The sequence below is a fragment of the Theropithecus gelada genome, chromosome 14 (genome assembly GCF_003255815.1).
Source record: "Theropithecus gelada isolate Dixy chromosome 14, Tgel_1.0, whole genome shotgun sequence".
In the NCBI taxonomy this organism is placed as follows: domain Eukaryota; kingdom Metazoa; phylum Chordata; class Mammalia; order Primates; family Cercopithecidae; genus Theropithecus; species Theropithecus gelada.
The window spans coordinates 105,536,347-105,608,435 of NC_037682.1; the positions used below are offsets into that span (position 1 = coordinate 105,536,347).

General features: G+C 44.0%; 1 protein-coding gene across 1 annotated transcript; it reads left to right on the forward strand.

Moving 5' to 3' along the window:
* Window positions 1-14,966: 14,966 nt before the first annotated feature.
* Window positions 14,967-55,448, forward strand: HTR3B (5-hydroxytryptamine receptor 3B). The gene is made up of 9 exons (XM_025357657.1): window positions 14,967-15,275; window positions 19,585-19,745; window positions 40,183-40,227; window positions 40,558-40,667; window positions 41,094-41,263; window positions 41,747-41,904; window positions 52,120-52,330; window positions 53,771-53,953; window positions 55,102-55,448. Exons 1-9 carry the CDS (start codon window positions 15,224-15,226, stop codon window positions 55,335-55,337), a joined length of 1,326 nt encoding a protein of 441 aa, XP_025213442.1. The 5' UTR covers window positions 14,967-15,223; the 3' UTR covers window positions 55,338-55,448.
* Window positions 55,449-72,089: the final 16,641 nt, after the last annotated feature.

Below are 72,089 nucleotides of genomic sequence, written 5' to 3' on the forward strand. Positions count from 1 at the left end.
TTTTTTTTTTTTTTTTTTTTTTTTTTGAGACGGAGTCTCGCTCTGTCGCCCAGGCTGGAGTGCAGTGGCCGGATCTCAGCTCACTGCAAGCTCCGCCTCCCGGGTTCACGCCATTCTCCTGCCTCAGCCTCCCAAGTAGCTGGGACTACAGGCGCCCGCCACCTCGCCCGGCTAGTTTTTTGTACTTTTTAGTAGAGACGGGGTTTCACCGTATTAACCAGGATGGTATTACCGTGGTTTTAACAAAATCTTTTTTTTTTCTTTTTGAGACAGTGTCGCTCTGTCACCCAGGCTGGAGTGCAGTGGTGCGATCTCAGCTCACCACAACTTCTACCTCCTGGGTTCAAGTGATTCTCCTGCTTCAGTCTCCGAAGTAGCTGGGATTACATGCATGTGCCACCACACCTGGCAATTTTTTTTTTTTTTTTTTTTTTTTTTGAGACAGAGTCTCACTCTATCACCAGGCTGGAGTGCAGTGGCACAATCTCAGCTCACTGCAACCTCCACCTTCCAGGTTCAAGTGATTCTCCTGCCTCAGCCTCCTGAGTAGCTGGGATTATAGGTGCGTACCACCACACCTGACTAATTTTTGTATTTTTAGTAGAGACAGGGTTTCACCACGTTGGCCAGGATGGTCTCAATCTCTTGACCTCGTAATCCATCCGCCTCGGCCTCCCAAAGTGCTGGGATTACAGGCGTAAGCCACCATGCCCAGCCTTAATTTTTGTGTTTTTAGTAGAGACAGGGTTTCGCCATGTTGGACATGCTCTTCTCAAACTCCTGACCTCAGGTGATCTACCTGCCTTGGCCTTCCAAAGTGCTGGGATTATAGGCAGGAACCACCGCGCCCGGCATAACAAAATCTTTTTAATTGTGAGTAACAGAAACCAGCACAAGTAGCTGTAAGTAAAAATGGAAGGGAAGGTGATTTTTTTTTTTTTTTTTGGAGGCCACAGAGCAGCCTCATAGTGTAGCTGGGCCACACAAGCCGTGAAGCCAGTTCCGAGAGACTCATCAGAAATCAAAATTGCTCCTCTCTTTGAGGCCACATGTGACTTTTCATCCTTGGTCTCTCCATAGACCTGTTTTCTTTTTTTCTTTCTTTCTTATTTTTTTTTTAGATGGAGTCTTGCTCTGTCACCCAGGCTGGAGTACAGTGGTGTAATCTCGGCTAACTGCAACCTCCACCTCCCTGGTTCAAGCAATTCTCCTGCCTCAACCTCCTGAGTAGCTGGGATTATAGGTGCATACCACCACACCTGACTAATTTTTGTATTTTTAGTAGAGACAGGGTTTCACCATGTTGGTCAGGTTGGTCTCGAACTCCTGACCTTGTGATCCGCCTGCCTCGGCCTCTCAAAGTGCAGGAATTACAGGAGTGAGCCCATAGGCCTGTTTTCTTTGCATTTTCTGTAGCCAATGTTATTTGTTTCTCTGTCGAAATGGTGGAAATTGGCATCATCCCAGCCCTGGGTCTACAACACTTCTTATTTCACAGCTACAGCACTGTTAATCAACTGGCTAGTGACTTACTGTCCTGGTTCCAAGTTTTGAGAAAGAGTCTAGTGGTCCGTTTGGACCAGGTGTTCACCCCTTATCCTATTTTCTTTCATCAGAGGAGGCCGAATAACAGTACATACATGGCCAATGAAGCTGGAGAAAAAGAAAATTCTCAAAGAAGGGAATTATTAATAGGGCAGGCGTCCCAAAAAGTTACTTTTACAAGCATCAAAATTGAATTGAATAGTAATGGAATGAAAGGAAATTCATTCCATCCATCAGCAAGTGAATCTATTTATTTGCATTGATTTCGACTTGTGGCTTTCAAACCTAGTTGCACATTAGATTTACCTAAGGAGTTTCAAACACATGTCAGAGCCTGGGTCCCATCTTATACCATAACGTCAGAATCTATAGAGGTGGGACCCAGGTCACTTAAAAATACCCGATGAACCTCATGTGCTGCCATGCTTGCAGATTACTTGCTTAGACATCACACCAGTATAACTTAGACTTCAGATTTTTAAATTTCATATTTTATTCTTAAAATATTTGGTCAAGATAGTAACCATGTGGCTCTGCTAAAATTATGGCAAAGTCATCAACAAATATTTGGGGAAAGAGCTTTTTCCAGGAGGCATAATATTTTTTTTTCTTCCTTTGAGATGCAGTTTGCACTGTTGCCCAGGCTGGAGTATAGTGGTGTGATCTTGGCTCACCACATCCTCCACCTGCTAGGCTTAAGCAATTCTCCTGCCTCAGCCTCCCAAGTAGCTGGGACTACAGGCAGGCACCACCATGCCTGGTTAATTTTTGCATTTTTAGTAGAGATGGGGTTTCACCATGATGGCCAGGCTGGTATCGAATTCACGACCTCAAGTGATCCGCCTGCCTTGGTCTCCCAAAGTGCTGGGATTACAGGTGTGAGCCACCGTGCCTGGCCAGGAGGAATAATACTAATTTGAAAAAATCAATGCCGGGTGCGGTAGCTGACTCCTGTAATCCCAGCACTTTGGGAGGCCGAGATGGACAGATCACAAGGTCAGGAGTTTGAGACCAACCTGACCAACTTGGTGAAATCTCGTCTCTACTAAAAATACAAAATTTAGCTGGGCATGGTGGCTCGCACCTGTAATCCCAGCTACTCGGGAGCCTGGGGCAGGAGAATCACTTGAACCTGGGAGTGGGAGGTTGCAGTGAGCCGAGATCGTGCCATTGCACTCCAGCCTGGGTGACAGAGTAAGACTTCATCTTGAAAAAAGAAAAAAAGCAATAAACCAGCTTGGCCAACATGACGAAACCCCACCTCTACTAAAAAATACAAATATTAGCCAGGTGTGATGGTTACGATCCCAAGGATGCCTGTGATCCCAGCTACTCGGGAGGCTGAAGCAGGAGAATCGCTTGAATCTGGGAGGCGGAAGTTGCAGTGGGCCCAGATCGCACCACTGCCCTCCAGCCTGGGTAAGAGACTGAGACTCCGTCTAAAAAGAAAAAAAAAAGAAAAAAGAAAAAAGCAACGTAACACAGAAATTAGTCAGGTGGGGTGGCATGCGTCTGTAATTCCAGCACTTTGGGAGGCTGAGGTGGGAGGATCACTTGAGGCTAGGAGTTGGAAACCCGCCTGACCTACATGGTGAAACCCCGTCTCTACTAAAAATACAAAAATTAGCCAGGTATGGTGGTGGGTGCTTGTAATCTCAGCTACTCAGGAGGCTGAGGCCTGAGAATCGCTAGAACTGGGAGGCAGAGGCTGCAGTGAGTGGAGATCGCGCCACTGTACTCCAACCTGGGTGACAGAGTGAGACTCTTTTTTGTTGTTGTTGTTGAGACGGAGTCTCGCTCTGTCGCCCAGGCTGGAGTGCAGTGGAGTGATCTCGGCTCACTGCAACCTCTGCCTCCCGGGTTCATGCCCTGGAGGGCGTGCTCAGCCTCCCGAGTAACTGGGACTACTCCCGTTCAGCCTATTCTCCTGCTCAGCCTCCCGAGTAGCTGGGACTACAGGCACCGGCCACCACGCCCAGCCAATATTTTGCATTTTTAGTAGAGATAGGATTTCACCATCTCAGCCAGGATTGTCTCTATCTAGGATTACAAGCGTGAGCCACCGTGCCCGACCCAGAGTGAGACTCTTATCTCAAAAAAGAAAAATAAAAGAAAAATTTTAATTATTTTTCTGTATGTTTGGGCTCTGCAAAGTTAATCATCAGGTTCCTGGAAATGTAATTGTCTTCTTTTCTATTTATTTTAATTTTACTTATTTATTATTATTATTGTTTGAGATGGAGTCTTGCTCTGTCACCCAGGCTGGAGTGCAGTGGCACAATTGCGGTTCACTGCAACCTCCGCCTCCTGGGTTCAAGCGATTCTCCTGCCTCAGCCTCCCAAGTAGCTGGGACTACAAGCGCAGTCACCATGCCTGGCTAATTCTTATATTTTTACTAGAGACGGAGTTTCACCGTGTTGGCCAGGCTGGTCTCTTGACCTCGTGATCTGCCCGCCTTGGCCTCTCAAAGTGCTAGGATGACAGGCGTGAGCCACCCCGCCCGGCGTATTATTTTTTTTGAGACCAAGTCTTGCTCTGCTGCCCAGGTTGGGGTGGAATGGCACAATCTCAGCTCACTGCAGCTTCCACCTCCTGGGTTCAAATGATCCTTGTGCCTCAGCCTCCCCAGTAGCTGGGATTACAAACGCATGCCACCATGCCCAGCTAATTTTTGTGTTTTTTTTGGTAGAGACAGAGTTTCGAGACCGGGTATGGTGGCTCACATCTGTAATTCCAGCACTTTTGGGGGCCGAGGCAAGTGGATCACTTGAGGTCAGGAGTTTGAGACAAGCCTGGCCAAATGGCAAAACCCCATCTCTACTAAAAATAAAAAACTTAGCCGGGCATGGTGGCAGAAGCCTGTAATCCCAGCTACTTGGAAGGCTGACACGTGAGAATCGCTTGAACCCAGGAGGTGGAGGCTGCAGTGAGCTGAGATTGTTCCACTGCACTCTAGCCTGGGTGACAGAGCGAGACTCTGTCTCAGAAAAAAAAAAAAAAAAAAGAAAGAAAGAAAAAAAAAAGAGACAGGGTTTCACCATGTTAAACAGGTTGGTCTCGAACTTCTGACCTCAAGTGATCCGCCTGCCTCTGTCTCTCAAACTGCTGGGATTATAGGTGTGATACCATGATGCCTGGCCTTCATTGTCTTCTGAAGGAATAAGAAACTTAGTGCCTCCCATGTGTCTGTGCTCTTTCTGAAACAGAAACTGTTAGTCTGCCCAGGAAAAGACCAGGAAATATCTGGGAGTTCACTCCCTGTTCTCCTCAGCCAACAGCTGACAGAGGGGAGTGAGAGTGTGCAGGTTAGCTTCCCTTGTGTGGCTTTCACCGTCAAGTTTCCCTGAGGGTTCAAGTTGAAACCACCCTCCCCTTTCCCAATTTCTGTTGGAAATATTTCTTTCTTTCTTCTTTTTTTTTTTTTTTTTTTTGAGAAGGAGTCTCGCTCTATGGCCCAGGCTGGAGTGCAGTGGCGCAATCTCAGCTCACTGCAAACTCGGCCTCCCGGGTTCGCCCCATTCTCCTGCCTCAGCCTCCTGAGAAGCTGGGACTACAGACGCTCGCCGCCGTGCCTGGCTAATTTTCTTTTTTGTTTTTAGTAGAGATGAGGTTTCACCACGTTAGCCAGGATGGTCTCAATCTCCTGACCTCGTGATCTGCCCGCCTCCACCTCCCAAAGTGCTGGGATTACAGGTATGAGCCACCGCGCCCAGCCTATTGGGAGTATTTCGAAAATAGATTGCTTGTACACAAAGCCTTATTACAGGTATGTTTCAGGAAAACCCAATCTAAGACAGTCAGCGTTACAGAGTTTTATCCCCCCTGTCAATATTAAAATTTGATATGGCTTTTATTTTTTTTTAAGTTTTAATTAAATTTTTATTTGACCAAGAAAACATTGTCTAGAATTGTCTAACATTTAAAATCCACTTAAACAAAGCAGATTACAAGCTTCAAGCATCACAATTATTCAGCCAGAATAAGACCAGCCTTACTCTACTCAAAGAAGACGCAGACAGTCCCTCTGGGGTCCTATCTTCATAGTAAATCCCTCATATGGCTTTTAATAATATTGTTTATAACTTTTCAGATATGGAGAAGACTTATTCCCATTCTTAGGAAGACAGTAGGAAAGTTACACTGTAACTTTCACCCGTTTACCCTCTTCCCACCCAGCTGAATATCAGTACTCAGCACAAATGCCATTTGTGAAAAGTCACTGAGGCTGGGCATGGTGGCTCACACCTGTGATTCCAACAATTTGAGAGGTTAAGGCATCTCAGTTGAGCCCAGGAGTTCAAGACTAGCCTAGGCAACATAGGTAAACAAAAATAAATAAATAATAATAATAAAAAAATTAGCCAAGCATGGTGATACTTACTTGTAGTCATAGCTACTCTGGAGGCTGAAGTGGGAGGATCACTTGAGCCCAGGAGGTCAAGGCTGAAGTGAGCTATGATCACACCACTGCACTCTAGCCTGGGTGACAGAGTGAGACACTGTCTCAGAAAAAAGAAAAAGAAAAAAAGAAGTTACTGAGTCAGTTTCCCAGGAAACTTGGGAACTCCTAGGGACCAAGAGTTTGGAAGAATTACAGTAAGGAGGTAGGAGGAAGGAACTGGCCGGTCACAAGCTGTGTGAAAACAGATCGGATGGGTTGGTGTGGATTGCTGCTGGTGAACGCAAAGAGGGGAATTTACGGCAAAGACAAATAGTGGTGACATGAATAGAGGCATGATATGACTTTGAAATCATCTGAAAGTGCACTGTATGATAAAACTTAAAATGAGTTATGTATGGTCTTCTGCAGCTGTGCAGAATTGGTTGAGGCAGGCACGCCAGCCACCACAAGGTGGTGCTCTGACTATATTCACAGCCACCAACTCGACTTTCCTCAGCGCTTTACAGTTCCCCACTCTGCTCTCAGTCTTTTTGGGCTGTAACTAGGGGTCTGTCACACTCCAGCCATACTCAGCCAGCCTATTATTAGTGCCAAGCCTTCCTCCTGGCGCAATGACAGTGTAAATTTCAGCAATGGCAGAAGGGAGACAAATACAGCTGTTGTGCATTTTAGAATAATTGCTATAGGACATTTGGAGACAGATTTATAATAACAGCACTTATACAGACTTATACAATATTTCACTTTCCTATTTTATCCCCGCTGAACACTCTGCATCATAAACTTTTGAATTCTTTCAACTCATGTGAGTCTAGTATTATCTTCCCCTAATTTTACAAAGTGAGGCTTGCACCCTCCCCCACGACCCCATTCCCAGAAGGCACCATGCACTCTCATCTCAACCTCCAGCCCTTTCATGTGCAATTGCTTCTGCTGGGAGCTCCGTTCACCCTCTCCCCACCCAGCTGAATATCAGTACTCAGCACAAATGCCATTTGTGAAAGCCTCCACCTACTCCCACTCCAAGTCTGGGCTTCTTTCTTCGCCTGGGTCTTCTCCAGTTCATCCATCTAGAGGCATTTCTCTCAATGATTTCTTATCTCCTCACCTCCAACCCACCTCTCCCGAGCTTTCTTATCCGTAGACTGTCAATGTCTATCACAATTTCCTACATACTGAGTGGATGAATGAATGAATAAATAAATAAAGTTCTAAAAGATCAAAGATCTTTCTTCATCTTGAGTCATAGCAGAGATGGAAATATCCAGAGATTTACACCTGAACCAGAACATCTCACTGGCTGCAGTAATTGACTGCCTCTCCACAGAAAATGCCTAAATGGAAACGTTGGGAGCCCTGCAGTGAGCCACAGTTCAGGGGAGATCCCCCCCAGTGCTGGCACAGCAAGACATCAAGGCCCATAATCTGTGCAGAAGGTCTGAACAACATAGTGTACAGGGTAAGATTGTCTGCCATATATTGTAGTCTCACTAAGCGGTTTCTTGGAACTGATGTCATTGGGAGCATAAACAGAAGCAGCAAGCTTCTGTGTTCGTCCAAGTTCCTTCCACCTTCTATTTTCCTCTAGCTTTTGGGGGACATCTTACCCCCAAGGACTGTAAAATCTCTGAACTTGGGGTACCTTCCGAGTGAGTCAAAGGGACTCATGATCTACCTGCACTGGTGTCTCATGTTTGTCTTTTGCAGTGATTACTCCCTGGTTCTGGAGCAAACCAAATAAAGGCAATCTTGCTGCAAAACTAAGTTGTCATTCTCACCCATCTTTTGTGAAACGGGTGGTGAGTGTATCTCGTCTTGGATGTGGTTGTGAAAAGGCTGGATTCTTCTTGGCATCATCTTTCTGGCATAAGCCAGAATTCTTTTCTGTTCATTTGTTAATTTTTTCTTCCCTGTTTTCCTTCCATCTTTCTGGAACACTCAGTGAACACTCACTAGGTGCCAAGCTCTACGATGGAGATATAAAGCTGAACAACACAACATTGCTCCGCCTTCAAGGTATTCACCAAATTCTAGAGAGACAGAAAAGTGAACAAATACTCATAACACACCTGAATAAGTACTGTAATGTAGGAATATATGAGGCCTTGTAAGATCAAGGCAGTGGCCACAGCATGTAGTTAGCTGTTTTGAAACCAGCTGATGGGGGTGGTCCTGGTGGGAGTGTTTGCTGATTTCCATGTGACAAATTTACTCATTATGACTTCTTTCTTTCCTTCCTTCCTTCCTTCCTTCTCTCGCTCTTCCTTCCTTCCTTCCTTCCTTCCTTCTCTCTCTCTTTCTTCCTTCCTTCCTTCCTTTTCTTTTCTTTTCTTTCTTTCTTCCTTCCTTCCTCTCTCCCTCCCTCCCTCCCTCTCTCTCTCTCTCTTTCTTTCTTTCTTTTTTCCTTCCTTCCTTCCTTCCTCTTTTGAGGCAGAGTCTCACTCTGTTGCCAAGGCTAGAGTACAGTGGCACAATCACAGCTCACGGCAGCCTTGACCTCCCTGAGCTCAGGTGATCCTCCTACCTCAGCCTCCCCACTAGCTGGGGCTACAGGCATGCACCACGATGCCCAGCAAATTTTTTGTAGTTTTTGTAGACACAGGGTTTCACTATGTTACCCAGGCTGGTCTTGAACTCCTGGGCTCAAGTGATCTGCCTGAGTTAGACTTCCACAGTTCTGGGATTACAGGCGTGAACCACTGCTCCTGGCTGACTGATTTCAAGTTACCAACCGCTATCACCGGAAACAAATAAAATAAACAATGGCTTTTTTGATCAGTGAGAGCTGATACCAGCACGTGACTGTGATTTCAGCCTTGTGAGACCCTGAGCAGATCCATTCATTCTGTTCCTGGCCTTTTGACCTACAGGACTGTGAGCTACTAGATGAGTGCTATTTTAAGCCCATAAATTTGTGGTAATTTTTTATGCAGCCATAGGAAACTAACTCAATGCTGGTTAAACCCTTCTTACAGATGTGAAAACTAAGGCTTAGAAGCAGTAAGGAGTTTGACCAAGGCCATGAGCTTCTAGCAAGTGATGAAGCTAGGATGCACAATGAGATAAGTCTGACGCCAAGGCCTGGGACCTTATATCTTATGTTCTATGAACGCCCATAGAGAACCATGACACATAAACCACAAAAGGCCAGAACCATGAGGGACTCTGTTCCCTTGTTTATTTGTTGACTTTTTAGGGGCCATAAAATGTGCATTATTATTAAAATGAAATTCTAAGCTAGAGGAAAATCGAATGCTGAGTGTGTCTTTGGACTTGAAGTGCCACCTCTGTGGTTAGCTTGATATTGATTTCAGAGGAAAACACTGCGAAGTAACAGAAATTTCTCATTCAATGTTTGAGTTTGGCTGGAATGTCCATTTCTGCTTTTTTCCTCCAGCCTGACCAGATGTGCTCAGAAAATTTGGTTCCCCGAATATGTACATCTGTCAAAATTCCTGTCAATTTTAGCATGACTGCCAAGGGAGTGAACAAAGAGAGTTAGCGATTAACTTCAAAGAACTTTGTTGGAGAGGAATAAAGATATTTAAGGCCTATTTTGTGAACTAATTGCATTTGCATATTTATGGGATTTACTGATATAGCAGTAATTAAAAACTATTTAGTAGTCTTAAAGGACGCATAACTCAGTTGCTGTTTGCATAATAAACACTTCCTTATTATGTTTGCATAATAAACCCTCTCCCCTTGCTTCTTCCAAAAGACATCGGTCGATCTAATAGGTGCCATATCTTACTTGAAAATAATGGAGAAACACAGTGCAAAGGCTCATGGGGATGTGAAGTGGGGACTTCTAAAAGAAATATATTTTCAGGTACTTTCTTAATGATGGGCTTGGCCTGAACTTCTGTAAGAGAATCACAGATTCAAATCCCAGAGTAAGTCTTTGTTTCCTTTACCCAAGTAATGCTACTTAAGAAGTTCAAATACGGTTGGGTGAGGTGGCTTACACCTATAATCTCAAAACTTCGGGAGGCTGAGGTGGGTGGATCACCTGATGTCAGGAGTTCGAGACTAGCCTGGTGAAACCCTGTCTCTACTAAAAACACAAAAATTAGCTGGGTGTGGTGGCACGCATCTGTAGTCCCAGCTACTTGGGATTCTGAGGCAGGAGAATCACTTGAACTTGGGAGGTGGAGGTTGCAGTGAGCTAAGATCACATCACTGCACTCCAGCCTGGACAACAGTGCAAGATTCCATCTCAAAAAAAAAAAAAAAAAAAAAAGGAAGAAGTCCAAATGCCTAGCCCTTCATGATTCCAAATTTTGACTTAAATATACTAATCTGCTAGAAAAGCTGGAATGAAACTCACCCCCACACTCATCCTTCTGAGGATGATGTCTGGGGAGTTAGCAGAAACAATGCAGATAAAAAGCTTTCTCTGGGTGGATGTATTAGTCTGTTCTCACACTGCTATACAGGCATACCTGAAACTGGGTATGTTATTTTATTTTATTTTTTGAGACAGAGTTTTGCTCTTGTTGCCCAGGCTGGAGTACAATGGCACGATCTCGGCTCACTGAAACCTCTGCCTTCCGGGTTCAAGCAATTCTCCTGCCTCAGCCTCCTGAGTAGCTGGGATTACAGGCATGGGCCACCATGCCCAGCTAATTTTGTATTTTTAGTAGAGATGGGGTTTCACCATGTTGGTTAGGCTGGTCTCGACCTCCTGACCTCAGGTGATTCACGAGACTGGGTAATTTATAAAGAAAGTAGTTTAACTGACCCATAGTTCTGCATGGCTGGGGAGGCCTCAGGAAACTTACAATCATAGTGGAAGGGGAAGGGGAAGCAAGGCAATATCTTTCACGGTGGAGAGAGGGAGGGAGAGAGAAAGAGAGAGAGTGAGAGAGAAAGAGAGAGAGAGAGAGAAGGGGGAAGCACCACACTTTTAAACCATCAGATCTCATGAGAACTCATTATCATGAGAACAGCAAGGGGAAAATCTGCCCCCATGATCCAATAACCTCTCACCAGGCCTCTCCTCTGACACATGGGGATTGAAATTTGAGATGAGATTTGGGTGGGGACATAGAGCCAAACCATATTAGTGGATGAAAATTGCTGTATGTAAGAATAGTGAGGAGGGACCATTTTCATGAAACATTAAAGGGCAGGGAGAGGAGCAATACCAAACCTAAAAGTACCGAGTATTAGCCGGGTATGGTGGTGTATGCCTATATTCCTAGCTACTGGGGAGGCCAAGGCGGGAGGATCACTTGAGCTCAGGGGATCAAGACCAGCCTGGGCAACACACTGAGACCTCATCTCTACTAAAAAGAGAAGAAATTAGCCAGGTTGTGGTGGCACACACATATACCCCCAGCTATGGGAGGCTGGGGTGGGAGGATTGCTTGAGGCTGGGAGATGGAGGCTACAGTGAGCCATGATCACATCACTGCATTCCAGCCTGGGTGACAGAGTGAGACCCTGCCTCTTAAAAGAAAAAAAAAAAAAAAAGAGCTAAAAGTACTGAGTAAACAAAGTCCAGACAGGGCACTAAGGTTAGAAAAAGAAAGATCTAAGCCAGCTGACAGTACAGAGCAAGGCTGTCAAGGAAGGATCAGGAAGCATTGTATATAAACTACTTTGAAGACAAGTCACTCACACAAAATCATTCCCATCTTGACAGAATTCATCAGCCAGTAAAGAGCCATAATGGGCAGGATTACTAGACTGTTGTTAAGTTGGCTAATCAAAGTCATAATGTACCTGTATTACACATCATTAGCAATGGCCTTCCAGTAACAGATGGGCATATGAGAAAGTGCAAAGAAAAGGGAGGGAAGCATGTCCCCAGAAGGTTTGACTTAGAGTCATAGCTTACTAAAATACGTGGCAAGAATGCAATGTCGATCATCGCCTTAATTCAACCTTTGCATAAAGGGATGCTTCTGCATTGCTTTCCTGTAAAAAGTGCTACCTACATAGCTATGTTGCCTGTAGCTTGCCTTTCTCTTGTCCTAATTCATTCCATAAGTAGAAGCTAACAATTCAAAGAACTGATAGGAAGAGCTGAGACTTTGAGGGCCAGATCAGTCCTCTATAATCTTGTCTCTTGATGAAGCTCCATTTATCTGCTCACCCTCTCTAAAGGGTATTTCTCAGATAAACTTTCCATAACTGTGTACCAAAGTTCCTCCACCAAGTTGCATTTAAATTTCTCATTCTTCTGAAATATTTTCAAATGTATAGCAGAAATGGAGGGATAGTAGAAAGAATTCCCCCAGACCCCCAAATCGTTTGAGAATAAGTTAGCAACATGATGTGCCCTATTTTTTTTTTTTTTTTTTTGAGACAGAGTCTCATTCTGTTGCCCAGGCTGAAGAGCAGTGGCGTGATCGTGGCTCATGGCAACCTCTGCCTTCTGGGTTCACACGATTCTCATGCCTCAGCCTCCCGAGTAGCTGGAATTACAGGCATGTGCCACTGTGCCCAGCTAATTTTTGTATTTTTAGTAGAGACAGGGTTTCACCATGTTGGCCAGGCTGGCCTTGAACTCCTGGCTTCAGATGATCCACCCACCTAAGTCTCCTAAAGTGTTGGGATTACAGGCATGAGCCACTGTGTATGATCTTCCCTGATTCTTGAATACTTAGTGTGCTGGTCTTACAAACAAGGACATTCTTTTGCATAATCTCGATACAATTAAAATCAGGAGACCAACATTGCTACATTGCCACATTACTACCATCTAATCCACATACCTCATTCGAGTTTCAATTCTTCCGAAAAGTTCTTTATAACAAAAGGATCCAATTCAGAATCAGATATCGCGCTTGTGTCTCTTTAGTCTCCTTTTGTTTGATAGATTCCTCAGTCTTTCCTTAACTTTTATAACCTTGGCACTTGTGTGTGTGTGTGTGTTTGTTTTTGAGACAGAGTCTACCTCTATTGCCCAGGCTGGAGTGCAGTGGCACAATAACAGCTCACGTGATCCTCCTGCCTCAGCCTCCCAAGTAGCTGGGACTACAGGAGTACGCCACCACATTAAACTAATTTTTTATTTTTGTGTGTGTGGAGACAGGGTATCCTTATGTAGCCTAGGCTGGTCTCAAACTCCTGGGCTCAAGCAGTCCTCTCACTTCAACCTCCCAAAGTACTGGGATTACAGGTGTGAGCCATTGTGCCTGGCTCACCTCAGTACTTTTGAAAATGCCTGCTGTTTTGTTTGTCCCACAGTATGGCATTGTCTGATCTGGTGTTTCCTCCTGAATAGATTCAAGTTATGAATTTTTGGCAAGACTATACCGGAAGAGCTATGGATGCTAGGTGAGCTTGTTACTATCGGGGTGTCATTCTCCTAGGCTGCTGAGTGGACAGAGCTAGGGAATATATGTATATATGAACATGTATATATTCCCTATATGTATATATGAACGTTACATTTGTATTTATTTCTTTTCTTTTCCTTTTTTTTTTTTCTTTTTTTTTTTTGAGACAGAGTCTCCCTCTGTCTCCCAGGCTGGAGTGCAGTGGCGCCATCTTGGTTCATGGCAACCTCCGCCTCCCAGTTCAAACAATTCTCCTGCCTAGCCTCCCGAGTAGCTGAGATTACAGGCATGTGCCACCATGCCCGGCTAATTTTTGTAGTTTTAGTAGCGATGGGGTTTCAGCATGTTGGTCAGACTGGTCTCAAACTCCTGACCTCAAGTGATCCACTGGCCTCGGCCTTCTAAAGTGCTGGGATTGCAGGTGTGAGCCACCGTGCCCAGCTTATTTGCATTTATTTATGTATTTAGCGAATGTACTGAAAACCGTGGGTTCATACTGATACCTCCAAAACCAAGTCAACACCACAGGGTTTTTTTTGTTTTTTTTTGTTTTTTTTTTTTTTGAGACGGAGTCTCGCGCTGTGTCACCCAGGCTGGAGTGCAGTGGCGCGATCTCGGCTCACTGCAAGCTCCGCCTCCCAGGTTCAGGCCATTCTCCTGCCTCAGCCTCCGAGTAGCTGGGACTACAGGCGCCCGCCACCACGCCCGGCTAGTTTTTTGTATTTTTAGTAGAGACGGGGTTTCACCATGTTAGCCAGGATGGTCTCGATCTCCTGACCTCGTGATCCGCCCGCCTCGGCCTCCCAAAGTGCTGGGATTACAGGCTTGAGCCACCGCGCCCGGCCTAACACCACAGGGTTATCCTAGTTTTCTCTCTTTCTGTATATACTGCTCCCTTCACCAATGATAGGAAAGCAATTAGGCTACATTTTATTGGTAGATGAAAATTAGGTGGAGCACTTCATGGACTCTAAACAAAGGGACTGAGTGATGAGGAGATTTGGAATCAAATATATACTTTCTCCCCTTCATTTGGCTCAGTGAAAATTTACATCAAAATTTGCCTCTATAATCTCATTTTTAATAAAAAAGCAGGCAGATGTTGGAAATGATATCTGTTTTTTCTTTCTAGAGCATTTTTGGGGGGGTCTAGAAATGGAAAATAGTGTTATTGTATAAAATTATGCACCTTTTTCCTTAGTAATGAAGAATGAATGGGTATTCAATCAGAAAGTGAAAAAAAAACTTTTATTAAATGATGTTGAACTTTAATAGTTTTCATCTTCAATAAGCCTAGAAGCATCCTTTCTAGAAGGTTACTTTCTGAACTGTGAACAGTGAAAATTTGAGAAGCCCTCCTGTTTATCAAAAATCAATGTTTCTTTTAATTAAAGGGACTTAGGAAAAACAAAAAGCACTTTTCCATTGCATTGTTTGCAGTTGTTCTTCATTAGACAATACCAGGTTTCCATTAGCCTTGTGTAATTCAAGAGCCCAAGAACCATTGTCAAATGCTGAAGATGTTACCGCATAAGTCTGATTTAGAACAGCTATTTGGATTTCAATTATTAATGAAATTAGTGTCCTGAATGTCAGCAAGAGCACTGCCTTAGGTAAAGGCTGTAAAGGAAATCATATTAGTGTGGAATTTCCTCTCCTTAGGGGCTCCTCTTAGATTACATTATTCACTTAGCTATCTCCTGTCAGGAAAATGGAAATGTTAGCCACAGTTTGATCCCGGGGCAGAACCAAAGGGAGAAGTTAAGGGATTTCATCATGGCATCAATTCCAAAACATTTGCATGGTGCTGGTATTGCCTTTTGTCCCACTGAGTGTTTACAAAATAGCACCAGTAAGGATAGCATCAACTGGCAAACGGAGAAGGAGGAGAACAGAGTGGAGAGGAACCCTGTTAGGAAAAATTGAGCGGCATTCCATCTGGTAGGCAAGTTTGCGTTGCTCCTTTTTGGGATCTGCCTAGGAATGTTGGCAAGCGTGATGGCTCCCCTGTGGGCCTGCATCCTGGTGGCTGCAGGTGAGTCCTTTTAATGATTTTACTAGGCACTAAGGATTAACTCTTAGAAGATAGAGACAACATTTTTGTACACTGTGCTATAGAACTTCTCAGGCGTGTTTGCTTTTACTCATCATCTGTAAAATGCCAGTCCTGTGAAGCTACATTGAAAACAATGATTTGTTTCTGACTTTGTTCCTATGATTGCAAATACACATACATATAGCATTAGACTGTGGGGCTTTTTACACATAGCTGAAAATATGCTCTGAAATGTTATAATTGCTTGATAAATCTCTGCTTCTCTAGAAATCAAGCTCTCTACAGCTTGATTGAGAGTTTGGGGCATTCTTTTTCAAATTTGCTCTTATGTGTGGACAATATGTTTTTATTATCCAAAATAGTCTTGGCTTCATTATCAGCTGTTAGCAGCCCAGAGAAAAAGTCCATTAGATTTGTCATGGCTACAGACATATGTATATCATTTTGGTATTAGAGGCCTTAACATCTCGCCTTACAAAATCTATGTAGGTGATGAGTATATCTCTAAAGACAAGCACTGTAAACTTGCAAATTTTGAATTTACAATTCCTCTTAAAAGTAATTTAGAAGTTAATATTTTTTTTCTAAATTTCTAGAACTATACTTCCATGGCACCAGTATTAACTCTATTGAATTGAATCATTTTAGTTAGGATACAATTGATTCTTAGTACACATGCACAAATCAAGAATTTATGATTATGGTGGTGTTTCTCAATGTCCCGTTTTCTTGAGGTTTCTCCTAGAGCTCATATCTGAATTCTAAAATTTTAGAATGTAACTGGAAGTGGAATGAGTCAATTACAGAGATGAGTTAGAAATTCGGTACCCAGGAAGCTGGAAATGATTTTTTTATTGGGTAGAGAAGAAAAATAGCCACTTATCAGTAAAGTATAAAAATCTTGGAGGTTGAACATAAAGGATAAAAGCATATCTTAATGGTAAAAAATAAAAACAGAGGAAATGTCATTAAATGCCAAATGGGTTTCTTAGCAGAAAATAATTGTGAGCATTAAACTAAGATAAAATAGAAAAATGAAGGTAAGAAAACAGACTAAGTTCTTAACAATATATCTCTAATGTTTTGTATTATGCATGATTTTTGTTCTAAATGTAGCAGAAATAAGTGTTTTAATAGTGTCTGACAACCAGTGCTTTACCATAAATCATTCCGAGGATACTTGTTGCAGAAAGATCTGCCCTGTGGAATTTTACTGGGTTTTACTATATTTACTTTACATATTTTACTATATTTACAAATCAAGATGATTTGCAAATGTAAGAGCACTGAACCAATCCCAGGGGGCAGTGTGTTGGCATAGAAGGAGGCCTGAACAAGGAGAGCCAGCTAATTCCTGCTTCACTGCTCACCAGCCACGTAACCCTGGGAAGTCAATTAATCTCTTAGAGACTCAGTTTTCCTGTAAGTTAACTTTATTTTGGGTATTCATGCCAATCAAATAAGACAGCATTGTTAAATTGTAAGGTGCAATGCAAATGTAAGATATTATTAACCTGAAAACACATACGGAAAATACCACTGGCTATTTCTGTCCAATAATATACTCCACACAACATGTCAGTCTTCTTTTTGAAAGGTTTCTTGCTGTTGTTCCTAATATTCTGAGGGAGTCAGGTTACACTTAATCATGTAGTGTCATAATTAAAAGCTTGGGCTTCAAAACCAGTCCAGCCGTGTGTAAATATCACTCCCTTTGCTTGCAAGCTTCATGACCTTGGGCAGTGCTAACCTCACTATGCCAATAGTCCCTTACCTGCAGTAATAGTGCACTTCTCATAGATCTGTAGAGTACCTGTCTCATAAGTTTGTTGGGAACGTTGAAGGAGATCATTCATGTGAGGGCTTAGCCTGGTGCCTGGCATACAGTCAGCATTCAATCAGTGTTAGGAATTCAATACATAAATCTCATTTCCTTTTAACCTCTCAGATGTATGTGTAACTCTCTTAAAATCCTAGAGATACATAGCAGCTAAAGCAAGAATAGCACTTTCCATCAAAGTACCCTGAACACTTTAAGATAGGTGCATGGGAGAGTAAGTCATTAAAACAAGGAAAACAAAGGAATAATTTTATTGTGTTCTTATCTTCTTCTTTTTCAATCTCTCTTCACCTACAAGTGCTTCATAGCTCAGTCCCTAACACATTCTACTTTCCAGAAATCTTACAAGTGAATTATTTGAAGCTGATTATTAGCATTCAAGAAGGCAGTTTTGGCGAGGAATCTTTTCTGGGTCTGTTGATAGCTTCCATCAGTGTCTGTTGAAACATCACTGAACTGTGAGTCATTTAGTGCTTGTGTGAATGTCACATTAGCTTTCAAGGGGCATAATTTACTGTTAATTAATGGTCACTTAAATCCTTAATCTCTCTCCTGTAATTGATCTTTCTCCTCAGGCAAATTTGCATTCATAGTAGAAATGTAATTTATTATTTCTTCCCATCTTAAACAAAGAACTCTTTCCCCTTTTGGTTTATTTAAGCACGTTTCCATTTGCTTATTGTTTTTCTCCTTTCAGTGCTTGATTCTCTTTTGTTCCTAGTCCTAGCATCCAGAACTTTCTCTTTTTAACCAAGACTTTGACCCATTCTAGAAAACATGAGTTTATCCATAGGGAACCTATGGATTGGTTCCTAGACAAGATCGCAGAGGGGAATTTGAGTCTTTGTGAGCAGACGGTGCGGGGAACACATATTCATTTCTCAGAATTATGTTTTAATGCTGTCTCAGGTAGTTTCCTGTATTGAAACATGCTCATTTCGGTGTTTCCCCAACTGAGACTTGAATTGGGAGCTTCCAAGCGAGGTAAACGTGAAGCTGCCCACAGCAAAGTTGGCAGGAAAAGCACTGGGCCAGCTTTGCTTTATACTCCTGACTTCCCTCCCCTGGGGTACACCAGCAAGAAATGTTCTCAGGTAGAGAGATTCACAGCACACTTTTTGACAATAACAGCTCACAAAAACCCTACAAATGATGTTTGATGCAAGCCACCCACCTTAGTCCTGTACGCCTGAATAGCTAACGCCATTTTAGGCATCTTCTTGGGTGAATAGTTAGGGAGTTAAAATACTCATTAGATTCCCAGTTCCGACGGTAATGAAAGTGTATATAGAACTGCCCACAAGGAGTCTGGCATTGCACCTCCAGCATGGTTGTTAGCATTTTGGTCACACTGACATTGTTAAATCATAGAAATTGCTGCCTGTGGCGGCAAGTGACATGACATCATTCATAAAGAAATGGGTATAAACAGGATTGTCACACAGGGAGAAGCGATCTCATTTACAGTTTCCTGCTGGATCCCTCATACCTTCGGCAGCTCATCAAAATAACCATCAAAACCACTGAGAGCCCAGGCAAATTCACACGCAGGACACTACAGAGAGATTTCACTCACGCACTTTGTCAGGAGGTGTGCAATTTGCTTCGGTCCAATGACTGACTGAAGCATTGAATCCCCTAAGGGCTGGCAAAGCTTGTGAACAAAATATCTTTTTGCAATTCAGAGAAAGCCCTCACAAATTTGTCACTTCCAATTGCTGGTGCTCATTTCTCTTGCTTCCCTTCCTCTGGCCTCCCTGGCCTCAACACCAATCACAGCTCCTCTACAAATCAAGATTTTTGGGTCAGAAGAAATGGTTGTTCCCTGGAACCAGAGAGAATTTTCTCAAAACAAAGATCTCATTTTCTGACAAGTGCATTTTATTTAGGGACAGAGGAAATGAGAAAAGAGATTTTTGAGGAGAAAAGTACAAATTTGGGCTCCCGTTAATCTCATTATCTAGAAATCTATACAAGTCTTTGGGGTTAATGGGTTTGTTCATGTGTTTTTTGCTAGATTTTTCTATCGAATTTTTGAATTACAAATGAAAAATCAAAAGAAAAACCAAGGCGGGAGTTAAGTTTTGGCTAAGTGTGTAGGTGGTTTTTTTCTAGATGCTAGGAGAGGATGATACAGGAATAAAGAAATTATTCTGTCTCCAAAATGCAGGCTTGTTGTAAAATGAAATTGTAGGTACAGTTTTGCAGACTTGGAGATGGCGTTGATTTACTTGTTTTTACGATGAGATTTCTCCATTGGGCACTTAGGCCATCCGCTTACTTTAAGCGTTTGCCAAAGGCTACACCAACTGGCTGGGAATTGATGCAGATTTTGGTGAGCTGAAAGCTATATTCTAGTAAGAGCCACCGAGTCCTGAACAGTCTGAAACCTCCTAAAGAAACCAAGCCCCTCTTACTTTATCTTCACAATGATAGTTTCTTTTCCAGGAATCCTAGCCACAGATACACATCATCCCCGGGATTCTGCTCTGTATCATCTCAGCAAGCAACTATTACAGAACTATCATAAAGAAGTGAGGCCAGTTTACAACTGGACCAAGGCCACCACAGTCTACCTGGACCTGTTTGTCCATGCTATATTGGATGTGGTAAGGACCATCTTGCCCCTTCCTATTCTTGTTAACGTCTTTTAAAACAGTCTGCAGTTCATGCAGGAGCCTAGGAGAGGTTATATTCTCGAGACTGTAGTTGAACTGGCAGGGAAGTTGTGCTAGATTCATTTTAGCAGTTAGGTAAAATATTCATTAGGCAGATCATGCTTTCTAGCCCCCAGTAGACACTGTGAAGGGCAAATCGTCTAGATCATGGAATTAAGATGTTTTAAGAATTGTGAAACTGGGTGTGGTGGCTCATGCCTGTAATCCTAGCACATTGAGAGGCTAAGGTAGGCAGATCACTTGAGCACACGAGTTGGAGACCAGGCTAGGCAGCATGGTGAAACCCTGTCTGTACATAAAATACGCAAACTGGCCAGGCGTGGTGGTGCATATCTGTAGTCCCAGCTACTCAAGAGGCTGAAGAGGGAGGATAGCTTGAGCTTGGGAGGTTGAGGCAGCAGTGAGCCATGATCATGCCACTGCACTGCAGCCTAGGTGGCAGAGCCAGACCTTGTCTCCAAAAAAAAAAAATTATATATATATATATTTTTATATATATATATAGGTCATAGATCACAGTACATATTGTATGAATATTGCTGAAACCAAAAATAGTAATAGGTATTTTATCCTGTGGTTCACATTTGTTAATGATAATAACAGATTTAAGAGGAGATTCACTACTTATTGCTTGAAATTTAAAAGAGAGAAAAAATGCCTTGTTATCTTGAGTTTATAAGGGGGCTTTTGCATCTAAAGCGTTTGCTAAGGTTGTTGGGGAGAATTTGTTTATTAAAGCATCCTTTTTCTCCTATATCTGAAAGATAGGCTGTGGGAATGAAATGAACCCTGTAAAGTAGTTGGCAGAGTTCTTAGGAAGCCATCAGCAAGTGATGGTCCTGATGGTTAGCACCTCTTCCTCTTCCTCCTTTTTTCTAATTACAAAGTCTTTGATTTCAATTGGTTCCAGAGTCATTTTGATTTCTCTCTACCTTTTTTTTTTTTTTTTTTTTTTTTTGAGACGGATTCTCTCTTTGTTGCCCAGGCTGGAGTCCAATGGCACAATCTCAGCTCACTGCAACCTTCGCCTCCCAGGTTCAAGCAATTCTCCTGCCTTAGCCTCCCTAGTAGCTGGGATTACAGGCATGTGCCACCACACCTGGCTAATTTTTGTATTTTTAGTAGAGACGGGGTTTCACCTGTTGGTCAGGCTGGTTTCGAACTCCTGACCTCAAGTGATCCTCCTACCTTGGCCTCCCAAAGTGCTGGAATTACAGGCATGAGCCACCGCGCCCAATGATTTCTCTTAAAAACAGACTTTACTGAGCTTGTTTTGTTAAAGTAATTTAATCATTGTTTTTCCATTTACTTCTCAAAAATTGTTTTCTAATTGAGGTAAAATATACATACATGGAAATACACAGATCTTAAGTGTACAAGCTGACGAGTGTTACTAATTACATATACCCATATAACATACATTTATTTATTTATTTATTTATTTTATTTTATTTTTTTTTTGAGACGGAGTCTCGCTCTGTCACCCAGGCTGGAGTGCAGTGGCCGGATCTCAGCTCACTGCAAGCTCCGCCTCCCGGGTTCATGCCATTCTCCTGCCTCAGCCTCCCGAGTAGCTGGGACTATAGGCGCCCGCCACCACGCCCGGCTAGTTTTTTGTATTTTTTAGTAGAGACAGGGTTTCACCGTGTTAGCCAGGATGGTCTCGATCTCCTGACCTCGTGATCCGCCCGTCTCAGCCTCCCAAAGTGCTGGGATTACAGGCGTGAGCCACCGCGCCCGGCACATTTATTTATTTATTTATTTATTTATTTATTTATTTATTTTGAGACAGAGTCTGGCTCTGTCACCCAGGTTGGAGTGCAGTGGCACGATCTCAGCTCACTGCAACCTCTGCCTCCCGGGTTCCAGGGATTCTCCTGCCTCAGCCTCCTGAGTAGCTGGGATTACAAGCATGCACCACCACGCCCAACTAATTTTGTATTTTTAGTAGAGATGGGGTTTCACCATGTTGGTCAGACTAGTCTCGAACTCCTGACCTCAAATGATCTGCCCGCCTCGGCCTCCCAAAGTGCTGGGATTACAGGTGTGAACCACCATGCCCAGCTATTTATTTTTTGAGATGGAGTCTCACTCTGTTGCCCAGGCTGGAGTGCAGTGGCGCCATCTTGGCTCACTGCAACCTCTACCTCCCGGGGTCAAGCCATTCTCCTGCCTCATCCTCCCGAGTAGCTGGGATTACAGGTACCTGCCACCATACCCAGCTCATTTTTATATTTTTTAGTAGAGACAGGGTTCCACCATGTTGGCCAGTCTGGTGTTGAACTCCCGAACTCAAGTGATCCAGCCACCTCAGCCTCCCAAAAGTGCTGAGATTACAGGCATGAGCCACTGTGCCTGGCCATATAACCCATATCTCTATCAAGATATCCAAGATACCCAAAAAGGTCCCTTATTCCCTTTCTAGTCTATCCCCATCCTCTTCATCAACAGAGACAAATACTCTTCTGATTATTTCTTTCAGCAGTAATTAGTTTTGCCGGTTGTAGAAGTCCATGTGAATGAAATTTTATTGTGGGTATTTGATTGTGTCTGGCTTTTACACTCGGCGTACTTTTTCACTCGGCATTTTGAGGTTCACTTGTGCTGTTGTGTGTATCAGTAGTTTATTCCTTTTTCTTAATAAGTAGTATTCAGTTATGGCTATATCATGATTTGTTTATCCATTCTCCTGTTGACAGGCATTTGGGTTGTTTCTAATTTTAGGATAGTATGAATAAAGCTGCTAAGAATTTTCTTGTACGAGTCTTTTTGTGTATATGTTTCTATTTCTTTTAAGTAAAACCTAGAAGTTCTATGACTGGGTCACAGGATGGTGTACACTTAGTGAGAAACTGCCATACTGATTTGCAAAGTGGTTGTGCATTTTACACTTCCACCAGTAAGCTATGAGAGTTCCTATTGCTACACATACCCACCAACATTTAGTGTTACCCGTCTTTTAAATTTTAGTCATTCTGGTAAATGACTAGAATTTCATTGAGGTTTTATTAAAATTTCCCTAATGACTAATGATTTTGAGCTCTTTTTCATGTGTTTATTGACTACTTATAGATCTTTCTTTGTGAAGTGTCCATTTAAGCCTTCTCTTATTTTTAAAATTGGGTCACTGGTTTTTTGTTTTTCTAATATTATTATAGATTTATAGGAGCTATTTATACATTCTGGGCACAAGTCTTTTGTTAGATATGTATTGTATTGTACATATTACCTCCTATATGATTATATAATATGTAGTTATATCATTATTATAATAACATATAATAATTACATAATACATACATATATTATATAATAAATGTTTATTCCCAGTCTGTATCTTGGCTATTCACTTTCTTAATGGGTCTTACAATGAATAGAAATTTTCAAATTTGCTGATGTTTGTTATGGTTCGAATGTGTCCCCAAAATTTCTTTCTTTTTTTTTTTTTTTTGAGACAAAGTCTCACTCTTGTCCCCCAGGCTGGAGGGCAATGGCACAATCTCGGCTCACTGCAACCTCCACCTCCCGGGTTCAAGCGATTGTGCTGCCTCAGCCTCCCAAGTAGCTGGGATTACAGGTGCCTGCCACCATGCCCAGCTAATTTTTTTTTTTTATTGTATTTTTAGTAGAGACGGAGTTTCACCATGTTGACCAGGCTGGTCTCCAACTCCTGACCTCAGGTGATCCGCCCACCTCGGCCTTCCAAAGTGCTGGGATTACAGGTGTGAGCCATCATGCTTGGCCTTTTTTTTTTTTTTAATTTTTAATTTTTAGACAACATCTGTCTCTGTCACCCAGGCTAGAGTGCAATGACGCAATCTCGGCTCACCATATATTACATGTTTGTTGATGAGGGGCATTAGACTCTAGTCTTCTCATCTGGTTTTGGTATCAGGATTGTGTTGGCCTTCTAAAACAGAATTGTTGAGAATTGTTTCCTTCTCAGTTTTCTGAAGGCGTTGTGTAATGTGAATATTTTTTCTTCCTTAATGTCTGATAGAATTTATGAGTAAAATTATAGGGGTCTGGAGCTTTCTTTGTGGGAAGGTAGTCAAATGCAAATTCAACTTTATTTACACATATTCAATTTTTTCTTGTGTCAGTTTTGTTAATTTGTATTTTTAAGGAATTTGTCTCTTTCATCCAGTTCGTCAAATTTATTGACTTAGTTGTTCATTTTTTTCTATTATTTTCATGCCCATAGGATCTCTAGTGATATGGCTTTTGTGTCTCATATTGGTAATTTGTGTTTTCTCATATTTTCCCTTGACTCATCTTGTCATAGTTTTACCAATTTCATTTTTTTCAAAGAGCCAACTTTGGGCTTTGTCATTTTTTGTGTGTGTTTGTTTTGTTTTATTTTGCTTTGAGACAGGGTCTCACTCTGTTACTTAGGCTGGAGTGCAGTGGCATGATCACGGCTCACTGCAGCCTCAACCTCCCATGCTCTTTAGATATCTTTACATATTTCTTTTCTTCTACTTACTTTCTTTGTGTTTTTGAGACAGAGGCAAGAGACAGACAGAGTCTCTGGGACCCAGTAATCTGATTTTTTTTTCCCCTCTAGTTTTGGCTTATACAGAATATTATATAAATGGAATTATATGTTATTTTACCTTTTGTGCATAACTTCTTTCACTTAGCGTAATGCCTTTGAGATTTATCCATATCATTGCATAACTCAGTAGTAGTATTTTATTGTACAGATGCACTACAATTTATCTGTTTACCAGTTGTTGGACACATGAATTGTTTCCATTTGGGGGCAATTATGAATAAGGCCACTATAAACATTTGCATATGTTTTTCTTTCTCTTGGATACATGCTTAGGTATAGTATTGGTTACTTGTATGATGGGTCTGTCTAATTTTGTAAGAAACTGTCCAGCTGTTTTCCAAAGTGGCTGTTATCATTTTGCATGTCACTCACAATGTGTGAGAGCTTCAGTTTCTTCACATAATCATTACTCCTTGACGTTGTCAATCTGTAACTTTTTTTTTTCTTTAGACAGAGTCCTGCTCTTGTCGCCCAGGCTGGAGTGCAGTGGTGTGATCTTGGCTCACTGTAACCTCTGCCTCCTGGGTTCAAGTGGTTCCCCTGCCTCAGCCTCCTGAGTAGCTGGGATTACAGGCGCTCACCACCATGCCCAGCTAATTTTGGTACTTTTAGTAGAGACGGTTTCGCCAGGTTGGTCAGGCTGGTCTTGAACTCCTGACCCCAGGTGATCTACCTGCCTTGGGCTTCTGAAGTGGTGGGATTACAGGCATGAGCAACGGCGCAGGGCCCAATCTTTAAAATTTTAACCGTTTTAGTAGGTTTGCAGTAGTATCTCAATGTAGTTTTTAATTTTTATTTCCCTAACATTTGAACATGTTGAACATTTTTTCACGTGCTTATTTGCCAATTGCCAACTGTATATCTTCGGTAATATGTCTGCTCAAATCTTTTATTTATTTGTAAAGTTGGGTTATTATTTTATTATCAGGTTACAAGAGTTATTTATATACTCTGAGCTTATTTCTAGACTCTTCTATTCAACTAATGTGGATGTTTGTCTTTCTACCATACCACACTGTTTTGATTACTGTAGCATTGTGGAAGTCTTGAAATAAGATAATGTGAACTTCTAATCTTGTTCTTCTTTTTAAAAATTGTTTTAACTTTTCTAGGTTGTTTGCATTTCTACATAAACTTTAGAATTGACTCATCAATGTCTATTTTTAAAAACTTCTGGAATTTTGATTGGTACTGCATTGAATCTATAGATAAATTTGAGGAGAACTGACATCTTAACAATATTGAGTTATCCAGTCCATACATGCAGTGTATCTCTCTGTTTAGTTCTTTAACTTCTTTTATTAATGTTTCATCATTTTTAGTGTTTTGCATACATTTGGTTAAATTTATTCCTAAGTATTTCACATTTTTGTTATTATAAATGGTATTTTAAATTCGAATCTAGTTGTTTGTTGCTAGCATACAAAAACACACTTGATTTCTATATATTGGTTTGGGATTCTGTGACCCTGACATCTCTTTTTCGTTTAAGAGCCTTTTTTTTTTTGGAAGATTCTTTCAGATTTTCTGTGTAGAAAATCATGTTGTCTGTGAGGAAAAGCAGTTTTACTTCTTTCTTTCCAATCTTTATACCTTTGTTTTCTTCTAGTGTCTTGTTACCCTGACGAGGACCTCCAGTACAATGTTGAACAGAATGTTATACTGCTCTATAAATATTAATTCAATAAATGTGGTTGATAGTGGTGTTGAAATACTTTTTTGTTTTTTGAGATGAAGTCTCATTCTTGTCCCCCAGGCTGGAGTGCAGAGGCAGGATCTCAGCTCGCTGCAAACTCTGCCTCCCGGGTTCAAGTTATTCTCCTGCCTCAGCCTCCCTAGTAGCTGGGATTATAGGTGCCTGCCACCACACCCAGCTGATTTTTGTACTTTTAGTAGAGACGGGGTTTCACCATGTTGGCCAGGCTGGTCTTGAACTCCTGACCTCAGGTGATCTGCCCACCTTGGCCTCCCAAAGTGGTGGGATTACAGGTGTGAGCCACTGCACCTGGCCGAAATCTATTTTTTTTCCTCTAGTTTTTTTATTAATTTCATGGAGTGGGATGTTAAAATCTCCAGTTACGATTGTAGTTTGTCTATTTCTCTCTTTGGTTCTGTCAACTTTTGCTTCATGTATTTTGAAGCTATGTTATTAGGTGCATACACATTTAGACATATATATATATATGTATGTATATGTTTTTTTTTTTGAGACAATATTTTACTCTGTCATCCAGGCTGGAGTGCAGTGGCATGACTGTGTCTCACTGCAGCCTCAACCTTCCGGGTTCAGACAATTCTCCTGCCTCAGGCTCCCGAGTAGCTGGGACTACAAGCACATGCCACCACACCCAGCTGGTTTTTGTATTTTTGGTAGAGATGGGGTTTTGCCATGTTGCCCACCTTGGTCTCTAACTCCTGAGCTTAAGCAGTCTGCCAGCCTTGGCCTCCCCAAGTGCTGGTATTACAGGCGTGAGCCACTGTGCCCAGCCTATATGTCTTCTTAATGAACAGATTCTTTTACTGTTATGAAACACTCCACTTCATCTCTAATAATATTCCCTTTTATGAAGTTTTTCTTATGCTGACTTCCCACATGGCATATTCTTGGCCATCCTTTTATTTTCAATCTATTTGTGTCATTTGATGTCCTTTGTATTTGAAGTCATTTCTTGTAGACAATATATAGTTAGGTACATGCTGAAAAGAAATATATAGGCAGGCCCTGTGTACACTTCACCCAATCTCTCCTACTGTTAACATCTTACATATATAGTACAGTGTCAGTACTAGAAAATTAACATGGGTACACTCTATAGAGCTTATCCTGATTTCTCCAGTTTACCTGTACGTGTGTGTGTGTGTGTGTGTGTGTGTGTGTGCGTGTAGTTCTATGTAATTTTATTACATGTGTAGCTTTTTGTAATCAGCACCACAATCAAAGTACATAATTGGATCATCACCACAGGGCCCCCAGGTGCTATTCCTTTATAGCCACAGTCCTTTCTCTCTGCTGACTCCTAACCCCTGGCAACCACTAATCTTCTCTCCATCTTTACGCTACTTCAAGAATATTAGATAAATGGAATCATACAATATACTACCTTTGAGACTGGCTTTTTTCCTTTAGCATAATTCCCTTATGGTCCATCTGTGTTGTTGTGAACACCAATAGTTCATTTCTTTTTGTTGCTGAATATTATTCCAGGTTAGGGCTTTTTTTTTTTTTTTTTTTTTTTTTTTACCAGTCTGACAATCTATGCATTTGTTTTTTTTTTTTTTTCTTCCAATATGGAGTCTCACTCTGTCCCCCAGGCTGGAGTGCAGTGGCATGATCTCAGCTCACTACAACCTCTGCCTCCAGGGTTCAAGTGATTCTCCTGCCTCAGCCTCCCAAGCAGCTAGAATTACAGGTGCTCACCACCACATCTGGCTAATTTTTGTATTTTTAGTAGAGATGGGGTTTCACCATGTTGACCAGGCTGGTCTTGAACTGTTGACCTCAAGTGATCTGCCTGTCTTGGCCTCCGAAAGTGTTGGGATTACAGGCATGAACCACTGTGACCAGCCAATCTATGCATTTTAGTGGAAATGTTTAGCTCATTTGCCAATACCATCTTGCTATTTGTTTTCTAGTTGTCTCATCTGTTTTTTGTTCTATTCCTTATATCCTACTTTATTTTCCATAATTTTTAAATTTTTAATAAATATTAAAAATAATAAAATATTTAAAATATTGGATTATAGTTCCTCTATTAGCTTTTTAGCGATCCATCTTTGTATTTTTTTTAGACTTTGCCTTAGGAATTTCCATATTCATCATTAACTTATTGCAGTGTACTTAGAATTAATATTTTGACACTTCACATAAAATGTATGAAACTTACAACAGTAAAATTCCATTTATCTGCTCCCACTTCTTTTGTGCTACTTTTATCTTCAATTTTTCATTTACATACAAAATATACGCACAAAATGTTATTTTAAGGTAATCTGTTGCAATAATTCAATGATTCATTTTCAATTTATGTTAATAGAGATGTTTTTCTATGTTACTATCTTAGTGCTAGCAGTGAATCAGAATCTTTGATTTTTTTTTTGGACTGAGAATTAGGCATTTAAATCAATGAAAAAATAAATGTGAAACTTAAGAGTACAAGGTCTAGGCCTGGTGTGGTAGCGCACGTCTGTAATCCCACCACTTTGGGAGGCCGAGGCAGGTGGATCACCTGAGGTCAGGAGTTCGAGACCAGCCTCAACATGGAGAAACCCCTTCTCTACTAGAAAAATACAAAATTATCTTGTGTGGGTGTGGTGGTGCACGCCTGTAATCCCAGCTACTCAGGAGGCTGAGGCAGGAGAATTGCTTGAACCTGGGAGGTGGAGGTTGCAATGAGCTGACATCACGCCATTGCACTCCAGCCTGGGCAACAAGAACAAAACTCCATTCCAAAAAAAAAAAAAAACAAAAAGAGTACAAAGTTTAAATTTTTTTCCTTTTTACTGATGCAGGTTACTTTGGTGTCATTTTTCCCTAACTTAGATAAACCCCTAATCAATTGTTTCATTGTAAATAGGAATATTTAAATGGTACTCCCCAAAATTCCTTTTTATTATTATTTTATTTTTGTTTTTATTTTTACTTTTTTTGAGATGGAGTTTCACTCTTGTTGCCCAGGTTGGAGTACAACGGCGTGATCTTGGCTCACCACAACCTCTGCCTCCTGGGTTCAAGCGATTTTCCTGCCTCAGTCTCCCGAGTAGCTAGGATTACAGGCACCTACCACCATGTACAGCTAACTTGTATTTTTAGCAGAGACAGTGTTTCACTATGTTGGCCAGGCTGGTCTCGAACTCCTGACATCGAGTGATCCACCCGCCTTGGCATCCCAAAGTGCTGGGATTACAGGCATGAGCTATTGTGTGTGGCCATATTTTCCCAATTATCCTATTAAGTAAGAGTGCTAGCCCTAAGATCTTAGAAAATATTGTTTAATTAAATACCAGGAAATACCTCTTACTAAAAAGCCTAGTCTTAAACAGCTTAAATAGAAAACTTCTTCAACTTTTTTTTTTTTTTTTTTTTTTGGAGACAGAATCTTGCTCTGTCGCCAGGCTGGAGTGCAGTGGTGTGATCTCGGCTCACTGCAAACTCTGCTTCCTGGGTTCAAGCGATTTTCCTGCCTCAGCCTCCCAAGTAGCTGGGATTACAGGTGCCCACCACCACACCTGGCTAATTTTTGTATTTTTAGTACAGATAGGGTTTCACCACGCTGGCCAGGCTGGTCTTCAACTCCTGACTTCAAGTGATCCACCCGCCTCAGCCTCCCAAAGTAGTGGAATTACAGGCTTGAACCATCACGTTCAGTTCATCTTTTTCCTTTCTGACTTCGTGTTTTTTATTATTTATTATTTTTTATTTTTTTTGAGACAGAGCCTCACTCTGTCGCCCAGGGTGGAGTGCAGTGGCACGATCTCGGCTCACTGCAACCTCTGCCTCCCAGGTTCAAGTGATTCTCCTGCCTCAGCCTCCCAAGTACCTGGGATTACAGGTGCCTGCCACCACACCTGGCTAATTTTTGTACTTTTAGTAGAGACAGGGTTTCACCATATTGGCCAGGCTGGTCTTGAACTCCTGACCTTGTGATTTGCCTGCCTTGGCCTCACAAAGTGCTAGGATTACAAGTGTAAGCCACGGTGCCCGGCCTCTTCATATTTATTAAGATAAAGAAAATTGCTGGCCGGGCATGGTGGCAGGCACCTGTAGTTCCAGATACTCGGGAGGCTGAGGCAGGAGAATTGCTTGAATCTAGGAGGCAGAGATTGCAGTAAGCTGAGATCGCTCCACTGCACTCCAGCTTGGTGACAGAGCGAGACTCCGTCTCAGAAAAAAAGAAAATTGATCAGGCTTTCCTTTAGAGGTTTATTTGGAGATAAATGGAAAAGGTGTAAAGTATTTGTATTATTATTTTCCCTTGGAACAAGTATATCAAATTGAAAATACTTTTCTCTTTCTTCCTACCCTGACAAAAGAAAGTAAAATCAGACTCTTTATGGTAGGTAAGGAGAACACCGTTATCTTTTTAAAGATGTGGGATTTCCGGGGCCGGGCACGGTGGCTCAAGCCTGTAATCCCAGCACTTTGGGAGGCCGAGACGGGCGGATCACGAGGTCAGGAGATCGAGACCATCCTGGCTAACACGGTGAAACCCCGTCTCTACTAAAAAATACAAAAAGCTAGCCAGGCGAGGTGGCGGGCCGCCTGTAGTCCCAGCTACTCGGGAGGCTGAGGCAGGAGAATGGCCTAAACCCGGGAGGCGGAGCTTGCAGTGAGCTGAGATCCGGTCACTGCACTCCAGCCTGGGCGACAGAGCGAGACTCCGTCTCAAAAAAAAAAAAAAAAAAAAAAAAAAAGATGTGGGATTTCCCCACCAGAGTTGTTTGTTGTTAGACTATGTTAGACATGTCATCATATTGAATATGGCCTACCATCTTATGTTATCTTCTCCAAGTTCTCAGTACAACAGTGAACCTGGACCCCTGGTTGTTTCCTGCCTGTAAGTCATTCATTCTGCTATTTCCCCTACCAAAAGTCTTTCTCTTCATTCTCCATCTGCAAAATACTGTAGTCCTTCAAATCTCAGCTCTCAAAATCAATTTTCCTCATTTCTCTAAGGTGAGAGCATTTCCTTTAAATCCACTAAGTCTGTGTGGATTTTCTTTTCCTTTCTTTTCTTTTCTTTTCTTTTCTTTCTTTCTTTCTTTCTTTCTCTCTTTCTTTCTCTCTTTCTTTCTCTCTTTCTTTCTCTCTTTCTTTCCTTCTTTCTTTCCTTCTTTCTTTCTTTCTTTCTTTCTTTCTTTCTCTCTTTCTTTCTCTCTTTCTCTCTTTCTTTTCTTCTTTCTTTCCTTCTTTCTTTCTTTCTTTCTTTCTTTCTTTCTTTCTTTCTTTCTTTCTTTCTTTCTTTCTTTCTTTCTTTCTCTTTCTTTCTGTGTCTCTCTCTCTCTCTCTCCCTCTCTTTCTTTCTTTCTTTCTTTTTTGAGATGGAGACTCATTCTATCACCCAGGCTGGAGTGCAGTGGCGTGATCTTGGCTCACTGCAACCTTCCAGACTCAGGTGATCCTCCCACCTCAGCCTCCCACGTAGCTGGTACTATAGGTGTACACCACCATACCGGGCTAATTTTGTATGTTTTTAGAGATTTGATTTCGCCATGTTGTCCAGGCTGGTCTCGAACTCCTGGCCTCAAGTAATCCATCTACCTTGTGCTGGGGTTACAGACATGAGCCACTGGGCCCAGGCAAGTCTGTGTATTTCTTAATGCACACAGTTTTTTGTTAAAATGTTAAAATATGCCCTAATGTAGTGTACGCTACTTGAGGGAAGGACTTTCTTACTCATATTCATATTTTCCATAACATGCAGCACTGTGTATTTGATTTCCAAGACATTCAATTGATATTTGTCCAATGAATGAATGAATTAAAAAATATAAGGATCAATTCTAGGATTGTCTTTACAAATGGCTACTCTGAAAATGCTTGGCAAATGTTTCTATTGCATGTAGGTGGGGTAAGCCTAAAGTTAGTTCCAGAGGCAGGGACAGTTCTGAAGGACTTGATAAAAATCACTCACAGATTCTGCACAGACAAGGACACTCCCAATGTGAATAGATAACTTGTTGGATGCATCTGCCAGCATCTGAACTGCTGGCAACTTTTGTTTGGAATGAAGAGCTTTCAGCCCAGCACCGCACCTCCATTATAATGTTTTGCCTCCTGTTTTGTTTATATAAAAGACTACAGTCTTGTCTTAGAATTTCTGGGTATTATGAGTACCTTAGGGAAATCTGATTATAGAGATAATCTACTCAACAGTGAAGAGTTTCAATTTGTTTCTATTGAGTTTTGTCAATTCCGAATCCCAGATACCTTTGTATTCCAGTCCATTGACTAGAGCCTCCCAGCCAGACGTTGAGGCATCTGTTTCTATAGTCTCCGGAACTGGAAAAGATAAATAAGAATGTAGGGGAATTATCTGTATATTTGCTAACCACCAATTTAGATCTAAATAGACTCCCTCTGTTAGGAAGACTAATGAATTCCAATTCTCTGAAATATCCTTTGCTTTTAACAAGCAAGATGGAAGGTATCTAAAGAAAAAAAACGGGGCGAGATACACAGAGGGAAAAGCTGTGAATAATGCCACCAGAGAACCAATTATGTTCACCAGCTGGCATTGAGAAACTTGTTTCCTTTGACAAAAAAAGATTTTAGTTTTAGCCTCAAAATACTTTTTGACATTGTGTTCTTCAGGGCTGAATGACGAATCCTCCCAAACACCCCCATAAAATGTTAGAAAAAAATTCTTAACATCATTGTTATATGTAATGTGGCAAAGCAATGGGCAAGAAGTGAAAAACAAGCTAAGGCATCAATATGGCAGTTAAGAAGAATCAACTGGATAAAATGATAGTGAAATGAAACATGAAAACAGAGACCCTCCTCCCAGCCATATGACTGAATCACTAAGACACATTCACGGGGTATGACAGTAATAAACAAACTGGTAAGAACTTTGAATAGACATAAAAATGTATTTCTTGTGAAAGCATAGTCAACTACTATACATCTCAGGGATATAAACTGCATTTTGAACTTTTCTTTCTATTTGTGGGGAACCTCACTGATTGCAACCAAGCCTAGAATGGAACCTTTTGTGCTTTAGTGGGTGAGACATAATCTGTTTCATGATCTCTCAGTTGGTAAAATGTGCAACGAAGGCTGGGCACGGTGGCTCACACCTGTAATTCAAGCACTTTGGGAGGCCAAGGTGGGAGAACTGCTTGAGTCCAGGAACTTGAGACCAACCCGCGCAACATAGCACCACCCCGTCTCTACAAAAATTAATAATAATACATTAATTAGCTGGGCATGGTGTTGCACATCTGTGGTCCCAGCTACTTGGGAGGCTGAAATGGGAGGATCACTTGGGCCAGGGAGGTTGAGGCTGCAGTGAGCCATGATTGTGCCACTGCACCCTGGCTTGGGCAACAAAGCAAGACCTTGTCTCAAAAAAAAAAAAAAAAAAAAAAGCCAGGAAGTGGTGTCACCTAATCCTGAGCTCTCATTAGAGGCTTTTTTGTTTTTAACCACCAGGACTCCTGTTGAGCCAGTCTTGTCTGGGAGTCCCCTCTGGTCCATCTGGTCCAAGCTGTTCCTTGGGGAAATACTTGTGAATTCAAGGTTTTCACTTTTTATACTACTTTAAAACTTGCCTTTCCCAAGTATCTATTTAAATTCCATAAATATCTGTAGAGCAAGTTCACTCAGACCAGGCCTTGTTGAACCACTAAAGCAGGGCGACTATGTATCTATGTGTTCCTAATGCCTTCTGTTTCTCAAAGAGAAAGAATAATGCTTATTTGATAGTAATTTGCTTTCTTGATTATAAAAAGGGGAAATTTTAAAAAGTTTCTTGTTTCTCTTTCAAATGATGCCACCTGGCGCAGAGCCACTGTGTAGTCTGTGTACTGCACAATTCCACCTGTGCCATCAACATAGACAATAGTATCAGTGGTGCCTTCTGACTCCCTACCCAGTCTGAATTCTCCAGAGTAGTACATAGTCTTGACCCTGTGCACAAAGAAAATGGACTTTTATGTGGCTGGATAATTGGACAATTAATTTCTTTTTTTTTGTTTTGTTTTTGAAATGGGGTCTGGCTCTGTAGCCCAGTCTGTGGAGTGCAGTGGCGCAGTATCGGCTCACTGCAAGCTCCGCCTCTCAGGTTCACGCCTTTCTCCTGCCTTAGCATCCCAAGTAGCTGGGACTACAGGCGCCCACCACCACGCCTGGCTAATCTTTTTGTATTTTTAGTAGAGACGGGGTTTCACCATGTTCGCCAGGATGGTCTCGATCTCCTGACCTCATGATCTGCCCGCCTCGGCCTCCCAAAGTGCTGGGATTACAGGTGTGAGCCACCGCGCCCGGCCATTTAATTTCTTATACCCAGTTCTGGGGAGGAAAACAGAGCTGTTAGTTGATTCCATGCCATCAACTTCCTAAACACTTTTATGTACTGAAATTTGGTATTGTACTAAATATTACAGAAATACAAATGTTACCTAAGTGACTCTTGAGCTTTGAACCTAAATCAGCAAGGGAAATGTTTTACAATTTTTTTTTTTTTTTTTTTTTGAGACAGAGGCTCGTTCTGTCACCCAGGCTGGAGTACAGTGACGCCATCTCGGCTCACTGCAACCTCTGCCTCCCGGGTTCAAACGATTCTTCTGCCTCAGCCTCCCAAGTAGCTGGGATTACAGGCTCCCACCACCATGCCCAGCTAATTTTTATATTTTTAGTAGAGAAGGGGTTTCACCATGTTGGCCAGGCTGGTCTTACACATTTTATTTCCTATTTCTTCATCTTGTATTTTTTAATCCTTTTATTCTCTTTTAAGGATGCAGTTTTTAGTGATGGATTATACATGGAAAGAAATGAAAAAAAAAAAAAAAGAGTTCAAGGAGAGTTCTTTAATAGTATGCATCAGCCTTCTTATAAATCTACCGGAAATGTCTTCAAAAATGGTTGCCCTTTTCTTTATTAAACATTTTTTAAAATAGCAGTTTTTTTGAGATTTAATTCAACCACAAAATTCGCCAATTTAAAGTATACAATTCAGTGTTTTTTAGTACAGAGTTACACAACCATCACCACTATCTAATTTCAGAACATTTTATCACCTCAAAAAGAAGCCCTATATCCATTAGCAGTCACACCCCACATTCCACCCCCAGCAGCCCTAGGCAAACACTCTACTTTTTGTTTCTATAGATTTGCCTGTTCTAGACATATTATATAAGTGGAATCATACCATAAATGGTCTCTTATGACTGACTTCTTTCACTTAGCGTGCTTTCAAAGTTCATACATGTTGTCACATGCATCAGTATTTTATTACTTTTTGTTGCTGTATAATCGATTGTATGGATATATCACATTTTGTTTATCCAGTCATCAGTCAATACATTGGTTTCACTTTTTAACAATCACAAATAATGCTGCTATGAATATTTTTATACAGGTTTTTTGTGTGGACTTATGTCTTCAGTTCTCGTGGTTACATACTTCTGAGTAGAATTGTTGCATTATATGATAAATGTATGTTTAATCTTTTGAGTAAACACCAGACTGCTTTTCGTCTCCTTTCCTCTCCTCTCCTCTCATCTCTTCCCCTCTCCCCTCCTCTCCTCTCCTCTTCTCTCCCCTCTTCTTCCCTTCTCTCCCCTCTTCTCCTCTCCTCTCCTCTCTTTTTAAGACAAAGTCTCACTCTGTCACCCAGGCTGGAATGCAGTGGCACAATCTTGGCTCATTGCAACCTTCAGCTCCCAGGTTCAAGTGATCTCATGCCTCAGCCTCACGAGTAGCTGGGATCACAGGCGTGCACCGCCACACCCAACTAATTTTTGTATTTTTAATAGAGACAGGGGTTTCATCATGTTGGCCAGCCTGGTCTCGAACTCCTGACCTCAGGTGATCTGCCTGCCTCAGCCTTCCAAAGTGCTGGCATTACAGGCGTGAGCAACTGAGCCCAGCCCAGACTGGTTTTCAAAGTGGCTGAATCAATTAATAATCCTGCCAGCAATATTTGAGGGCTCCAACTTCTCTACATCCTTGCCAACATTTGTTATTGTCTGTCTTTTTAATTTTAGCTGTCTTAGTGAGGATACAGTGGTATCTCGTTGTGGTTTCGATTTGCAGTTCCCTGGTGACTAATGTTATTGAGCATCTTTTCATGTGCTTATTGGCCCTTTATATATCTCCTTAGAAGAAATATATAGCCAAATCCTTTACCCACTTTGTATTATCATTTTTACTTGTCATAAAATACACAACATAAAATTTATCATCTTGACCCTTTTTAAGCATACAGTTCAGTGGCATTGAGTACATTCACATTCTTGTGTTATCATCACCATGATCCAGTGTCCAGGACTCCTTTGATCTTGCAAAACTGAAACTCTTTTTTTTGTTTTTCTTTTTTTGAGCATTCTTTCCATCTTTTATTACTGCTGAGGTTAAACATTTTCATGTGATTACTGGCCATTCATATTTCTTTGTGGGACAGCTTGTTAACTTAATAAATAATACTAATGTTTTTCCTGATTATAATATACTTATTGTAGACATGTGGAAAATACAGAAGAGTATAAGACCATAGAGGAAAAAATTCACATAATTCAAATTATAAAAACAACCATTGCTGCTAATTTTTACTCTTCTCTGCACGTTTTCTTATAGAATTGATATTCTGGACAAATGTGTTTTAGAGTATATGTTTTTCCTTTCGTTTTTTGAGACAGAGTCTCGCTTTGTTGCCCAGGCTGGAGAGCAGTGGCTAAATCTCAGTTCACTACAACCTCTGCTCCTGGGTTCAAGCAATTCTCCTGCCTCAGCCTCCCGAGTAGCTGGAATGACAGGCATGTGCCACTATGCCCGGCTAATTTTTGTATTTTTAGTAGAGACGGGGTTTCATGGGCCAGACTGGTCTTGAACTCCTGACCTCAGGTGATCCTCCCACCTCGGCCTCCCAAAGTGCTGGGATTACAAGGCGTGAGCCACCGCACCCGGCCCTGTTTTCTCTTTTTTGTAAAACTTAATTTAATTAATTTTAAGTTCCAGGATACCTGTGCAGGACGTGCAGGTTTGTTACATAGGCAAACATGTGCCATGGTTTCCTGCACCTATCAGTCCATCACCTAGGTATTAAGCCCAGCATGCATTAGCTATTTTTCCTGATGCTCTCCCTCCCCACACCTGGACCCTGACAGGCCGCAGTGTGTGTTGCTCCCCTCCCTGTGTCCCTGTGTTCTCATTGTTCAGCTCCCACTTATGAGTGAGAACATGTGGTGTTTGGTTTCCTCTTTCTATGTTAGTTTGCTGAGGATAATGGCTTCCAGCTCCATCCATGCCTCTGCAAAGGACATGATCTCATTCTTTTTTACGGATGTGTGGTATTCCATCGTATATATGTACCACATTTTCTTTATCCAGTCTATCATTAATGGGCATTTGGGTTGATTCCATGTTTCTGCTATTGTGAACAGTGAAAACTGAAACTCTTTACCCATTCAGTGATAACTTTCCCTTTCTTCACCCCAGCAACTCATTCTATTTTTGGCCTCTATGAATTTCAGTACTCTAGGTACCTCATTTAAGTGGAATCAGGCAGTATTTGTCCTTCTGTGACTGGCTTATTTCACTTAGCATCATGTTCTCAGGGTTCATCCATGTCGTAACGTGTCAGAATTTCCTTCCTTTCTAAGGTTGAATAATATTCCAATTTATGTATAGTCCACATTTTGCTTATCTATTCATTTGTCAGTGGACAGTTGGGCTACTTCTACCCCTTGACTATTGTGAATAATGCTGCTATGAACATGTGTGTATAAATATCTGTCCAAGGCCCTGCTTTCAGTTCTCTTGGGTATGTACTCAGAAGTGGAATTCCTGGATTATATGGTAATTTCATCTTTAACTTTTTAAGAAAGTGCCATACTGTGTTCCACAGCAGCCACACCATTGTACATTTCTACCAACAGTGCACAAGGGTCCCAATTTCTCCCCATTCTCACCAACACTTGTTATTTTCTGCTTTTTAAAAAACAGTAGCTGTTCTAATGAGTGTGAGTTTGTATCTCATTGTGGTTTTGATGATTTGCATTTCCCAAATGATTAGTGATTGTATTAGAAAGTTCAGGCTGCCATAACAAATACGACAGACTAGGTGGCATAAACAACAGAAATTTATTTCTCACAGTTCTGGAGGCTGGGAGTCCAACATCAGGTTCTGGCTGATTTGGTTCTTGGTGAGAGCCCATTTTCTGACTTTCAGATGGTCACCTTTTCACTGTGTACTCACATGGTAGAGAGAGATCTTTCTCTCTTCCTTTTCTTATAAAGCCACCAATCCTATGCGATTAGGGTCCTATCCCTATGACATCATTTGACCTTAATTACTCCCTATAAGCCCTGTCTCCAAACATGGACACCTTGGAAGTTAGGGTTTCAACATATGGGTTTTGGGGGGACAGTTTGGCCCATAGCAGTGACCTCAAACATCTTTTAATGTGCTTATTGGTCATTTGTATACCTACTTTAGAGAGATGTCTATTCAAGTCTCTTGCTCATTTTTATTTTTTAGAGATGGAGTCTTGCTCTGTCACCCAGGCTGGAGTGCCATGGCACGATCTCAGCTCACTGCAAGCTCCATCTCCCGGGTTCACTCCATTCTCCTGCCTCAGCCTCCTGAGTAGCTGGGACTACAGGCACCTGCCACCACGCCTGGCTAATTTTTGTATTTTTAGTAGAGACGGGGTTTTGCTGTGTTAGCCAGGATGGTCTCGATCTCCTGACCTCATGATCCATCTGCCTTGACCTCTCAAAGTGCTGGGATTACAGGCGTGAGCCACTGCACCCAGCCTGCCCATTTTTAAACAGGGCTGCTTGTCTTTTGTTGTCATTGAGTTGCTGGAATGCTTTATATCCTGGATACAAGCCTCTAAGCAGACATGTGACTTGGAAATATTTTCTCTTATTCTGTGGGTTGTCTTTTTCATTTCTTGATAGTGTTCTTTAAAGCACAAAAGTTTTTAATTTTGATGAAGTCTCATTTATTTTTCTTTTGTTGTCATGTCTAAGAAATCATCGCCTAATTCAAAGTCATGAAGATTTACTTACTCCTTTGGTTTCTTTTAAGAGTTTTATAGTTTAAGCTCTTACATTTGGGTGTATGATTCATTTTGAGTTAATGTTTATATACGGTGTGAGATATCCCTTTTTAAAAAATTCCTAAGAACATCAGAGTTTCAGAATGTTCTCTACTAGATTAGATATGAAAAAATTGGTGAGGAGGGTTTTTTTTTTTTTTTTTTTTGAGACAGAGTCTCTCTCTGTCACCTAGGCTGGAGTGCAGTGGCACAAACATGGCCCACTGCAATCTTGACCTCCTGGACTCAAGCAATCCTTCCACCTCAGCCTCCCAAGTAGCTGGGATCACTAGTTGTGTGCCACCACACCTGGATAATTTTTAATTTTTTTGTAGAGACAGGGCCTCATTGTGTTGCCCAGGCTGGTCTCAAACTCCGGAGCTCAGGCAATCCTCCTGTCTTGGCCTCCAAAAATGTGGGATCACAGGGATGAACCACTGTGCCCAGCCAGGAGGGTTTTTTGAATTGCTGGTTTTGGGGGTCTTTTAAAAATATCATGGACTCACTGCAAACATGGGAAATCACATTTATTATATCATCTAAAATATGTTTCATTTATAATAAGTTCATTCAGTCTGTTTTATAAGCAGAGAAATCCAAACATACGGTAACTTAACAGGAATGGCTGCCAGTAACAGTTGAGCTAACACTCATTGAGAGATTATGAATAATATCTTGATTACAAATCAAAGCTTGGTCTCATCTTTTTAGCCCCAAATTACTAAGACTACATAACATTTTTTAGTCTGATTAATGGTAGAGTAACTAATTAGAGTGGGAAAGAGATTAGCAAATCATTCAAAATGTCAAGGGCAGGCAAAGTGCCGTTTTGTCGTAGATAATATAGTAAAGCTTATAGCAACAGGTGTGCATGATAAGTAAGAACTGAGAATACTTAGGTATTGAAGAGTCTAGGTAATGTTTTTAATGTCAGCATTATTTGGTTAGACTTGATTTTCTTCTTCTGAATTGCCTTACTGCTGAATTGGCCTTTGATTTATTGACATTCTAAGATTTGGTGTGGATTTTATCTTTGCCTTGCAGGATGCAGAGAATCAAATATTAAAGACAAGTGTATGGTACCGGGAGGTAAATAATTATGTTTCCTTCTAAATATACTTCACTCCTGATCTGGATCTGCTGCAAAATATAGTTATTTAAGAAATAGGTATTATCTTTGAATTTCTAGTTCCTTAGATCTGCAGCAGACCTAATTTATTGTAATTCATTTAAGATGTATGGCCCTGGTTTCTGGTTGGGACTACCATCTTTAGCATTCAGATGGGAAGTCCTTTCTCCTAACATATCGAACCAAGAGGCTGATAAGTTGGATTATTAATCCAAATGTCTCTTTAGTTCTTTACTGAGGCAGACATTGCCCCATTTTGATTAAGTTTTCTTTTTGGCTACTCCGAACAGGTCTGGAATGATGAATTTTTATCCTGGAACTCCAGCCTGTTTGATGAGATTAGAGAGATCTCCCTACCTCTAAGTGCTATCTGGGCCCCGGATATCATCATCAATGAGTTGTAAGTGTGCCACTGTGTATTTCTGTGGGGTTTAGACTCCTTGGCATAGTCAGGCCAGTCGCTGCTTACTTTCAGTCGGTGTTGCTCATTTTTGCTTCTCAAGTTGAAGGGGAGCATATCGTTGGGAGTATTCAGGTTAGAAGTGCCATGTGTTGATGTTGTTTAAGATACAGATCTGGTTACTAATGTTGAGGTTACTTATTATGTCTGTGTTGTTATAGCAGCAAATGAGCTAACTTACGAGGCTGTCACTGAAAAGCTCATCTTTGCTGGGGGGAATAATCTCACGGAAAATGCGATTGTGTTTTTGCAGGGCTAGGCTGGTCATGGACCTCATGGTCACTACCATCTCCTAATCATCCTGTCTATATTTTGAAATGACCAACGTCCTCTCTGTGACAACAAGTTCTCTTGTGTTTCGTCTAGCATGGACGTTGAAAGATCCCCCGACCTTCCCTATGTTTATGTGAACTCATCTGGGACCATTGAGAACTCTAAGCCCATCCAGGTGGTCTCCGCATGCAGCTTAGAGACATATGCTTTTCCATTTGATGTCCAGAATTGCAGCCTAACCTTCAAGAGCATTCTGCATACAGGTAAACCATGAGAGATACCCATCAATGCTGGGTTGGTACACGTAGGTGAAATGATATTATATTATCCTTCAGGTCTATTTTATTCTTGCAGATAATTGGCTATTTAAAAATCGGAATCTCTTCTTGCAGTTTTTTGGTTCCTGCTGTAATCCAGACCAAGTATGACGCTGTAGCCCACTGTGGTTGTTTCGGAAACACAGTGTTAAGCCTCTACTGCCATGGCTAATATTATAGAAATCGCAGACAAGCTCCTTCATTCTACAGAGAGTGTATTCCAAGCCATAAATTCACAGTTGTTTTTTTTGTGTGTGTGACTAGAAAGATTTTATTCCGCATCCCTACCCCCTAATTCAAATAAGGCCAAGGAGACTGTGCCTATGGGGGCAGGAGAAAGAGGAAGGATTCAAATTGGGAGCTGGAAAAGTGGGTGGATGTTGGCATCTCTTTCTCTCTGGGAAAGTCAATCGTTTCTGTTGTTTGCAGTGGAAGACATAGACCTGGCCTTTCTGAGGAGCCCCGAAGACATTAAGCGTGACAAAAAGGTGTTTTTCAATGACAGTGAGTGGGAACTTCTATCTGTGTCCTCTACATACAGCATCCTGCAGAGCAGCGCTGGAGGATTTGCACAGATTCAGTTTAATGTAGGTTCTTTACTACCTGTCCGTATTGCCTGCTTCTCCACAGCCTTTGGCCTTCTCTCTTGGGCCGAGGAATTTCTGCTCTATTGCATGTTCTCATTCATGATCACCCAAGAACAGGGACTTCAGCGGGCTCTGAGCATCCACTCACATTCCAGCATTTCACAGAACAGAGGTTCAGTGGGAGATGCTGGGCCCCTCCAGAAGATAACAGACACCAGAGGCCTGAAGCATGCCCTGCACCAGGAATCCTCCAATCTTTCCACACATACTCACATTATGGCTTCTAATTGCTACTCAGAAAAAACACAGACAAACCCACACACAACAACAACAACAAATTGGGAAGACTTTCTCATCAACATTATTGTCCTATTTTTTTATTGAGTAAATTATCAACTAATTCCAGATGCAGATACATAATATGAAAATATCATTAACTTGAATATCTTACGGGATTAGCCAATAAGGCCCACAGAGACCACTGGTAGCTTCTGGATCAGAGGGAACAATTAACTCCTCAAAATTATGATGGGAACCCACACTCCTCCAAGGCATCCCTGGGAATGCCCTTGGCTGCATTGTTCATAGCGAAATTTGTCCGCCATGAAACTGGGGGATGGTGGGATACAGGAGAGTGAAGCCTGCTGATTTGTACTCCAGAGGCAGCCATTCTCCTTTCTTTGGCCCCCTGGGAAACTGTTTTGACATGTGGTCTGCAGCAATTTCACACAACTGGTAAACTACATCATTAGTATATTAGCAGTGCATTCTTCTTTTCTGCAGAAAGTCAGCTAGTGGTGGTGGTAGTGAGGGGATGGTGGTCCTTCATGCCAAGTAATGGATTCGGTTGAAAAATAGAAACCACAGGTGGGTCAGGACTGCGCTCAAGGTGAATTATCCTAAAAACATACCTCTGGAATAAGAAGGAAAATTTAGACTAGACTAAGGTGCTCTGGTACAATGGATATGCTAAGGGGTGGTGATGAAATAAACTATCATTCACCGAGTGTGGTGACTCATGCCTGTAATCCCAGCCCTTTGGGAGGCCAAGGTGGGTGGATCATTTGAGGTCAGGAGTTCCAGCTAGTCTGGCCAACATGGCATAACCCCATCTTTACTAAAAATACCAAAACTTGCTGGGCGTAGTGGTGTGCACCTGTAATCCCAGCTACTCAGGAGGCTGGGGCATGAGAATCGCTTGAACCCGGGAGGTGGAGGTTGCAGTGGGCCAAGATCATACCACTGCATTCCAGCCTGGGTGACAGAGGGAGACTCTGTCAAAAAAACAAAGGAAGGAAGGAAGGAAAGAAGGAAGGGAGGAAGGAAGGAAGGAAGGAAGAAAAGAAAGAAAGGAGGGAGGGAGGGAAGAAGGAAGGAAGGAAGGAAGGAGAGAGAGAAAGCTAGCAAGCAAGCAAGAAAGAAAGAGAGAGAGAGGAGGGAGGGAGGGAAGGAAGAAGGAAGGAAAGAAGGAAGGAAGGAAGGAAAGAAGGAAGGAAGGAAGGAAGGAAGGAAGGAAGGAACTATTACTGAGGTTACAGGTATCCCTCAATTGGTTAAAGGTGTACACAGCTTTCCAGCAAAGCTCTTGTTAAATCTGGGCCTCTTAGACACAGCTGTGGTTTGAACCTGACTGATGTATAATGCTGGCTAGCAGCTAATCGCAAGTCATACCCTCCTGATGGTGGGCTTTGGGTTCTTGCCTAGAATTCTGCTCGGTTTTAAGCAAAGCTTGCAATGTGGGCTGTTTGTCCACTTTTCTTGTGAGGAAAAGGGAAGGAAAGCAAGCAAGTTTTTTTTTTTTTTTCTTTTTTAAATTTCAATGAGTTTCTTGGCTAAGAGTAAACACCTCATTAATTTTAAAGATATCAGCCCGCAAACATTATTAATGCAGCCCAAATAATGGAGAGCATTAAATGGAAATGTGAAGGAGTAGCACATGCAAGGTGGAACATAGTCACCTACCAAGCGCTCCTGAGAACACTGCACACGCCATTACCTACACTGCACGGAGGAGACAAACACAGGCAAGAGATGGGGCAGGTAAACAAGGCGTGAGCTTGCATGCACAGGCACACATGTGCATACCCACACACTCTCTCTTCATAGAGCAGCTATTATTTGTAGTTACATGTCACCCTCCTTCACCCTAAATGTTAATTCGTCAACAGCAGCTGAAGGTTTTCTATATACTATCTCCATTTTAATTATGATGAACAGAGACAGTGAGAAGATTGTTTAATGGAGGGGAGGCTTCCCTGGATCTCAGAGCCATGGTCCAGTTCCTCTGCTCTCCTCACTACCATGCTTCCCCCTGGGTACGTGTTGAAGTGGAAGTGTGCTGGAGGCAGGTGCAATTTAATTTCATGCTCTTGGAACTTTTCCATGGGTCCTTCTGCCCTGGGGGTAGATGTGGGTTATCTAGCAGGGCTGGCTTCCATCCTGGTCCTCAGGAGCAGAGTAGGGAGAGAATCCTGAGTAGAGTCACAGATCATATTTGGTGGGGCAGGAAGCCAGACTCAGGAGCAATTCTGCAGCTTCGGAAAGACTAAAAGTGGATTCAGTGACGATCAGTTTTCTGCCTGCCAACCCCGCGCAGCCTCCATGCATTTCTGCTCTGTGCACGGCGCCTAGGCTCATTCTCTTACTCCATACCGGACATCCCACTCTGAATTTAGCAACCAAGGCACCTGGGTTTCCTCCAACAGCCATTGGCCAGTGATGTGAAATTCAGAGCCTGATTCTATTATGCCAACACTGGGCCTGCCAGGGTCCTGACAGCAAAGGACCATCTCCTCTTAATCTACTTGCCGGCTGTGTCTCAGTCCAGGCTGCTCAGCAGGAGGTTGGGGACAGGTAGGGAAGGCAGGAGAAGCAATAATCTATTCTAAATTCATCCTTACCCTTGGCCTGAGGTACACTGCTGCCATTTATCCTAAATCAAGTGCTCCGGATGCCCTATGAGTTTCAGCTAATGTGCAATCATAGCTGTCGACTCTGGGACACAAATTGTTTATCAGAGGACACCACGGATGCTTTGGAGTCAGTCTACGTTCCACAGGGGGCCCAGAGCACAGGCACTTCTCCCTACAAAGATGTCTGTGCACAGCCTGGGACCCGGTCCAGCAGCCATGGGAGGGGAGGTTTCCTCCAATATCTTATTGGAGGTGCTGGTTCCCAGAAACAGCAGGGTGAGCATTTGATTTTGCATGGCAGTGGTTTTTTTTTTCTTTAAAGAATGAGGGTAGAAGTGGGAGGAGGTAGGAATACAATTTAGGAACTCGTGTTGGATGGAAAAGGGTGGACAGCTGTGGAAACTAAACCGAGCCCAACCACAGATATCCTCACACCAAGTAAAGTGTTTATTTGGGCAGGAATTGGGGTGCCCACAGGGTGTCCTAGAAAATGCAAAGGGGCATTTGGGAAAGAAATGCCTTTATCCTCTTTTTCTGTTATAATATTTTTCTAGATTAGGTGGAGTAACTTTGTTGAGATACTTATTGAATGCAGCTCATAAACTTGATAGAAGATAAGATCCCTCTAAGCGCCAGCAGATAATACGAGAGAGAGAGAGAATTTAGAGCCCCAGATATCCTTTCTGGGTCACTCAAGTGATTTGGGACTCACGGACTGACTTTCTGCTCATCCAGTGCAACCCATAGTCTAGATCCAAGAAACTCTGACTCTGGTGCTTAAATGGCAGCAACTTTCCTGTTCTTTCTGAGTTGGGAATGCTGGGAGGGGCTTTGGAGAGGAGGAAAATGGGCTTCTGTATGAAGCGGAGTCTGGGCGTCAAAATTCCAACTATGTCATAAAGACGGTCATGCAAAATTGAGTACTGGTGGGGTCTACCATCAAGGAGGCAATTAGAGGCTAACCTTGGGGCCTATTCCATCTCCAAGGAGCTCTCCACACACACATTCTGAATTAGATTGATCTCTTTCATTAACATCAATAGGCTCCAAATACCTTTGTGTACTTATTATTACCTGGCTTTAATGGATAATGAAATTGTGGCATAATATTGCTAACACCTGAAGGGTGTCTAATGGGGAACATGGACTGAAACTAAAGTGCTTTTTCTTCCCTTTCTGTGGAATTTAAAGGCACCAGCTCCTTTAGTCCATTAGAAATGATGGGCTGTGGGTAGGGGCAGTTTTGCAGAGAGCAGTGTCTCACTGAGCAGGTGACATGCCTTCTACTTAGCAGAAGCAGGAGTCACTGCTTTTTGCATGATCTGCAGAGAGGTCACCCTCAGAAAGACTGATCTCAAGAGGATAGCTCCCATTCGGGCTAACTCCACATTTCCATTATATTGGAAGTAAAAGTAGCACTACTACCAGACTGCAATACAATTCCACGAACATCTTTCGGGTTCTCACCATGTGCCAGGCTCCATGGTGAACACTTAGGGCATAATGATGAATAAATGAAGGTTCCTGACATCTATCACAGATCCCCAAAATCTGCCCAGGGAGACACAATAGCAATAACCACAAAGCTGAGCCCTTACTCTATGCCAAGCACCATTTTAAGAGTTTGTATCTATAATCCTCACATCCCTAGGAGATGGGTGCTCCAAGTATCTGCATTTTTACAAATAAATGAATTGAGGTGCAGAGAAGTTAAGTAACTTACAGGAGGCTGCAAAGTGACTGGTGGAGCCTGGACTTGAACCCAGGCAACTTGACTCCAGAAACTATGTGCCTAATCCTATATCATGCTGACACACAACTAAAGGCAGAGCAGTATATTCCGGTCCATTCTTTGCCATTCGCCCACTGTGCATTACTTGGTAAGTCACGTGTATTAGTGTCACGAGGTTGCCATAACAAAGTAGCCCAAATTGGGTGACTCAAAACAACAGAAATTCATCTTCTTGCAGTTCTGCAGGCTATAAATCTGAAATCAAGATTTGGGCAGGGCTGGTTCCTTGTGAGCGTTCTGAGGGAGAAGCTGCACCTTGCCTCTCCTCTGGCCCTTGGTGGTTGCCAGGAACCGGTGGTGTTCCTTGGCTGGCAGATGCATTGCTCCCATCTCTGCCTCCATCTTCACATGGCCTTCTCCACGTGTGTCTCTTCTCTTTTTATCAGAACTCCAGTCACATTGGATTGAGGGCCCACTCTACTCTGGTATGACCTCATCCTGCTCTAGTACATCTCCAGTGATCTCATTTCCAAATAAGGCTACATTCTGAGGTTCCAGGAAAGACATGAATTCTTGGGGGCCCTTTTCAACCTAGTAGAGTCTGCAACCCAAAATCCACTTCTGCTCCACGTACAAATACATTCAGCCCCATCCCAACATCCCCCAAAGTTTAACCCAGCGTCATTCCAGTGTCAACTCTAAGTCCAAAATATCATCTAGATATAAACTCAAAAAGTCCCAAATCTCATTGTTTAAATGATCTAAAGCAGGTATGGACCCTGACTATGGTCCATTCTGGGGCAAATTTTCTCTCCCGCAACAGACTCATGAAACAATCACCAGAATCTGCTTCCTGATCCTACAAGATGGGATAAGGGCAGGGAACTGTCTTATTAATGGTACTAACTTCAGTATTTAGGATAGTACCAGACAACCTGTTCATGCTCAATTAATGTTTATTGAACAAAGGAATAAAGGGCTCTGATTATCCAATGGAGATAATAAAAACAAAAAATTTCTGAAAACTAGAGTTTCTTTAGGCTGCACTGGGTTTGCAGGGAAAATTGGTCTAGTCCTGGCGCTGTGGCTCACGCTTGTAATCCCAGCACTTTGGGAGGATGAGGCAGGTGGATCACCTGAAGTCAGGAGTTTGAGACCAGCCTGGCCAACATAGCGAAACCCCGTCTCTACTAAAAATATAAAAATTAGCTGGGCGTGGTGGTGGGCACCTGTAATCCCAGCTACGCAGGAGGCTGAGGCAGGAGAATCGCTTGAACCTGGGAGGCGGAGGTTGCAGTGAGTTGAGATTGTGTCATTGTACTCCAGCCTGGGCAACAAGAGCGAAACTGTGTCTAAAAAAAAAAAAATTAGTCCATAGGCAACATTGCCACCTAAATCAACCACAAGAAAAATGTGGGTTCTTTCTTCTGGAAGAAAACCAAAAACCGAAACTATATGTACTATTTCGTGTGTCTTAGAAATGTGAACATCTTTCCTAAAGGTAGGAGAATGGATGAGGTGGTTTTGGAAGGTCTATCTAGTTTTACGATTCTATAAGCCAAACAAAGATGAGACATGTCTTTGCTTTATGTTACAGCAGAAGCTAATTGTCCACCCTTGTCCCTGTGTCTTTTCCCTCTGCCTTCATTTACTGTTGACATCCAGTGAGGACTATCTTTCTGACAGGGTCAGCTAATAATATGCAGGGCTTAGTGAAAAATGAAAATGCAGGACCCCTTATTCAAACATTATTAAGAATTTCAAAATAGCACCAGTAGAGCACTAAACCAAGTGCAGGACCCTTTCAAGAGCAGGTTCTGTGTGACTACACGGGCTCCATATCCGCAAAGCCCGCCTACCTCCTAACCTCTTAGCTCTTTCCACAGCTCTCCCTCAGATGATTTCTCGGGGAACACATAGTCTGATAAACCTGCACTTTCTTGGAAATCAGGGACCTTGAGGGGCCACACCATCCATCTCTGGTTCTGTCCCAGACATCGATTTACTGTTGTGTCAGCCTCTGGGTGGAGAGGTGTCATCTCAGCTTGTTTTCTTTACATAGGCACTTTCTGTAGAGAGCACAGCTGCTCATCTCAGTTGTACCCAAGATATTTTCAAGGCAAAAGTAAACTGCTTTTTGAAAAAGGAGGAAATCAAGGCATGGAGGGCTTGACTACATCATCCAGGAGGACTTAAACTAGCCCATGTAGACACCTGGAATCAAGGGGCTCAGGAACTCTGTCCCCTTGATTTTTTTTTTTTTTTTTTTTTTGAGACAGAGTCTCACTCTGTTGCCCAGGCTGGAGGACAATGGTGCGATCTCGGCTCACTGCAAGCTCCACCTCTTGAGTTCAAGCGATTCTCCTGCCTCAGCCTCCTGAGTAGCTGGGACTACAGGCACACGCCACCATACCTGGCTGATTGTTGTACTTTTAGCAGAGAGGGGGTTTGACTATGTTGGTCAGGCTGGTCTCAAACTCCTGACCTCAAGTGATCCACCCGCCTCGGCCTCCCAAAGTGCTAGGATTACAGGTCTGAGCCACCACACCTGGCCTGTCCCCTTGATTTTGAGTCTGGGCTTTTTTCTGCTTAACCAACGTGCCTTCTTGTACTTTGCTTATATTTTTCTTCCCCTTTGTGTAGTATCTGCCAAGTCGCTAGGGAGTGTTCCCATTTCTACCCTCCAGAGTCAGCAGGCGTGGTCACCCCCTCACCCTGACACCACAAGGCTAGATCACCAACAGCCCAGACTGGGTCACAACATAAAACACCCATGGACTCTGGCCACTTGACTCCCTTTTTCCTGCCCCCACCTAACCACAGCCATCTCAGTCACTGCATGATGACAGGAGCTAGAGGGGTGCAGGCTGATGACAGTTAATTTTGTTGTTGCTTCCCTTGTTGACTGCACTTTGGTAGAAATGTGTTTTAACCAAATTATTGCAAAGCAGTGAGTGACGCTCCGGTTTAGGCTTTTGCAGCCAATTATGGCTTAATGCGAATGACAACAGCCAGACGACAATATGCCAAACAACTCTGGCTTGCCAAGCTCCACAGAGGCAGGATATGCTCCCAGACCCAATGGCTGGAGAGCCCCCACTCTTATCAGCAAGGCGATGTTTCATCTCCCCCAGTCAAGCTCTTCCCCCAGCACCTCCTGCTCCATCGCTGGTCTCTGCACTTCATCTCTTCCCTGAGCTCATTTCTTTGTGACACTCTTCTCCGGTGGGAGATGGGGATGAAGGATAAGAACCCTGTACTCAACTCGGAGAGGTTGAGTCAGGTCAAGAGTTGTAGCTATCCTGTCCTGGGAAAAAGCACTGGGCTTGGAATCAGAAGATATGGGGGCACATCCCGGCTCTGTCCCTTACTCAACTTACCCACTTCAGGGGGCTCAGTTTTCCTTTTGAAAATCTATAAAATGGAGGCTATTACCTACCAAGTTTGCAGTGAGGATTAAATAAATCACACCATATGTGTGAAAGTGTCCAGCACACTATCTGACACATATTGAGCAGTTCATTGTTTGGTGAATCAGAGAAATGGGAGATTTCAAATGTTATTTTTGTCCAAATCCAACAGCAAAGGGCCCAGAATACTCATTTGTTTCATAAACATTTATTGAATGCCCACTATAAGATAGGTCTTATTTTTGGCCCCTTGGGGGATTATCATTACCCCAGAGATGGGATGAGATGAGAGTCCAGGCCGTAGTGGGGAAGCAGCCCTGCCATTCACCCGTTTCTCTTTACGAAGGATGAGAATAGAGTATGTGCTTATTAAAGACACTGCCCATCATCATTTCAAAGAAGTGAGGTATAAAAATTGGCAACAATATTAGTAATTTTATGAGACTCAAATTTCAAGCTACAAAAGCAGCTCTGTGTGGCCAGCATGGTGCAGGCCAGCAGGACAGCTTCAGGCGGCCTCCACTGAGACCCACTCCTCCACCCCCTGCATCTGTGCTCCTGGAGACAGAGCTGTGGCTTGCAAAGATGGGACCGCTGGTCATGTTTGGCCAGTGGGGAGAGGGAGTGGGCAGGGGAAGCAGTGGCCGGAGATGGGAGGAGGGAGGAGGGCTGAGTGGGGGTACTTAGCTCTCCATTTCCGCCAAAACCAGTGGAGTCAACACCAGGCAGACTAAGAGAAAACCACAGGTCCTGTCTGGCAGCCTCTGCACAGCTTTCTCTTCAGGTCTGGTCACCACACCAGCCCTTGGCTCCTTCAGGCCTAAGGGTGGTAACAGCTCACCCAGTCCCCCAAAAGCCCTGGGGTCTGCCCTGCATCTTGTGGTTTCCCTATAGCCTGCTCACACCTTGCAGATAGTCTCGTTATTGAGCCCTCTTCAAACTTCCAAATTTAATTGTGCAAGTTTTCTGGCCCAGAATGATAGACACACAGGTGGTAAGGAGCTCAGAATCCAAGGAAGGAGATATATTAGACCAAAAAGTAATATAATAGGCCAGGCACGGTGGCTCACACCTGTAATCCCAGCACTTTGGGAGGCCGAGGCAGGGGGATCACCTGAGGTCAGGAGTTCGAGACCAGCCTGGTCAACATGGTGAAACCCCGTCTCTACTAAAAATACAAAAAATAAGCCAGGCGTGGTTGTGCACACCTGTAGTCCCAGCTACACGAGAGGCTGAGGCAGGATAATTGCTTGAGCCTGGGAGGTGGAGGTTGAGCTGAGATCGCGCCACTGCACTCCAGCCTAGGCAACAAGAGTGAAACTTCGTCACGCACACACACACACACACACACACACACACACAAAGTAATACAATATATTGCATAATAAATGGTTTCAGAAGGAAGATTTTAGTTTCAAAACAGTTTCTCACTTACCAGCTGTGTAAATTTAAACAAGGAATTCAACCTCTTTGAAACTCAGTTTCCTTGTTTGTAAAATGAAGTTAATGATACCCAGCCTTTAAAGTTGTGAAGATTGAATAAGTTAAGTTTATGAGCCACTGAGTCTGGTGCCTGGCACACAGCAAGTGGTAAGTAAATGCTAGCTACTGCTTCTTATTATAACTGTTAATACTATTAATAGTATTAATATTAGCTCTATGTAAAACTTTTTTTTATTTTTTTTTTTATTTTTTTTTTTGAGACAGAGTCTGGCTCTGTCACCCAGGCTGGAGTGCAGTGGCCGGATCTCAGCTCACTGCAAGCTCCGCCTCCCGGGTTCCCGCCATTCTCCTGCCTCAGCCTCCCGAGTAGCTGGGACTACAGGCGCCCGTCACCTCGCCCGGCTAGTTTTTTGTATTTTTAGTAGAGACGGGGTTTCACCGTGTTAGCCAGGATGGTCTCGATCTCCTGACCTCGTGATCCGCCCGTCTCGGCCTCCCAAAGTGCTGGGATTACAGGCTTGAGCCACCGCGCCCGGCCTTTTTCTCTTTTCTAAACCAAAAAGTAACCTGAAACATATTTCTAAGATAAGTTACACAGACTTTTTCACATGATGCAAAAATGTTGGGACTTTGGGGAGCATTCCTGGCTGTGAATTTGGCCAAATCTGAGTCTGTTGGCCTAGACCCTCTTTTCATCAGATCGCTTGTTCCTGGCCAGGTGGTGATGCGCAGACACCCCCTGGTCTATGTCGTGAGTCTGCTGATTCCTAGCATCTTTCTCATGCTGGTGGACCTGGGGAGCTTCTACATGCCACCCAACTGCCAAGCCAGGATTGTGTTCAAGACCAGTGTGCTGGTGGGCTACACCGTCTTCAGGGTCAACATGTCCAACCAGGTGCCACGGAGTGTAGGGAGCACCCCTCTGATTGGTAAGCAGCCTCGGGGTCACTGGACACTCATCTTCCCTGACCCCTGTGAAAGATCTGATGCTGGCCAGGCATGGTGGCTCACGCCTGTAATATCAGCACTTTAGGAGGCCAAGGCAGGAGGATCACTTCAGTTCAGGAATTCAAGACCAGCCTAGGCAACATAGTGAGACCTTATCTCTACCAAAAATTTTAAAAATCAACAGGGCATTCAGTGTATACTCACTACAGCCTCCACCTCCTGGGCTCAAGTGATTCTCCTGCCTCAGTCTCCCGCGTAGCTGGGATTATAGGTGCACACCACTACACCCGGCTAATTTTTTGTATTTTTAGTAGAGACAGGGTTTCACCATGTTGACCAGGCTGGTCTTGAACTCCTGACCTCAGGTGATCCACCCACCTTGGCCTTCCAGAGTCCTGGGATTACAGGCATGAGCCCACCGTGCCTGGCCTGTTTGTTTTTATCCTCAGTTTCAACCAATTACTCAAAGTGACTGAGTCATTGATTTCAGCTATTCAGGAACCTGAGGCAGGAGGATTGCTTGAGTTTAAAAGTTTGAGTCTGCAGTAAGCTATGATCCCACCACTGCACTCCAGCCTGGGTGACAGCAAGAAGGGAAGGGAAGGGAAGGGAAAGGGAGGGGAGGGGAGGGGAGGGGAGAAAAAGAGAGAAAAAGAAAGAGAGAAAGAGAGAAAAGAAGGAACGGAAGGAAGTAAAGAAGGAAAGAAGGAAGGAAGGAAGGAAAAAAAAAAAGAACAAGCCAGATGCATTGGCTCACACCCATAATCACAACACTTTGGGAGACTGAGGTGAGAGCATTGCTTGAGCCCAAGAGTTCAAGACAACATAGTGAGGCCTTGTCTCTCTCTCTCTCTCTTTTTTTTTTGAGATGGAGTCTTGCTTTGTCTCCAGGCTGGAGTGCAGTGGCGTGATCTCCGCTCCCTGCAACCTCCGCCTCCTGGGTTCAAGCGATTCCCCTGCCTCAGCCTCCGGAGTAGCTGGGACTACAGGCGCCCGCCACCATGCCCGTTTAATTGTTTGTATTTTAGTAGAGACGGGGTTTCACTGTGATGACCAGGATGGTCTTGATCTCCTGACCTTGTGATCCACCCAAAGTGGATCACAAAGTCTCAGCCTCCCAAAGTGTTGGGATTACAGGCGTGAGCCACCACATCTGGCCGTGAGGCCTTGTCTCTACAAAAAAAAAAAAAAAAAAAAAAAAAAAATTTGCCTGGTGTGGTGGTGTATGCCTGTAGTCCCAGCTTTTCAGGAGGCTGAGGAGAGAATCACTTCAGCCCAATAGGTTAAGGCTACAGTGAGCCATGATTGCACCACTGCACTCCAGCTTGGGCAATAGAGCAAGACCCTGTCCCTAAAGAAAAAAAAATCTGATGCTGCATTTCAGACTGGAGGCTAACTGCACCTCTTCTGGCTTCTCTCAGGTCACTTCTTCAGCATCTGCATGGCCTTCTTGGTTCTCAGCTTAGCTAAGTCCATCGTGTTGGTCAAATTCCTCCACGATGAGCGGCGTGGTGGACAGCAGCAGCCCTTCTTGTGCCTTCGAGGGAACACCGATGCTGACAGGCCTAGAGTGGAACCCAGGGCCCAGCGTGCTCTGATAACAGGTGTGTGAGAAGCCTTGTGCTTCTCCCCTGTCTGGGTTGATCACCTTAAAAATTCATTCCCGTTGGTGATGTACTGGGTATTGTGTTGGCTTATGTGAAAAATCTAAAACAACTGCTTCTTAACCTGGGTGTGGCATTTTATATTATCTCTCTGGAGACTGAAGGCGGCCTCCTTCTGGCTTTCTAGAAAGTCTCATTTTGTTGTTTTTTGGTTTGTTTTGGTTTGGTTTTTTGAGACGGGGTTTGCCATGTTGCCCAGGCTGGTCTCGAACTCCTAGGTTCAGGCGATCTTCCCTCCTTTGCACCCCAAAGTGCTGAGATTGCAGGTGTGAGCCACAGCGCTCAGCTGAAAGTCTAATTTTGGCTTGAAGTTCTGGCCCTCAGTTATTCTTTGTTTGTTTTAACAGAGTCTCACTCTGTCGCCTAGACTTGACTGCAATGGCACAATCTTGGCTCATGGCAGCCTCTGCCTTCCAGGCTCAAGCTATTCTCCTGCCTCAGCCTCCCAAGTAGCTGGGACTACAGGCGTGTGCCACCATGCCTAGCTAATTTTTGTATTTTTAGTAGAGACAGGGTTTTACCATGTTGACCAGGCTGGTCTTGAACTCCTGACCTCAGGTGATCTGCCCACCTTGGCCTCCCAGAGTGCTGGGATTACAGGCATGAGCCCACCGTGCCTGACCTGTTTGTCAGTTTTTATCCCCAGTTTTAACCAATTACCCAAAGTGACTGAGTCATTGATTTCAGAATAGGAAAGTGCTGGCATACACATGCACACATGCATACATGGAGCTTGTGTACATTTAGGTTCTAGTTGCTTAACGTGAACAAGTATAAGAATCATCCCAGCCCCTAAAGCTCCTACTGAGTCCATTTAGGCTGACCTCTAGCTCAGAAAATCTCCTGAACGGATCCAGCACACATACACCCTGCTTACATAATACAGCTCTGACGTGTTCTCCGAGGCTTCCTGCAGTACAATCTTGCCTCCCCTAATCGGGTGGGGAGAGTACCCAACCCAAACACAACCCACTGCTCAGTTTCACCCACAACTGTCCTTGAAGGATGAGGCCATCAGCTTCAAGAGAAAGTCCAGGTGGATCTTAGTAGTCCCTGGCTCACCCAGGGTGTTTTCCTCCATCATGCAGAGTCCTCGTTCTATGGAGAGCACCTGGCCCAGCCAGGAACCCTGAAGGAAATCTGGTCGCAGCTTCAATGTATCAGCAACTACTTCCAAACTCAGGACCAGACAGACCAACAGGAGGCAGAGTGGCTGGTCCTCCTGTCCCGCTTTGACCGACTGCTCTTCCGAAGCTACCTTTTCATGCTGGGGCTCTACACCATTACTCTGTGCTCACTCTGGGCACTGTGGGGTGGCGTGTGAAGACTGAAGTGTTCTGATCTCAATAATTGTGCTGGCATTTAAGAGAGAGAAGAGGGGGAATAACAGTGGGTTAAAAAGCTTTCTGGGTCGGGTGTGGTGGCTCTTGCCTATAGTCCCAATGCTTTGGGAGGCCATGGCAGGAGGATTGCTTGAGCCCAGGAGTTTGAGACCAGCTGGGGCAACATAGTGAGACCCCATCTCTACCAATAAATAAATAAATAGATAGATAGCTGGGCATAGTGGCTCATGCCTGTACTCTCAGCTACTTGGGAGGTTGAGGTGGGATTTGGGAGGCCACGGCAGGAGGATTGCTTGAGCCCAGGAGTTCAAGACCAGCTGGGGCAACATAGTGAGACCCCATCTCTACCAATAAATAAATAAATAATTAAATAGATAGATAGCTGGGCGTAGTGGTTCATGCCTGTACTCTCAACTATTTGGGAGGTTGAGGTGGGAGGATTGCTTGAGCCCAGGACTTCAAGGCTGCAGTGAGCCATGATTGCACCACTGCACTCCAGCGCGGGCAACAGAGCAAGACTCTGTCTCAAAAAAAATAAATAAATAAAAGGCTTTCTGCCTTCATTGCCTTTCCACTGAGTCCAGGTTCATACACCTAATAGTCTGCTGTGTGAGCCAAGAATCATATGTTCATGAAAATGTATAAACAGTATGAGTGTACAGTAAAAAAGTTAACTTTCCTTCTTATCCCAGTCCACTCACCCAGAGTAACCACTGTTAGTAATTTCTTCCGGAAAATTTCTAGGCTCACACATGCATTTATGTACGCTTAAGCAGTTTTTTAAAAAGTATAAGATGGTTCCATTTTCCAGCCCTGCCTTGGCCATTTATTCAGTCGCCCATTCAACAAAACCTTTACTGAGTATTGATTAAGTCCTAGGCATTATGTTTGGCACACCAGAGAATACAAAATAAGTCAGCACAGATTATTATTCACTCGATATGATTCCCATGGTCAACATGGTACCAACCAACCAGAGCATAAAATTCCTGCCATAGCCCTCACCTTCTGAAGCTCTTGTTACCACTTCCCAGCTAAGTCCGCTGCCTCCACCCTCTTCCTGTGCCTCCTCAGCAGTGCATCCCCACTGGAGAGAACCCAGGTGCCAAGGCTTCTTTTTTCTTTTTTTTTTGAGGCAGAGTCTTGCTCTGTCACCAGATTGTAGTGCAGTGGCACAATCTTGGCTCACAGCAACCTCCACCTCCCAGTTGAAGCAATTCCCCTGCCTGAGCCTCCCGAGTAGCTGGGACTACAGGTGCACGCCACCACACCCGGCTAATATTTTGTATTTTACTAGCAGGTGCCAAGGCTTCTAAGCCCAGTCTAGCACATCATTTAGTCCACACACAAGGGGCAACGCACGGAGAGGGAGGACAGGCATGGTCCACGGTCCTTTGCTTCAAGGAAGTTATAATCCAGTGTCCCTGAACTAGTCAGCTAGGAAATACTACCCACTAAGTAGCTTTAAGAGAGATTTATTTTCTCACCAGTCTGGAAGCTAGAAGCCTAAGATCGAGGTGCAAACAGGGTGGCTTTCTTCTGAGCCCTCTCCTTTACTTGCAGGCTGATGTCTTCTTGCTGTGTTTTCACATGACGTTTCCTCTGTGGATGCTCATGTCTGTGTCCAGATTTTCTCCTCTAACAAGGGCACTAGTGTTGTTGGCTTAGGGTCCATCCTAGTGACCTCTTTTAACCTTAAGTACTTTTTCAAGGCCCTATGTTCAAACACAGTCATATTCTGAGTACTGGGGGTTAGGATGTCAACATATGAATTTGGGGGAGTGGGGAGCAGCCAGAGGGGACATATTTCAGCCCGTAACACTCATGATTCTGGAGGTTTAGCAAGTTCAGAATCTGCGGAATAGGCCTGCAGGCTGGAGACCTGGGGAACAGTTGCATTTGAGTCCAAAAGTGGCAGAATTTCCTCTTCTTCCAGGAAGGTGAGTCTTGTTCTATTAAGGCCTTCAACTGATTGGATGAGGCCCACCCATATTATAACCAGTAACCGGCTCTACTCAAAATCTACTGATTTAAGTGTTAATCTCATCTAAACATTACCTTCCTGGAAACGTAGAGAATAAAGTTTGACTAAATATCTGTGTACCATGGTCTAGCTATGTTGACACATAAAATTAACCATCACAGTCCTGATGCTCCCTTAGCTTCCCTTCTATGTCCACACTCACCCATCCAGAACAGGAGAGTCCTGGTCACCCTGGCACTTGGGTAACTAATCAACTTCCAGCTCATACTCTCTAGTAGACAAATGTGTATTGTGGCCTCATAACCTGAATCCTAAGATTAGAATTCAACCCTCCCACAAAATGGCCGCCTTTTTGTATTTGACTCTACTTGCCTCTTCCATTGTTTTCTATCACAGTCTCTTCAATCCAGCCAAGCCGACCCACTTGCCATCCTCTTCAGGAAAGGGTTTATTTCCATCTAAGCTTCTACTTCTATCTGATGTATTCTTCTGTTGCTTCGGCAATCTGTATTTCAACTCTGTCCTAGAGCCTTGCTCAAAACAGCCTTCTTCCCCACAGCCTTTTCACCTGACCACCCCGACTCCCCACTTATCTCTACCTTTAGTCTTACCTTACCTTATATCCTTCTCCCTTTGAATGCTTTATGCCTTCGTGTGTGTGTGTTTGTGATCTGTCATATAGACAACACACTCCTAGAATAGTTACCCTATTTTTTCCTTCTGGTTTAATGCCCCATCTACGCCCAGGTTCATACAGAGTTTTATATCATATGGTGATTCTGCAATAACTATTGCCGGGAGACTCATTCTAGCTCACTGCTGATGAGTGGACAACTATCTAGTGTGTTTTCCCATGTCTGAGAGGCAAAATCTATCCAAGGTCAGACCCCCAGTCTCTGGGCATCCTTCTCTCTCTTATCTGGTGCCATCATCTAAAAGTCGTCAGAACACAGTGGGCTGTGTGATAGTCATCAGTCCTAACGCTGTCAGCAGAAGACGCAAAACTCCAAAAGCTGTTTGCTAGAAACCTTTTCCAGCACTAAAATTGCCTTTAGAAAAATCTGCCCCCCTCCATCCCCCCGAAGAAAAAGAATTTAAATTCAAACAGCCTTTACCTGCATCCTCCCTCTCTCATTACCTCCCAGTTAGTGCTCAGCGCCAATTGTCCATGAAATTCCACTGCTGCTGTTAATGAAATGAGGAACATAAGAAGTTTGTGAACACGAAGTGTCCATGCAAACCTCCACCTGTTTCCTTCCTCACTTCCTACTTTCTACTGCTGGCCTCCTCTGCTTTGATGTGCTCAGTTAGGCATCACGGTCCCAATGGCCCCTTAGCTTCCCATCCATGTCGATTCTGGCTTTCTCTACTTCCTCCTCCAGTTAACAGAGGAGGAAAGCAGGAAAAGGCCTGTGGTGAACTCCTCACTGTGGGGTCTCTCTCCTTCCCAACTACGTCTTGGAGAAAGCACCAGTGTCAGAGTCAGGAGTCCTGATGATCGTGGTCCTGGCTCTGCCATTTTCTAGCCAGAGGACCTCCATGAGCTTAATTTCTCAGACTTCAATTTACCTTATTTGAAATTGGGAATGTTTATATTTACTGTACCCCTCTCACAGAATTATGAGGATCAAAATGAAAGAATGTATTGAACAATGCTTTGAAAAGTAAATAATGTATCACAAAATAAAGATAAGACCTGCTTCCTATCAACAGATGGACTCCAGTTTTGAGTTTTGGTGTGGGATCCGATTTCCAGCTCCCTCTTTCAGAATCCAGTCATGGGCTCTGGTACTCCCCTAGTTGTTCCACTATTATAGGATCCAAAGGCCAAGGGCTGAAGCTGTCACATGCCTCCTTACAGAGAAACTTGTGTGGCATGGGTTGCCAAAGGGACTTCCCATTTCGTCTCACATGCAACGCACCTTTGTTCCATTCTCAGGTGACATTGCCCAGGTTCTTTACATCAGCCTCTAACGAGCAGCCGTTTAAGAGTGAAGCCTGGCCACCAAACTGGTGCCTGTGTACACTTCCTCTGTCTAGTGCCAAGTGGCCTTAATTTCAACTGCAGCCCAGAACTCATTCAAAGCCCCAGAGTCAGGTCTGCGTCCTGAAGCAATGACATTGCAAACCAAAAATAAAATTCTAAGGGCCCTCCAGCCATCTGAATGGACTCCATCCTTTCAGTGAGGACATCCCAAAGTTAACCTGAACCACTGGGGTTCAGGCCATGATGGGAAGGGGGTGTCGGACATGACTCATTATGCCCTCCTCCCTTTCGGAATTCTGGAAAAGTTGGCCAGCACCAACATTAACATCAACACAGATCTTAAGTCTAATAAGAAACATTTACAATCTGGCTAGGCGCAGTGGCTCACGTCTGTAATCCCAGCACTTTGGGAGGCCGAGGCAGGTGGCTCACTTGAGTTCAGGAATTCAAGACCAGCCTGGCCAACATAGTGAAACACCATCTCTACTAAAAATACAAAAATTAGCGGGGCATGGTGGCGTGCGCCTGTAATCCCAGCTACTTGGGAGGCTGAGGCAGGATAATTGCTTGAACCCAGGAGGCGGAAGTTGGGGTGACCTGAGATAGCGCCACTGCACTCCAACTTGGGCAACACAGTGAGACTCTGTCTCAAAAAAAAAAAAAAGAAACATTTACAATCTATTCTCTCTGAAGCCTGCTGCCTGGAAGCTTCATCTGCATGATAAAACTTTGGTCTCCACACCCCTTACCATAATCCAGACATTCCTTTCTATTGATAATAAGTCTTTTAAACAATTGCCAATCAGAAAAATTTTAAATCTACTTAGGATCTGAAACCCTCTGCCCCACTGGCTTTAAGTTGTCACCTCTTTCTGGACAGAACCAATATATACATTAAATGTATTTGATGCATGTCTCATGTCTCCCTAAAACGTACAAAACCAAGCTGTGCCCTGACCACCTTGGGCACATGTTCTCAGGGTCTCCTGGGGGCTGTGTCACTGGCCATGGTCTCGCATATTTGGCTCAGAATAAATCTCTTCCAATATTTTACAGAGTTTGACTCTTTTCTTCGACAACATCGTGAACAAATGGCACTACAGACCTCCTCCTGGAATAGTGTCCTATGTGGTGGGAGGAATATGGGGCGCCAGCAGCCCTTATTTGCCGAGCAGCTTTAGCTCAGCCCCTCCAAATGTTCATACATTTCATGATTCCTGTTTCATAGAGAAAGGAAACTGAGGAACAGAGCAAAAATGGGATTCTCCCAGCTGTGAACGCTCCCACCATCTGCTCTTTCCCAGAATCCAAGGTGGTTTCAGCACTCACCAAGAAATCACAGCTCCAGTTCTGAGGACTTCACTGATGTCTAGAATAAAGACTTAGTTCTCCCAGGCCAGCCAGGCAGCCCCAGTTCATCATGTTGTAGAACTTTCTCCTCAGTGCAGCTAAAAACAGGGTCCTTGTCATTCAGCCATGAAAAATTGGGCTTGCAGACACTTTGAAGGGTAAGAAAAATGGAATTTACTAGCCAAAAAGAAAAAAAAAAAAAAAAAAAGGGGAATAGGGACTCTCAGCAAAGCAAGAGTCTGCTAGCCAGTTTTCCCACCTCACAAATTGAATTCCCAGTTACCACACCCCAGAACAGGAGAGAGAGGCCAGGGTCCTCCCCCTCCCCGACAAAGGGCACGAACTTTCCATGGCTCTACCCTGTTCTCCCAGTACGCAGGCTGGTCAGGGATTCTCCAGGGATCTTCCCCCTTTGTACTTGGTTCTCTCAATTATACTTCTTTCTTTCTTTCTTTCTTTTTTTTTTTTTTTTTGAGACAGAGTCTCACTCTGTTGCCCAGGCTGGAGTGCGGTGGTGTGATCTTGGCTCACTGCAGCCTCCACCTCCTGGGTTCAAGCGATTCTCGTGTCTCAGCCTCCTGAGTAGTTGGGACTACAGGCATACGCCACCACACTTGGCTAATTTTTGTATTTTTAGTAGAGACGGGGTTTCACCATGTTGGCCAGGCTGCTCTCTAACTTCCGACCTCAGGTGATCCTCATGCCTCAGCCTCCCAAAGTGCTGGGATTACAGGCACAAGCCACCACACCTGGCCTCAATTATATTACACGCTGACTTCTGAGTGCTGCTCTGATGACCTCCCCAAGCCTCTGCAGCCTTGAGTATTGCTAATAATCAGGTGGCAGAGGGTCTCCCTTTCCTCCGGAGATACCTGCCACACCTTTTGCAGTTGTCCTAGAGGAGCAGGAGCTGCCATGATAAAGGAAGCTGAGCTTTTTCACCTTTTAAATCACTGTGATACAGCACGTCTCCTGTGGTCTGACTTCCCAGCCTGCATAAGCCAGAACTGAAAGAGTTGCCATGAGGGGAGCCAGAGTGAAAGCGCCCTTGCTAGAATTCATCCTCCTCTCAGCTCAGCCTCAAGGCTTCCCCAGGTGCTCTCACTTCTCAGAGATCTAATTACACATTTTAAGGCAAGGTTAGTAGAAGTGGGTGGAGTCTAAGTTTTATCCTGTCCTGTGGCTCTGAGGCTTCTAGGAAACTTCAGAGCTTGGGTTTTAAGGTAAAATCCACCAATTTCTGCGTGGTGGATTGTCCTCAGGGCAGAGAGCCCTTCAGGAAGGTTGGGCTTCCTTCCTTGCAACCCCATTTGTGACCCTGGGCTCCACCTCAGCCATCGCCCTGTCGAGCTCAGCCTACCTTGTCCTGTTCCCTGGATCAGACTCCATCTCAGCAGCCAGAACTGCTCCGTCCTGAGTTATTTACCTGCGGAGACAGTAAGAGCTTCATAATTAGCTGAGCAACAGCATGGAGGCTTTTACGAGCAGCCACGCCCCCCACCACACTCTGGCGTCCGTAATTGAAATGACCCACGCCAGTGATTAGATTAGGGGGCTGAAGAAGCCCAGCACGCTGCCCCTAGCCCCCTCCCCCGTCCTGTCGGGGAGGTAATGTAGTTAAGTTTGTGCTTCATTTGGCAGAGGCCATAAAGCAGGGATTGCAGCAAGGTTTGCTGCAGGGGTGGAAGGAACTGCTGGGCTGTGGGCGGCCTCTGTGTCAGGCAAGACTCCAGATCTAAGTGAGAGGGAGCCCCTTGCTCCCCGTTTACCTCACCCTCTCTACCTCTCCCACAGCCTGTGCTGGGCTTTGAAGGCCTGGGGTGTATGTAAGTTTAGCAGGATGGTCATCCCTCCTCAGTGCCACTGGTGACTCAGGCTGCATGTGGACAGCCAGTTCCTGGTCATCCTGCTCATCCTCTTTGGAGAGCGCCAGGCTGAGAGCAAGGGAATCAGGTGCTTTGGCAGTTCTTTTTCTCCCCACATCCCTGCCCAGTCTCGGCTTGCAGCTCTTCCTTACACGAGTCTCCTTCTCCTTTTGCACGTGGGGCTGGCTTTGGCCAGCTTGTGCAGTAGCTGAAGTTTCCTCTCATTCCTTCCTCTTTCCCACTCATATCTACCCAGGGACCTATGTCGGCACATTGCCCAAAGGACATCTCACTGTTGTGCTCTTCCCAAATCTACCTTCCCGGACACTGTGCACAAATGAAATCAAAATCCTTCCACTGTGCCAATGCCTTTTAAATACAGTCATTTAAAATTAATCTGTTCTGAAACACAAATTGGTGACATGAGTTCATGCCAAATTTTCAACCTTGGGTACATTTATCCCTAGCATGGCTCAGCAGTGTGCCAGGTATACTCAAAGCTCCAGAATGAACATGATTTCTCTTCTGAAGCATTGGTTTTACTCAACAGTATGTTATTAGGAGAATTATTTACTTTCCTATGAAAATAGGTACTGACGTATTTTGGCAAAGAAACAAAAATTTGGAATAAAACATTAAAGATACAACTTTATTTTTAAAAATATTTTTAATTATGGGTACATATTTACAGGGTACATGTAATATTCTGATACAAGTATACAATGTATAATGATCAAATCAGGGTAACTGAAATATCCATCACCTCAAGTATTTATTATTTATTTGTGTTGGGAACATTCCAACTCCACTCTCCAGTTATTTTGGGTTTTATTTGTTTGTTTGTTTCTTTTGAGACAGAGTCTCGCTTTGTCGCCCAGGCTGGAGTGCAGTGGTGTGATCTCAGTTAACTGCAACCTCCGCCTCCTAGGTTCAAGCGATTCTCCTGCCTCAGCCTCCTGAGTAGCTATTTACAGGTACACACTAGCAGGTCTGGCTAATTTTTGTATTTTTTAGTAGAGACAGGGTTTCACCACGTTGGCCAGGCTGGTCCCGAGCTTCTGATCTCAAGTGATCCACCCACTTCGACTTCCCAAACTGCTGGGAATACAGGCATGAGCCACTGTGCCCAGCCTCACTCTTTGGTTATTTTGAAATGTACAATAAATTGTTGTTGACTATAGTTGTCCTATTGTGCTACCAGTCACTAGATCTCATTCCTTCTATCTAACTGGACTTTTGTACCCGTTAACCGTCTGTTCTTTATCCCCCCTGCCTCCCCACTACCTTTCCCAGCCTCTGGTAACCATCATTCTGTTTGCTTTGTTTTGTTTTTAGCTCCCACATAGAAATGGGAACATGCAATTTTGTCTTTCTGTGCCTGGCTTATTTCACTTAACATGATGACCTCTAGTTCCATTCATGCTGCAAATGACAATTTAATTCTTTTTTTATAGCTGAATAATATTTCATTGTGTATATGAAATATACCACATTTTCTTTATGCATTCATCTCTTGATGGCCACTTAGGTTGATTCCATATTAAAGACAAAATTTTAGGCTTCATGGAAGGGGATCCTTTTTTTTTTTTTTTTTGAGATGGAGTCTCGCTCTGTCGCCCAGGCTGGGGTGCAGTGGCGCCATCTCGGCTCACTGCAAGCTCCGCCCCCTGGGTTCACGCCATTCTCCTGACTCAGCCTCCCGAGTAGCTGGGACCAAAGGCGCCCACCACCACGCCTGGCTAATTTTTTTGTATTTTTAGTAGAGACGGGTTTTCACTGTGTTAGCCAGGATGGTCTCGATCTCCTGACCTCGTGATCCACCCACCTCGGCCTTCCAAAGTGCTGGGATTACAGGCGTGAGCCACCGTGCCCGGCAAGGGGATTCTCTTTGGCTCTCCCCTTGCTTTAAAATGTGACATACTAATTCAAAATTTGAGGTATTGGCAAGGCCAACAGATCAGGAGACAATTGCTGGAAAAGACAGTTTACTACTCATAGTTCCCAACAGGGGAGCGTGAGCCACACTACACCATGGGAAGCAGGGCACGCACACCAGGAAACGCCCAGGTTGATTACAAGGTTAGGGGTGGGAAGGCACTGTGAGGAAGAGCCTTAATTGTTTCTGCAGGAAGGAGCAGGTAAGGCAGGGTAAGCAGGCTTAGGACGGGCCAGCGTGAATCACTTCAGGGGACTCTGAGGCATGGTGACTCTGCCTAGTTGTCTGATATCCAGCTCTGGGATGATTAGGGCATGTGGATAGTGGCCTGGAGCATGAGAACCTGATAAAAAGGGTTAGTGGGGATGTGGGCTCTGGATTGGTTTGTATTTGAAAAACGTGCTTGTAGGCGAGTTGTTTACTATCTCTAGGAGTTGGCTAACCCTGGAAGGGGCAGTCTCTCCAGGGTCAGCAAGGCCCCAGATATCAAAGCATTAGAATATAACAAATAAAAGACACGGTTAATACAGCCCCTCTGAGATTCCAGTCAGGATGTATCCTTTTCTTCTGGTTTTCTGGGTAGTTTAGTGGAAATGGGCAGCAGAACTCAAAGGACTGGCTCTCGAGGTGACAATGTTGGATATTGTGGCAAGCATGCAGGAAAAGATATTTGATGAAACCAATACCTGGGCAAGGCATATTCATTCATGCTTTAATCCACTCACCCACTCATTTGGTAGTAGTAACTTGAGCATCAGGTCTGTGTCAGGGGCCTTGCCAGGTGCCGGAATAGCACCTTGAATAGGACTCTAGAGTTTCTGGCCTTAAAGGAGCTTTTAATCCAACAGAATTGATGTAGTAAAAAGAATACAGGTTTGGGGGTCAGAAACATGCATTTAAGTTCCACTACAGCACAGTTACTTAGAGCTGACATGTATTTCATCTGAGTACAAACCTGATGGTTTTGCAGAAACTGTCTGGAGACAGATTTTTGGGCCACCAGTGGGCTCCGTGGGAAAGCATGCTGTAATGAATTAGTGCTGTCAGCCACAGGTGACATCGGGTGAGGGATAATCCTTGCCATGTGCCAAGCAGTGTGCTGATGCTTTGGGTGGCAGTATTCTAGACCATTAGAATTTCTCTCAGTAGGTAGGTAGGTAGGTAGGTAGATAGATAGATAGATAGAGAGATAGATAGAGTTATAGGTAATACTAGGGATGTTATGAAAATTACATATATGAGGATATGTATAATGAAATCTCATAATATGTATAATCCTCATAATAACCTTAGTATTATCATTCCCATTTCACAGTTGAAAAAAGACTGAGGCACAGAGAGATTAGGTAAGTTGCCCAAGATCACTGAGCCAGAAAGTGACTAAACTAGGATTCAAATCTAAGTATCCTGGGTTCAGACTCCATGCTCTTAGACAGGTGCACTCTCACTCTAGACGTGCTGCCTTGACCTCTTTCTTTTAAATAGAGACAGGGTCTCACTCTGTCACCCAAGCTAGAGTGCAGTGGCACAATCTCAGCTCACTGCAGCCTCAACCTTTTGGGCTCAAGCGATCCTTCCACCTCAGTCTTCCAAGTAGCTGGGACTATAGGCACGCACCACCATGCCCAGCTAATTTTTGTATTTTTGGTAGAGATGGGGGTCTCACTATGTTGCCCAGGTTAGTCTTGAACTCTTGGACTCAAGTGATCCATCTGCCTCAGCCTCCCAAAGTGCTGAAATTACAGGCGTGAGCCATCACGTCTTGCTGAGCTCTACTTCTTAGAAGCCGCTTATATTTGCCAACTTTACATGTAAGAGGGAGGGGCTCATGTTATAATAAATTAATTTCATTTCCAACCCCACCACTCATTAGGTTTGTGACTCTGGGCAAGTTACTTCACTATCTTCGAACCTCAGTTCTTTTCCATCTGGAAATTCCAGAATGGAATTTTGTGGGTTTTGTTTGTTTGTTTGTTTGTTTGTTTGAGACAGTCTCCCTCTGTCACCCAGGCTGGAGTGTAGTGGCACGATCTCGGCTCATTGCAACCTCCGCCTCTGGGTTCAAGCGATTCTCCTGCATCAGCCTGCTGAGTAGGTGGGATTACAGGCATCCACCACCACGTCCAGCTAATTTTTGTATTTTGTATTTTTAGTAGAGACAGGGTTTCACCTTGTTTCCCAGGCTGGTCTCAAACTCCTGACCTCAAGCGATCTGTCTCCCAAAATGCTGGGATTACAGGCATGAGCCACCGCACCCAGCCTGAAAAGAGGTGTTTTGCTGAGGTGTTGAGAGAATGGAATAAGGTAAGATTTATGAAGTGCTGAGCACAGTGCCTGACATTCAGGCATTGAGAAGGATAGGAATCCTTCTTCATTACCACCTTGCCACAGGGCTGTTATGAGAGCCCAGGAAGATCACATATGAAAGTGCTTTGTAAACTCGCCAGGTTTGCTCCTCAGAGTGTGGGTCCAGTATCAGCAGCATTAGCGTCGCTTGGGACTTGTCAGAAATGCAGAATTTCAGGTCCTCCCAGACCTCCTGAGTCTGAGTCTGACTTCCAACCATTTTCTCAAGGGACTGCTATGTACATTGTCTTTGGAGAAGCAGGGATGGAAGAACGATGGAGGTAAAAGGTGAGAGTGCGGACTCTAGGAGGCCTGAGGAGCTGGGTGTTCAGAGGCAGCCCAGCGTTACATACAGCCCACCCCTGCTACCAGGACAGCTGGGCCAACGGGGCACCTGCCAATCACTGCGCTGCACTCGGTAATCTCCCCGCCTCACAATCAGAGCAGTCGAGCACTCGGCACAGCTGGGCGGCTGAATTATAGGCTGCAGGCAGATGGCAGAGACGGCTCTGTGTGTGCCGTCCAAGGAGAGAGTGAGTGAAGGGCAATGAGGGCCTCGTCCATGGCCCCCTTCCTCTGCAGCGAACACCCTCTTTTCTGGAGAACGAGACGGGGCTGCCAGCACCAGCGATCAGGTGGCCCCTTGTTTCCCAGAGCCCAGTTGCTGCCCTGGGCCAGCCTCTGGGCCCTCCTGCTTGCTGAGTTATGGTTATGGTACCTCAAGGGATACTCTGCCCAGTGCCCTTAGTTGTGTGAGTCCCTCTTCCTGAGGGAGAAGCGTCCTTTAGTTGACTCTCCTCCCACAGACGCAGCCCTTTTGTTCATCCAAATGCTTCCCTTTCCCCGGAGCGTGAAACATAAGACATTAGGTAGAGGTAGGCCTGAGACCAGAGGGACCATGCGGTTGCCATCCTTCTGTTTCTCCAGCTTCTAGCACACAGGCTGGCACAGGGCAGAGGCCTGGAGAGTTCTGGATGAAGGAGCATCCATGCCAGTTTCCCCGGAAGGTAGCCAGCTGGGCTGCAGCAAGGGAAGTGCCTGGTCACCCCCTTCTACCAGAGCCCTGGTGGTGGAGAGTGATGGGGAAAGAATCCCAGGCGACAGGGGAGGCTGTGCTGCTGCCACTGCTCCTTCCCCTTCCTCCCAGAGGTGCCAGTGCTCAGGGGAGGCGTCACCCTTGTAGACCGGATGCTCTGTCTTCTCATTCTTGTCCCAGGCTGCCGAGTGGCCTGTTCTCCCTGCTGCCTCCATGTCTCAGCCCTGGTCCGTGGGAGGGATGAAAGCTCTCTCCATCTCCCCGATCTTCCCTTTCTGGTAATATTTCAAACACCCATTAGATTTTACAGGACATTGCTTCCAAGGCTACAGGAGATGGCTCTGGGGCTGCACTCCAGGCACTTAGGTCCCCCTGAGCCTGTTGACTCTTCTGCCACGCAGCCTGTCCTCCCAACACATGCTACTCCCTTGCACTTCAGCTACCACATCCCTCTCCCTGCCATCCTGAACTTGACACAGAGGGCAGTAGGCAGAGCCCCGGCTTATCATTGTGGCTTTATAGGCCTGGGGTCCCCTACTCTGCCTCTTTGGGCAAGAGAGAGTGTGTGTATGTGTGTCTGAGGCAGTAACTCAAAGCTGGGGGAGAATCTAGACCAGCTCATGCAAAGCTCTCATTCTGCAGATGAGGCTGAGAGAAAATAACAGTATACCCAAGATAACACTAAAGACAATGATAATGATTACTGATAGCTACTGAAGTGGGAAGCGTGTTTGTGTCATGCATTGTATGAGGACTTGGTGCAGCTAATTTAGCCCCCATGACCATCTTCCATGGTATGTTACATTTACAAATACAGAAACTAAGGCTCAGCCAGTTTAAGAACCCTGCCTACCATCACACAATGAGTGAGTGAAAGAGCAGAATTTGGTATCAGGATTATTTGCTTGAACATCAAGCAGCTTTAGTAGCTTCTTCTGAAAAGCAAAGTGGTGAGAGTAAGAGCCCATGCCCTTCCCACCCCAGGGAGCTGGGGAGGCATTACCTGAGCTCCTGGGGTGGAAGCTGCAAAGGTGAGGGGTTATCATCCCCATGCAGTGTTATGCCCTGCTGGGGAAGAGGCCCCCACCACTCCAGGTGAGAAGATGCACACATTGCCTTGGGCTGAAATCCTGAGGCCCCCACAGGCCTCCCTGCCCAGGCCGAAGAGATGTAAATGGGAAGGGAAGCAGGGAAGGGAGAGGTGTCAGAAATGGGGCTAGGCTAGGCCAGCATGGTGGCCTGTAATCCCAACACTTTGGGAGACTGAGGCCAGGTGGATCACTTGAGGCCAGAAGTTTGAGACAAGCCTGGCCAACACGATGAAACCCCATCTTTACTAAAAATACAAAAATTAGCTGGGCATGTGGTGGATGCCTGTAATTCCAGCTATTCGGGAGGCTGAGGCAGGAGAATCACTTGAACCCAAGAGGCAGAGATTGCAGTGAGCTGAGATCATGCCACTGCACTCCACCCTGGGCGACAGAGCGAGAATCCATCTCAAAAAAGAAAGAAAAAAAAAGGGGAAAGAATCTTACTCAGGTCACCTCATTAAGTCCCCCCCAAAACTCTGTGGTAGGTGACATGTATCCATCCTACCAAGCTTCAGAGAGGCTGATTGACTTGTCCAAGGCAGGCAGCTAGGAAGTGGCAGAGTTGGCATTTGAATGATGTTAGGACAGGCTAGGTTATTGCTGTGGTAACACATGATCCCCAGATCTCTGTGGTTTACGACAGCAAGCTCTGTGCCCACAGAGGTCAGCCCCAGCTCTGGTCTTATGTCCTCGCCCTGAGACCCAGGCTGCTGCAGCCTCCATTGGGAACATCACCAGTCACCATGGCAAAGAAAGATACACACGTGGCTGGGTGTGGTGACTCACACCTGTAATCCCGGTACTTTGGGAAGGTGAGGTGGGTGTGAATCATTTAAGGTCAGGAGTTCGAGACCAGCCTGGCCAATATGGTGAAACCCCATCTCTACTAAAAATACAAGAATTAGCCAGGTGTGGTGGCAGGGACCTGTAGTTCTAGCTACTCGGGATGCTGAGGTAGGAGAATTGCTTGAACCCAGGAGGTGGGGGTTGCAGTGAGCCTAGATCACACCACTGTACTACAGCCTGGGTAACAGAACAAGTGAGACTCTGTCTCAAAACACAAAAACAAAAAAAGAATAGTGGGTGCGGTGGCTCATGCCTGTAATCCCAGCACTTTGGGAGGCCGATCCCAGCACTTTGGGAGGCCGAGGTGGGCAGATCACGAGGTCAGGAGTTTGAGACTAGCCTGGCCAATATGGTGAAACCCATCTCTACTAGAAATACAGAAATTAGCAGGGCGTGGTGGCATGCACCTGTAATCCCAGCTACTAGGGAGGCTGAGGCAGGAGTATCGCTTGAACCTGGGAGGTGGAGGTTGCAGTGAGTCCAGATTGCACCACTGCACTCCAGCCTGAGTGACAGAGGGAGCCTCCATCTCAGAAAAAATAAAGAAGATATACACGTCCTTTCTGCTCATAACTCAGTGTCCTACTCTCCTTGTCATGCAACCCCCCGAACTACCACAAGGCCAGGAAGTACAATCCTTACAAGTGCCCAGAAAGGGAGAGAACTGGAATATTTGAGGCACAGTGCTCACAGTTACCGCATAGTTTGCAATCACCAAGCTCGACTGCTTCCCTCAGTGCACTGAGCTGACGTTTCCTCATCGGAAAGGTGGGAATAGTAACTCTACCTTGCAGGGTCGTCGTGGTGAATAAATGAGACAATATACAAAAATCTCAAGCCTAGGAACACTGAATCGTGGTCATTTGTATGTTCATGTGTGAAGTTCAGGAATACTCTGGGGCTGTTCAGTTCAACCCTTGTTCAGTACAATGACAAATCAAGATAGAGGATTTAGAAGAGTCCTCTGAAACAAGAGGACAGGCTTTGGGAAGTGCTGCTGCTCTCTGCATGCGTGAAACCACCTTCAGGGAACCCAGAGAGGAAGGAAAATTTCCAGGATTGCCAATCAGTGGCAACAGCCAATGTGCAAATGTGATTATGTCAGCATACATGCAGACTGCTGAGCGTTTCTGCAGGACTCTTCATTTAGGACTAATTAAATGCTTGGAACCAGGAAGATTGAGAGGGTCCTCTCCAGGAAGCTACTCCAGGCCAGCGAGACACTTCAGGGTCTATTTACAGAGGTAGAATTGCTCCAGAGAAGGAGGAAGAAGAGGGTAGCTCAACTTAGAACACTCCAGAGGAGGAACAGGAGGCCAGAAGGGCTGAAAATCACTCAGGATATTGTGGGGTCCTCCCGCCCCAACCTTGGCCTCCGAGGGTCTGAGGTTTCGTGTGATGTAAGAAAACAAAACTAGGATTTGTGCTGGTGATTGCAAAATGGGCGCTGCCTGTGGAATGGCATGGGTTCGTTTTCCTTTGCCGCAGTGAAGAATTACCACAAATTTGGCGGCTTAAAACAACACCAGTTTATTCTCTTACAGATTGGGAGGTCAACAGTCTGAAGTCAGTTTCACTGGGTTAAACCAATTCTGCCGGTCGAGTTGGTTCCTTCTGGAGGTTCTCAGGGGAGAATCTGTGCCCTTGCCTTTTTCATTTTCTAGGGGTCACTGGCATTCTTCAGTTCATGTCCCCTTCCTCCATCTTCAAGGTTCAAATCCAGTTTCTGCTTCTGTCATGCACAGCCTTCTCTTCCATCATCAAATCTTTTGCCTCTCTCTAATAAGGACACTAAATCATTACATTTAGGGCTGACCCTGGCAACCTGGTATAGCTTCTCATCTCAAGATCCCTAATTTAATCACATCTGGAATTTTCCCTTTTGCCATCTAAGGTAAGAGTTATAGGTCCCAGGGATTAGGACCTGAGTATCTTTGGGGCCATTATTCAGGATACCACACAAAGCTTTTGAGATGGTTTGAAAAGCAAAAGGGCAACAATTGTCTTAGGCCATCTTGCACTGCTCTAAAGGAATACTTGAGGCTGAATAATTTATAAAGCAAAGTTCGTTTGGCTCATGGTTCTGCAGACTATACCAGAAGCATAGTGCCAGCATCTGCTTCTGGTGAGGGCTTCAGGAAACTCCCACTGCTGGTGGAAGGTGAAGGGGAGCAGGCTTCAATGGTGAGAGAAGAGGAAAGAGAAAGAGGGCAAGGGGGTTCAGCTCTGCAACAACCAGCTCTTGTATGAACAAATCAAGCAAGAACTCACTCATCACCATGGGGAGGGCAC

Bases quoted from the DNA above. Each gene is read 5' to 3' on its own strand.
- HTR3B (XM_025357657.1), top strand. From the start codon at position 15,224: ATGTTGGCAAGCGTGATGGCTCCCCTGTGGGCCTGCATCCTGGTGGCT. The intron at 41,264-41,746 runs GTAAACCATGAG...TGTTGTTTGCAG, and splicing joins CAAGAGCATTCTGCATACAG to TGGAAGACATAGACCTGGCC. The intron at 52,331-53,770 runs GTAAGCAGCCTC...GGCTTCTCTCAG, and splicing joins AGGGAGCACCCCTCTGATTG to GTCACTTCTTCAGCATCTGC.